This window comes from Erithacus rubecula, assembly GCF_903797595.1.
Source record: "Erithacus rubecula genome assembly, chromosome: 5".
NCBI lineage: Eukaryota > Metazoa > Chordata > Aves > Passeriformes > Muscicapidae > Erithacus > Erithacus rubecula.
This window is the reverse complement of record NC_136687.1, coordinates 14,686,895-14,758,983: the sequence shown is the minus strand read 5'-3', so window position 1 is coordinate 14,758,983 and position 72,089 is coordinate 14,686,895.

Here is a 72,089-nt window from a genome sequence, read left to right as displayed (position 1 = left end):
ATGCACATGAATTTGGTTAGACATAGTGTTTAATAACTGAAGATTATTTTTAATCCTGCTTTCAAGTCCTCTTTCCTCTGATCACAGTGCATTTGATGACCCCTCTGTTTTCTTTAACATCCTTCTAACATGATCTTTGCTTGATTTGTAGAATATTTCATGTTTTTTATCTGTACATCTGCCTTCTCAGATTTTTTTTTAATTGGGAAAAAAATATCTTATTTTAATTTCTCCATTATTCCCTTCTCCAGTGCATCGCTTGAACCATCATTTTTTATCATATATTCTCTTAAATAAATAACTGCATTAGTCATTCTCAAATCTGGATTTTTTGGGGAAATTCTTCTATACTTTCCAACAAAGAACTCTGAAAAATATGAGAAGTTTACCTAACAAAAGTGATTAGTCAGATGTCTGCTTTCTTAAACACAGCTGCAGTTACCAGACTTGTCTGAAATGTAGTTTGACAATGGCAGAGCAGATCCTGAGCTCACAGTACCTGTTTACCACAAATACAGAGATTCTGATCTACATAGAGGAATTTCTGTTGATAAAATGGAAGATATTTTCATGTCCTTTGCATGATTTTGCATTCTACTGATAAGACCAATCTTGTCTAGTTTGCAAAGGAAGTACATCTTCATAAAGAAAGAATAACACATGGCTTCATTTTATTTTTTAATTTTTCTTTTTATTGCCTATGTATTTCATGGCCCTTCCAAATGCTACATCTACTACATGTAAAAAGTTTTTCCCTCTACATTTATCTTTCTTGGCACAAAAATCTAATTGTGCAGTAATCAGAAACCTCCTGCTTATGTTTCCTGTACTCAAGATCTGCTTATTTGTTCAGAAACTAAATTAAGCTTTCTCTTTAGAATATTAGAACAGCCCCTACCTGTGCCAGGTAGAGGGTTCATTGCCTCCAATACAGAACCAGAAAACAAGGCAAACCTCCTCCCACAGACAGCTCAATTTTGAAAGCAGATCAGTCATGTTATGCAGCTCTTTAGCCAATCTAGTTATATTGGCCTACACCACATTCTCAAAAGGGGAAAAAAGCAATTCAATAAAAAGAAGTTTATGAAATAATTATTGTGTAGTATGTGAATCTTTGAACATTATAAGGATATGTTTTAAAGTAGGGGATCTTCTTAAGAATGAAACAATTACTCTTGCTAAGTATTGGTGGTGCTGCTGTCACTCTAAATCTGGTTGTGGTGAAGTTTGTGGCTCTATACAAGTTTTCTGCTCTGCTTGCTGTGATCCATTGCCCCTGGATCATATTCCTAGATAGAACATGTTCCTGCTTCCTATGATGGTCCTTCTGCCCACCAACATTATCCAGGTCCCACACAGTTTGTTCATGCTTGCCTGTGCTGAGACTATCCACATTTTTAAAATTGAAATCTTTAACTCAGCTAATCTTTCTTGTCTTTCAGGCAACTATGGCAAAATCTTGCTTTCTCTACTGTGACTGTATTAGAAGCCCAGACTTTGCTAAAAATTTCTGCATTAGATATGTGAGGTTACTGGATTTCTGGAAAAAACATTTTAAAAATTACTGGATTTCAGAAAAAAAATTAGATATAATTTAAATGATTGCCTTTCAATTAATAAATAAATCTTGCACTTTAATAAGGCTTTTATTTTATGTATGCATGATTACTTTATGCAAAATTTGTTTCAAGTAAATTTTACACTTCATTACTTTTCATGGTATATGATTCAGAAAAATATCATAGATTACCCATGACAGATAAAATATAAAAATTTAACTTCTGATATTACTGATATATTCTGATATTACTCTCTATTTTGTGTAACTCCTAAATTCAAATTTGTTCATTTTAATAAATAAGAAAGATATATTTTAAAAGAAGGTTGCACTTTATAATATTACACCTTAGATTATACCTTAAAAGCTGAAGTGTAAAACATTTGATCCCCCTCTGGGTTCATGACTGGCAAATCAGTCCAGCTTATGACAGCCAAACTTTATGAATAGTTAAAAAGGAACAAGAAAGTGAGTTTGAATTTGTGAATTTGTGAATCCAACTCTAGAATTCACATTCTTAAAAATTCTTTGTCCTGTATTCTTTTTATTACACTAATACTGCAACAATAATTTCCAGGAAAAAACCCACCCTGTTTTTACTAAAAGCAATGAGTTGGAAGGAGCTAGAATTTTTTTGTAGATATTGTCAGAGAAGGGGTTTCTGAATCCACCCTAGTGAGGGAACTGTCAGGGGATGCTGAGTGTGGGTCTAAGCAGGCAGGAAAACCACTCTGCTGTTCCTGTAGCACAGGTCAGCTTGGGAGGAGAAGCTTGGGCATGAAAACAGAAGTGAGGGCAAATGGGAAAGGAGAGAAAGTATCAAGGAGAAATGAAAATGTGAGGAAGGAAGTTCTGCTAAATTTTTATGCACATTATGATGATGCAAGGGCTCTTGAGTATCTTGCAAAAAATAGGTGGATATAGAAGCTGCTCTGAGGAGCTTAAACATAAGAGAATAAAATATGTGAGACTGAAGACAGTGGTTTGAAATGCAATAGCCTGAATGTGTGAGAATGGTGAAAGCTGTTTCATTGAGTTCATTAGCAGAGGAGACTGAGGTGCATCATATATCAAATTCACATGTATCTGAATTCTGTGAACCACTGTCTCTGCAAAGCTCTTCCTCACCTCAAATCTCCAGATAGAGCAAAGAGCACAACAAAAGAAATAATACTGAAATCACCAATACAAAAATTAGAAAACTATGTCCATTTTAATTTCTCTTGTAGCCTGCAAAAAGCTCAATCTTATGGCTAAGCTGGTGGTGTGAAACATGCCCTGCTTTATTGATTTAAAAATACAAAACTACTGATTTACTTTCCATTCCAAAATTAATTTTCATTCCAAGTGAATGAGCAGTCTCCTCTCAACACAAATCTAACATAAGGTGTTCTCAGAAAACATAATTTGGCAAATTAAACTAACTTGCATAGCTGTTTTTCAGTGGTATTTGCACTATAATTACATTTTATGAGCACAGCAAGGATACACATCAATTTCCTGATCAGTAACTACTGGAGAAATTATTCTGAAGTGTTTTTGTTGTTGTTGCTGGTTTTTTTTGTTTTTTCATTTTTCTTTTTGTTTTTTCTTTTTCCCCACAAAATCAATGGCAATTATCACTACAAAACTTTCACAGTAGAGCATTGTTTTTTCTGAAAAACTTATGAATTTCTAGTACTTAGCATTGTGTGGATATAGAGCCACCTGGCAGTGTGAAAGAAGGCTAGTACAGCAAACCACCACCCAGGACATTCAGATGTATGAAAAAATGAAAGTATCTTTCACAAAGTGGTTTCACAGCACATCTGCAAGTATTTATGAAATGTCTTAATCTTTTCAGATGCAATTGAGAATTATTTTTTTATTCATCCACATACCTTTCTTTTCCTGTAATCTACTACATTGCTGTGCTCTATAGCATCTTGTGGTAGAGGTAAATGATACATAAAGTTCTCTTTAATCAGTTTAATGTTTGCTCTCTTGAAGTTAGTTTTATTTTCATTTTCTTTCAGTTCCATTCAATGTACCCATTCCATATAACAAAATGAGGAAAATGGTAGAAACAAAATAGATACTAGGAAGATTCTTTGCCAAAATCAGTTTAAATATATTGACATGTATTAACGTGTATATCTATTTAATTGAGTTTCCTAACAGAATATAGCATGGAATCACTGAATGCAGATTGTGGGGGTTTGTTCACTAAACTATAATTTATGAGACAAAATAAATAAAATAAGCAAACTCTTCAGTAATAGCAAATAAGATGTTTACTTTTAAAAGTACTAATATATAGGTGGTTTATCACTCTGTTTAATTTCTAGTTACTCTTCAAGACAGAAAACATTCTAAGTAGAAACCTTAGGATGTAAAACAGGGTCTAGTGTTGACTGCCTGGGCCAGATCCAGAAAATAGCTCTATTTCACATGGCCACATTAGGTCGATTTTCTGTATTCTGTGACCTTGTAGCAATTTCATTTTTCCTATATGGATTCAGCTGAAAACATTTTTCCTTTATCTTAATGAGTAAATAAATACAATTAAAGAATATTTTCCTTCAAAAAAGAGCAAGTATGACCCAAATAATTTTTAATATAACAGCTTCTAAATGTGCTACATATATTTTTCTTTTAATCTAGAAAGGGAAAAAGGAGTAAAAAACTTTTGCTGACATACCCAACAGCTTCAAATTTATTATTTATTTTTTTAATCTCTTTTATTTTTCCAGTTCATGTGGCATCCTGCAGAAGAATTCTCTGTGATTGTAATCTGATTACAATGCTTTTACCACAGCAGAAATGAATGGGCAAATGGTGAAATTTGAAGAAAGGGTTATGTCAAACCTGGATGAAAGCAAAAGCAAGGTCACAGAATTATAAATCACAGAATCATAGAATAGCTTGGTTTGGAAGGGACCTTAAAGACCATTTAGTTCCAACTCCTTTGCCATGGTCAGGGATATGTTCCACTATACCAAGTTCCTTTCAACCTGACATTAAACACTGATGGGGATGTCCAGTGCTTCACCACTTCCACAGCAAAGAATTTCTTCCTAATATCTAATTTGAAGCTCTTCTCTTTCAGCTTAAAGCCTTTGCCCCTTATTCTATCACTACACACCCCTGTAAAAAGTCTCTATGTTTTCTGTAGGCAGCCTTCAGGTATTGGAAGACCACAATTAAGTCTTTCAAAACCTTTTTTTTTTCTCCAGGCTTAGCCACTGAATCTGGGGCAGTTCTGGGATGCATCTCCTCAGGTCACTCCTGGTGTCGTGGTGAGAGACCAGAGCTTTATCTCTGCCATGGAAGAGATGCTTTGTCCTTAAGAAAGGGCATCCCAGAGCACAAGCTCCTTTTAGGGGTACCTGAAGAATGTCCTCTTCATGTTTCCAGCTCTGTGACAGATCTAGGAAATAAAAAGGTGGGATTTAGCTAATTGTTACACATATACAAACATAGATAATAGATGCCAGAGTTCTGCCAGAAGAGGAGAATGAGGGGCGATCTCATCATGGTCTACACCTTCCTTGTGAAGAGAAGAGGCAGACACTGGTCTCTTCTCTGTGGGTACCAGGGACAGGACCTGAGGGAATGGTCTGAAGCTGTTTCATGGAAGGTTTATGTTGGATATTAGAAAATGGTTCTTCACCTAGAGGGTGGCTGGGCACTGGAACAGGCTCCCCAGGGCAGTAGTCACAGAACCAACCTGGCAGAGCTCAAGAAGGGTGGAAAATGCTCTCCAGCCCACGGTGTGACTCTTGGGGCTATCCTGTGCTGGGCCAGGACTTCTATGATCCTTCTGGGTCCCTTCTTACTCAGCACTTTCTGTGATTCTGTAATTCTGACATGGAACATAAAATTATATTTATATATGATTTAACAACAGTAAAAGTATTATGGTAAAGAAGACCAACAGATCAATGACTTTGCAGTTAACTGACCTTTACAAAACCATGTATCATTTCAATTCCATTCTCTAATGAAATCTGCAGAGACCATAAGACCTGCATAGAAAGAGTTGGTTCTGCCTCTTGATATGACAGTTTTCACAAGTTATATTGCCCTGCACAGGAAAGTTTTCAGAGGGCACACATTCACTTTTTTTCAAAGATATGTGTTTTTCCAGAAGACATATGTGTGTTTAGAAATAGTCCTAATCAATTTCTGATGTCAACTGAATAACACTGTACTCTGTACTGTATAATACAAAACGGTTCATAATTAACATAGCAATGCAAAATGCAGCAGATAATTGTCATATAGGCAAAGAAATAAGGTGCAAATTTGCTCTTTTTTGCTGTCATTGCTTTAAGAAGAAATACTTTAAATCATATATTTTAATATCAAAAAAATAATTTGATGAGTAGAGTTGGGATGTGTCAGCATACAAAACCACTCCACAAATGCAAGCTTAAAATATAAACTATAGAACACTCCCTCTTAAAGACTTTATTGTATGTCTGTGTGGACTTGGGTACCAACTCACAAAAAAAGGGATTGTCTTGCAGATTTTTTTTCTTTCTATATAACTAATAAAACAAGAAGATAATATAGATAAATATATATTTTCATTAAATGTGTTAGAATTGCTTTTTCACAAACAGACCCTAGTATTTAGTAGCAATAAATAGTCATGGACTAATAAAATTCCATTTCTAAACCTGTCATTGTTTAGGGTTTTAGACAAATATAAAAGTAAGAAAATCTGTAGAGACAACAGACATTCATATAGAAGCATGGCCTACAATGATGTTTCCATCTTTGAATGAGATTTACATCATTGCCCTAGAGCTGCATGCTGTGACCAGCAGTGCAAACCAAACATGTTGCTTTAGATTAGCCATTTTATTTTCCTTTAATTATGGGTCATTGTGGTAATTTAAGAGGAGGTCATATGTCAGAAATGAGTGAAAATATATGTAACAGCCATTACTATATCATATTTGACAAATGCCCATTTTGTTCCTGGACCAATTTATACCACTCAAGGGCCTCTCTGGAGTGCACTGGTGAATCTCTGCAGGAAGAGATCTCAAGTATGTACTAACCTTTTCACCCTTCAATCCCATTTCCAAGGTAAGAGCCAGGACATGACAGAACAGAGTCATTCTGGGTGCCAATTTCAGGCAATGGGAGTAAGGTGGAGAACAGTGTCACTCAAAAAAGTTTGAAGAGTCACATGGCAGTATGAACTGATAATGAATGTGGGATTTAATTTGTCCCTTTTTTGCAGTCATTGCTTTAAGAAGAAATATTTTAAATAATAAATTTTAATATAAAATAAAATAATATGATGAGTAGAGTTGGGATGTGTCAGCATAAAAAAATCACTCCAAAAAGACTTCTCAGCAAATTTTATCAATTGCAGTCCAAATCTGTCAGTACAGTCACATTTACTTCCATCAGTGGCTTTTATCCCACAGATAGTGGGATTTTAGGCATTTGAAACAAAGCACATATATATGATCATGATTTTTCCTGCACTATATGTGAAATAGCTTGATATTATTTGCCCATTTACTAAAGACCTCAGGATTACAGAACTGGAAACAGGTGTCCCTGCACTTGTTTCTGATGACAGGCTGATATTGACTTCGTGGATGTGACCCCAAGTTCCAAGAGACACATATTGCTAGTGACACAGCAGATCATAAATCCTTTCTGAATAGAAGAAACATTTGTTAGAAATACAGTATGTGTAAACATGAGAGGTGTAATTTTTCGTGTGGAAATGAATTCTGAGAGCTCATGTGCAGTGATGTATTTATTGTCAAAGGTGCTATCTCGATTCCAGAATTATTTCTACTTCTTTTTTTTATAAAAAATAGCTCCCCTGTGCCACTTTAAAAGGCCATGGCATTCATTTCATTTCATGGAGAATGAGCAGCTTGTTACTTGGATGGTGTAGAATTTATTCCCCAGTGCTAATTTTGAAATATTTTAAGATGCTTGAGAAAATATCTTTTATGCAAAATCTTAGATGAGTTTTAAATAGGCTGGACAAACTTTTCTCTAAAGCAAAAAAAAAAGAATTGTTAATCATTTGCTCATTATTTCCAGATTTCCTTTCTTTTGCCATATTTTATCTTTTTTTTCCTCTTGGTAAATGTTCTCCTCTGGATCCTGATCTTTTGCAAGTATTTGGCTGCATTTATTAAAATCTTTGAATGGGTCAGACTGTAGTGCTCTAGGGAGGCATGGGAGACTGGCTCTAGATCTCTCTTCTTTACCACTGTCAGCATATCCTTCAATCACTCACATACGGTGTGCAAATGAAGGTTAAATGTTTGTTCCAGCTGAACCTCTTCCTGTTTTTATCTTCCAATAATTTGCATAATTTCCCATATTTTGAATAGAAATCTAATAGGTTTCTCTAAGCCTGCCACTTGCAAAAGAAAAATCTAGACAAGTCATTTTGTAGCTAAAGGTACTTGTCTGAGACACCCTAGAGCAGATATTTGCTTTCAGATCTGTGAAAGAAGTTGCAGTCATGACAGGTTAAAATAGTCATGATAACAGGGAGATGAAACCAAACCAAAACAAAAACTGCTTGACAAAGTACATTCACTTCTGCTAGTATTCTTGCCACTTCTAATAATCTCAAAGGTAAGCCCCAAAAGACTTAACAAATACTGTTTTGAGCAATTAAATAAATCTAGTATTGTAGAGTTCATAGTTGGAAAAAATGCTGAATACAGTTCTGAAATACACCTTAGTAAATAAAAGTCAGCTGCTATTTGTTGCTAGTCATATTTACAGGGAGTTGATATAGAATAATTTCTAGAAGTAAGGACACTTTTAAAAAAGAGGTTTTTGACTTCCTCATATCAGGATACAAGCAAACCAAAAAAAAAAAATGTTGAATGGCAAATAATGATGCTTATTATATAATATATACTCTCATATAATAAGCTTGCAACTTCAGTTTCTTAACTAATTGACAGCCTTTCTTCAGGAAATGCCTGCAAAATATGTACCAATAAAAGATCATATTCTTCCAAAACTTAACTAGAAATGTTTCGTTTGCAATTTAACATCTTTCTACCTGCTTGAACTAACAGGTGAAGAATAAAAGATATTTGTTGTTTTACAAACACACATGTTCCAGCCAAGTTTGATATGGACCTTGAATATAAGTAATATGGATTTTGAACTTGATGTTCATAACCAATGCATTTCCAACCCCTCCAAAATATTTAAAACATATAATGGGTGCAAATTTTCCTGAGGTAACACGGCATGGCATTGGCAGAGCAGAATCCCAGGTCAGTGACTCTTCAGCTGAGTGAGCCTGTGGTGGCAGTAGATAATGGAAATCTTATCTCAATTTTAACTGCCTTACATTATGTATTTATGTATTTATTCATATAAATAAAGCTTCTCAGGATCTCTTACTTTTCAGATGTACTTAAGCTTGACAGTCAGTACAATCACACAGTTCTGAACCTAAGGAAGCAACAGGAAGCCTACAATAACCTAGGTTATTATATCATTGAATAGTATGGGGTTCTTCCCTTCTGTAATTAGCAGGATGCTCAAGAGTAGATATATATTTTTTGTGCATAGATTAGGGTTGCTGTGAGATGTTGATAGACCTACCACTACAAGAGTCAGAGAGAACACCAGTGTTTGATAATTTGCAGATGACATCTGTGAAACTGGAAGAAATCAGTATTAAAGCTCTGCCCACGTGCATGATGATAAATGCATGAGGAAAAACCTCCCTTTTCCACACCCAGCATTTTTATAGATAGCTGTTGCTAGGAAGTTTTGAAACAGATAAAGTGATTTTTCTCTTGGTTCATCAAGGGAGTTATGTCTGCATAGTTTGTGGGGTTTTCTCAAATCTCTGCTTTATACAAAGTAACTGCATGAGGTCATACTAAATATTCATCTCGCCTATGGTAAGCAGTGAGAGATGCCTGGGGAAGAGCAGTGAAAAGAGGATGAGCAGTCTGCAAGGTTTGCTGAGGAGATTCTACAGCCTTCTTGTCCTGATGGTGATGCTGCAGTGGCTGCACCATCAAGAGGCTGCCCCTGATGAATTGACATGTCAGCTTGCTTTCATATGAGCAATGTTAGAATGAAATTTTAAGGATACTGTTATTGAAAGTGCAAGAATTCACTAGAAAATGCCACATCTCTTTGGGCATGTATTTTTCTTAAGAAAGAACTAGACTCTGTGGACAACTTGTGGGAGAAGAGGCTAAAGAAATGGATTTCAAGGCCTAATTTAAATAATAGGTGTCAACTTGAAACTCCATAACTTCATTTGCACCCTGTGTTCCACAGTGAGGACAAAGGACAGGATCACAACAGGATGAAGCTGGCCAATGACATGATGCAGCAGGGTGGTGGAGCTGAAAGCCCACTTCCACACCCCAGAGTGTGGAGGTCAGAGGCATTCCACAGTGGAAAAATGGGAATTTGACAACAGCTTATCCTCACACCTGCAATGGCAATACTGTGGTGGCCTCACTTGCATGGAAAACTGAAGGTGGCAGCTCTCCCAATTCCTTTTTCTATAGGAACATAAGAAATATGGAACAGACCACAGCAAAATAGAGCAGCCAATCTACAGCTGTTGGTCAGGGTTTTAATGGGGAGACTGGGAAAAAGTTGGGTGGTTTGAAGGATACAGAATAAAACAGCAGAGATCCTCCTTGGGAGGACTTCAGTCAGTTGAGCACTGTGATTAGAAATGAAAGGAACATGTGGAAAAGAGTGTGAATGAGTCTCTTTCCCCATGTGAGTATTGTTTGAAGGGGAAAAGAAAAACGAAAGACTGGAGAGGTTAAACTGGCTGTTAAATAGAAGCACATTTCTTGCACATAAAGTTTTATTGTGAGGGTTGTGTTTATGGGCTTAGTGAGAAGGGCTGATTAAATGGCAGGTTAATAAAGGGACAGCATGTGGTTTCTGAACTAGGTGGAGAAAAGTTATAAGGTGGAAGAGAAAAAAGGCTGACTGAAAGCCAAGTATGGAAAGAGGAAATCTTACATTGACACAGCTCATAATCAGTGCACCTTATTCAGTGTGGAGGAAGCTGTTGAGGAGAGGAAAAATAAATGTGGCATGTTCCATTGCTTTACCACCAAGGCTAGTAAATTCATAGCTGGGATCTGTTACCCCTGGTGACTGCAACTTGTGTGACCCTAAGTTTCAAAATTTCTAGCCCAGCATAAAGTAAATGTGGTGTGAGAGCATCAAAGTCAAATATAATTATGTTATAAATAACTGAAAGTTTTGTATGTAACCTTTTATGTTACAATGTATTCCTTTACATAGGTAAGTGAGCAAAAATTGAAGAAAGAAAGGAGTAAAAAATTTGCTGTGATGCTGTTTGTATAAATCTACACAATGATACAATAATAATATTACTGATTAATAGAACAATAGATTATATGTTCTGGATGTGATAGCCACTGTAGAATTTGTTCAAAACATGGTTGCATCTTCAAGCATCTGAGAGTTGGCATTTTATGTGTAATTTTCATACATCTACACTTACCCAAGTACAGAATAATTAATTTAACCAAAGTAATTCTTATATTGCATTATCTCAGCTTGCTGTCTTTTCTAGCTTGAAACTCTTGCCATCAATCTCACTAAAGCTAAAATATAAATGATTTATCAGTAAAAAGAGGTAAATCCACTTGTCTGCATGCAAGCATGGGTCCAACTGTCTAACTTTTGTAATTGAATTTTGTCAAAGCTTCTACACATCTGTGAAGTCTACATTGGTCCTTGCCAGGTAAATTCTATCTACTTGTATCTGTGGTACTTATCCTTCTTTGTTGGCTTAGCATTTCCTGAAGCAGACCCCACTTTGATCTATGGAAATGGCTATTTAGTGTGGCAAATTATCGTTTCAAATGTTTGATCACCACTTTTGAAAAATACCACTGTTTTGACAGAAATCCATTATTTTAATAAAAATTTAGATGTGAGTCTTTATAATGGAACATTATGACAGGATGCCCTCAAGTGGCAAAATATAGACTCCACCCAGTAAAAATTAAAGTGGCTAATATATAGACATTTCCTGCCAGAGGACACACTGCTGGTTCAGATATTGACACTCTAGATGAACCTAAATGTCTCCTGGTTCTAAAAGAGTATCAGGAAATGAAATAAAATCCAATAATATGATTTCTGTAAGATAAAAACTGGGAGGGAAAAGAAGTTGTCAGAGATAAAATATTGTCTAGCCTTTCACCTACTTGAATTGAATAATTTCTAGCCCACAATATTAGCTTCTAGTTCTTACACAATACAAGCAAAATATTCATATAATTCCTGATATTGCTAGAGAGGAACTATCAGCAGTCAGTAATTGCATGAATTCTCATTTATTTACATTAATTCAGGCATGAGCCTTCTATTTCAAAACCATACTGTACCAAGCCCCATAAAAATAAAATACATTCATGTATTCATAAATAATCACAGATGATGTTTTATAGGTTCACTGTTCTTTGGCAGTACAGCACACATTGATGCAAATAATTTTCAGAATTCATAGGAAGTTGGCTTGCACTGAGTGACAAAACTGGCAAAAACAATAAAAGAAATAATCAGCAGTTGGTATGAATTTCTTTTTTAAAAGTTCTTCAACTCTTAGTAAGAATTTTCACTCTTTTTCCCCTTAGAAATACCAGAAAATTTGACTAACACAATTTCTTTTTTTTTCCAGTATCTCAGGAGAGGTTTTCCAAGGAATACCACTGCTACTTTGCTAATATAGTTAGTTTATCTTATATGAGACATTAAAAAAGAAAAGGTTTTGTATGCAAACCAGAATATGTAAGATTGAAATATTCATTAATAATTCAAATGCCACCATGATTTCTCTGCTAAATAGAACAGAGCAGTACTTTAGTGGTTGCTGTTTCTTCCCCTTTAAAATTGTGCATCTTAACTAAGAAAATCTCATCTAAAATCATTGAAAATAAGTGGTAAGTGGTTCAGCTAATCCTAATGTCTTTCTCGTTAAAATCACTGTTTAATGTAACATCTGAAGTTTCTCTTCATAAGGTCTGTAATCTTCTTAAAACCTCCCTTTTCCATGAGAGCCACAAGTATTTCACATAAGTTTTTTGTAAGTAAGTAATTCTACACACACTCATGAGGCTGATGTGACGTCATCTGCACTGCTCAAGGACAAAGGATTTGTTTTTATTAAAACATCACACTTTTCAGTCGTTTTTTACTAGGCTAAGATTTATATTATTTCTAAAACTACTACACTGAAGATTTTGCATGAAGCTTTAGGAGTTTTGAAACAATGCAGATAACCTTATTCTCATCCTAGGCAAAAAAAAAAAAACCCAAAACCCAACCCCAAAACAAAACAATAAAAGAAACAAACAGAAAAGCTGTGAAAAATCATTAATGTTACCACAGGTGTGGGAAATGATGCTGGAATAATTCCCTTTTTGCACAACACTCTTTCCCTGACTCTCCACTCAGGCAGCTACGTGCCCACATAATGTGGTCCTTGCCCTCATACTCTCCCCTTCTGACTGCCTGGGTCAGTCTTTACATAAAAGAACCCAAGTTCCACCTACAAAGCCGTCTCTCTGTCTTTATTTTCATGGCAGACACTTTTATATCAGAGTACTTTCATCACAGTGGCACCCATACCAGAGCTACAATACTGTAGTTAAGGGTCTGTTCTTTGGCATTTCTCTTCTAAAGCACTATTGTATGAGGTTGCTCAGCAGCTAAAATTCCTTCCATGCTGAGACTTGGCATACAAGTGCTTAGCTCAAAAGCAATTTAATTTTTTTAAAATTTTGTTTTTAACCCTCTGGTGTCCTTTGCAAAATGTAAAGGTGGAAAACAATAAATGCTGGATGTCTTTGAGTGGTTTCTGGGTTTGTGACGGTGTGAGTGTATTTTATAATGAAATATTGCATCCTGTTTGTTAGAAATGTAGTTTACAGGAACTATCTGACATCCTTGAGTTGCCTTCTATGAAATAAGTAAAATGAGATCCTATAGGAATTCTGTCTGAATGGGTGCTGCTTTTGCTATAGTGTCAAGGTGCTCTTCTGTATATTTTTAAATATTATCTATATGGTTATTTTACAGGTATAGATAAAAATAAGTATATTAAATTCAGAAGACTCAGACTATCTTTAATCGAGAGATTTGGGAGATAAAACAATTGCCATATGGACTGAAACAGAATTTCTGTCTTCTCATCCCCTTCATGAAACAGTCTGTGGAGCAAGGTTCACTCTGAGGATTTCACACCATCCTTTGAAGCCATTGTTAGGGGCTGCTCCTAGTGGCAAAGTGCCAGACTGATGGACTTTTGGTCTGTTCTCCTGTAGTTAAGAATGGAAAGGGTGCCGAGCAGCTTAATGTGGATTAATGGTGACACTTTAAATTATATCACTGTTATTTCAGAAAAGGCAGAAAAACACTGAACCATGCTACACCAGCATGTTGATTTACAGGTCTTATACACCCACAGACATTACTAGCAATAGAAGGAGGGAAAAAAAGGATTAAATGCACAAAGGGCTTTGCAGTAGGTTTTTTAATCTTTTAAGTGACCAAAACCTGAGGTTTTGTCTTAAGAATTGCTGGCAGACTATATAGGTTTCCAGGAAGAGACACAGGCACTAACTGACAATGATAACTTTCTATTTAAATAAAACTTGAGTATTTATTTCCACATTAGAGACAAGGTGAAGGTCTAACATCCCAGCTGTAACACCCTTGTGTACAAAACAGCACTGAGGGCAGAACTCACCCTCTGCAGGAAGGGGTAACATGTTGAGCCAAATAATTTTGTTTGGACATTAGAGTGATGCTTGAAATCTGACAGTAGGACACAACTTGCTGAAGGTACACTGGCCAGAGTCCTTAGTGTAAATGACAAATGTAAATTATGTACATATTTTCAGCAAATTACCTCACTAATCAAATCTGACCTACCTAAACTGGCATTTGAGAAGTCTTTTGGTCTGTTTGGAAGAATGATACACAAATGTGTATGGCCCTCAGTTTCTTAACCCTGCCATGGAGGTTTCCCAGTACTCTAAGTAGTCCTCAAAAACCTAAGCATGCTCTGAAACTACTTTTTCACGTGTTTTCTTCTGAATAATAATTTATTTTCCATCACAGCTTTGTTTATATAATTCAGCATACCTCTAAAGACAGAAAAATTAGGTATCAAATGTTGTCTAGTCTGAAAAATATTTATATTTATGACATTTTCCTTTTCCATTTTTTCAGTAAGAGACCAAGAAATGTTTATACCTTTAAAGGCATCTGCATTTCTTGCTGGAAATGGAAAACCAGACAAATTCAAATACCCTGTCCTCCTTGATGCTGCACAAGATGAAAATTGAAGAGTGGATTACTCCCAGAATCAGGCTGTTATCACTAACAAGCTAGTTCTGCTAACCTTCTTCTTTTGGTGATATCCAACATCAATAACACCCCCAAAAATGTGCAGACAAGGTACCTGTGATCCAGGAAAACAGCCCAAATATATGACAGATAAAGCCCAAAACATATAGATCTATACTGGTGAAATTATGTTTAGTTGTGTTACCTTCCATTCTACTGGAAAATCAAACAAAGAAATGTAACTAAAATAGCAGCATAACTCTCATTGCAAATCAATTTTCTGCTGGAACAGTAAAGGAAACCTTTTTTAAGTATTATCCAGCTATGTTTTTCTTTTTGTGTAAATATCCTCTTTTTCAAGCTTAGTAGAGTGTAATAATCATCTCTCCTTTGTTTTAACAAAATGCACAAATATATCTGAAGCAATTAGACTGCATTGCTGTCTAATTACAACAAATGGTAATTTTCAAATCAGAGTTACTGTCTTTTCTGTAGCTGTATAATCACATATTAGTGAGCTCTTAGGTCAGTGGGCTTCTGCTGGCATCACTGGCAAGGACTCTAAGCACAGTACAGCAGAGTGAACACACTTCTGTAATACACCCAATTAGTAAATAAGTCTGTTACTCATTACTCAATTAAAGAACAAGATGGATTAATGGAGTATTATTTATGAATTATCAAACTTAAAAGCTCTTCCCCATGGAGTGGCTACTTGTGAGGTTCTTAACTGATTTGCAAATGTAGGTGATGAATGTGTTAAGATTAAAACCACATGTCAGTGTGTTGATCATTAAATTGTCAGTTAGTTGTACAATTTTTTTAACTAAGTTTATTAATTTCTTTTTTCAAAATTATGTTCTGTGGTTTGCTTTCATGATGGACACTATTTCCTGACTTGCAAGATGTGGAGATTGATGAGAAATTTTAACAAATTAGAAAATAGATAAGGAACATTTTGATTAGACATTTTAATTTTTCAAAGAAGAGTAAGTGAATAAATTAATCACAAAATAGCAGGATAAGGCCGCTGTGTAAACAGCTGAAAAAAAAACCCTCAGATTTTTGTAAAGAACTAATTACACTAACTGAATAGTAAATTTTTTGAATTGTAGAGAAAAAATACAAATTCTCATAAGAAATCTGGTATAATGCATGCTTTTGATCTCTGGATATGTTTCATGTGAATAAAACTCTGATTTCAATTTTAGCTTCAGCAACATTTTTATAAAGTCATAACAAATCCATAGAATACACAGAACTAGATCTTGATTTAAATTCTTTACAAATAAAGAAAGTATACTCTTTTGCATAAATTATGTATAATAACTGCTTATTATCTTCTCATTCTAAAAATCAAGGTTTTCTCTCTGAAATGTGTAAGCTACTTCCTTCATGTTCTAGACATATGAAACACATGCAAAAATGTGAAAGATCTTATCAGATGACAACAGGGAGGAGTACTTGGGAATATGAATTGATTATAAAATTATTTGTAACTTGAAGTTTCTGGAAAAAAATGGTATTTAATCTTTGCAAGAATGCCTTCTGAAATATCATAAAATAGTAGTGATTCCTCAACTGGATTTCTGTGGGTAGTGTCAGTAGATGCTACTTAAAAAACGCAAATTCAACCCTGAGCATGTTCAGAAATGTGTCATTATTATAACCAGGTGAATAAACTATTTACCTCATAATATGAGAAAAACAACCCAGCACAAGCTGCCCTGCAAAAATCTCCTTTTTTTTCCCAAAAGAGTACACCCATGAAGATGCTTCAGTTCTGCATCCTCTATAGATAACTGCTGTCTCAATTTCGAATAGAAGATCATCAAAAGAGAGTACGTGTTCTCAAACAAATTTTTGGTGTATAAATCTGAACTGAAAAAACAATGAAAATATGGTATCTCTTTATTGGGCACTTTGCTACTTCTCCAGTCAAGTGCAGCCTCACTCCTGCAGCACCAGCACTCAAAGGCTGATCTACTCAGCCAAAGTTAATACACAAAGAGCCAAACTAATAGTGCAGGAGCTGAAACTGCTGGAGCTTTGCACATTCACCATACAGTGATCAACAGAAGGTTTCTTTTGTCTTTGCATCCAAGTCACAGCAAGTTGGGTTTACCAGAGTTCAACTGTCTGCTATATATGTATGCACTGTTCTTTTCCCCTCTGTGACATAAGGGGAAGACCATTTAATGGCAATATCCAGGATATTACCATTTACCTCTAGCACGGATATATCCCTGATTATTTTATCTCTGGTCCCTATGCAAAGAAAAAAAATATCATTTGGTGATGGATTTTAAATCTAAGGAGTCCCTTTAATGTGAGAAATCTAGATGAGAGACATTACTTGAATTGCTCACAGCTCATGTATGATTTAAGAGGAAACAGCAGGGATATAAACATTCCTGAATCTCCAGAGCATGACCAAGGAATGGATGGATATCACCACATTCCTGACATCTCACTCCAGATCAAAAAGTGAGACCTCTTGCCTAATGGTGTGTATTGGGTTCATAAAAGATAATGAAGTGTTTGCACTTCTCTAAGCACATGTATGAGAAACAATTGTACACCTGAAGTTTGGGAGTGCTAGGTTTCAGACACACAATTCATTTTAGCATTTGCAGCTAGGGCCCTTACCTGTTACAAGTAGCCTTGCAGCAGCTAATAAGCAGAAAGTTTTGGGTCACTCTTCCAGTCAAGTCACCCACCTAATGTTTGGCAAGAGACCTCAGTGGGGAAGGATAATATTGAAAATATATATGTGGAGATTATATAATGGTTTATGCATTAAGATAACATCAGAAATAAATAAGGATGTTCTGGGGGTTTTTTTATATGTCACCACAGCTTTTATGAGGTAAGTCTTTAGTGGCTGAGCTTTGGAATATTGGCAGAACAACAAGGAAAACCATGTGAAAAGGTTAGCCAAAAATGTCAGCTTTAACTTTAGAAGAATTACTTGTTCACTCGTAACATAAAATCCATAAAACAGATTTAGGACTAAAATGAAACCAGCAGGACAGCAAGAAAGCCTACATTGTGTATAAAGTGCATAAAATGGCTAATCATTCTGTATCAAAATTTTCCTGTTCTATGTTTGCTTATTACCTAGAAATTTAAAGCAAACTGATATGCTTTCTACAAATGTTGGATGGTGTGAGAAATCAGTCCACCTCTTTAGGTGCCTGAGCATGAATAATAGGGTTTTCCTTTACCTGCTTCTGTTTTGCACATTTTGCCTGACTTAAGATGTCACAAAGCAATGGACGCAAAGGAATTGAGATGTTTTGTGTCTGCTTATTCAAAGATGGGGTCAGCACAATAGGAAATATTAAGTATTTGGCAATTCAAATCAGGGACTGGAGCTGCAACTCTTGATGTATTCTGTCAGATGGACTTGCAAACTACAGAGCTGGTCAGACCCTGTGTTCTTCAAAGATGCTCCCCTTAAGGAAAACAACTGATATTTTTTAAATATTAGTACAATGATTGATGCTCAAAAATGTCAATTAAGTAAAACATATCTATTTTTCTACCTGCTATTTTTCTTTTTTTTTTTTTTTTTTTTTTTTTTTTTTAAGGTGAAGATTTGGATTCTTCTCATGGAAGAATAAAAATTATTTTTAGAATTTGCTTCTTACTCGTACCCACTAATTTATATTACAGAAGGATTCCTACCTTTATAGTAAATTGCAGCCATTTGCATCATGGTCAGAGTACAAGATATGATTAGACAAGTCATTTCAATAAAATAATACAATTCTTCTGTTATTTGATGCAATGTATTAAAATACAACTGAAGCATATACTGTGCCATTAAAATTCTCTTAAGTTTGCTCTCAAACTTTGTTGTTTTTAGGTTGGACACCAGAAATACTACTTTCTGTCAGTCTTTAATATCATAGAGGCTAAACAGTTGAGCAAAATCTATTTAAAGGTCCCATATAAACCAAACTATTTGTGAATCTGTGACTGTAAATATGAGATGAAATTTTCTTCAGTTTATAAGTGATATCTTAGTAAATGGTACTGCAAACCCAGAGATATTAAAAAAAAATAGCGTGTATCTATTAAGTGGAAATATTTTGATTTCCTGTTACTTTACATCATATTTTTCTACATAATTTTTGAAGTATTTAAATAAGAAATATTATGCCTCTAAACTTTTTCCAACAGGACCACTGTCTGTGCTGTAGATTTCACTAAAAAATATCATAGGTAACTAATATGAAATCTAAAATTGCAAGAGATTTGGTTTAAAATGAAACTTAGCTTAAAATTAGTCATTGAAAAATAGTCAAAGAGTAGTCATTTCTGACATATAACTTGTTATTGAATTACTCTACTATTGCATGATAGTTTTGCAGCTATACATATTTTTTACATTTTTTTCAGTTCTTTGTGAAAATAACTGTAAAATTATATTATTTTAAGATAGACTGTAGAGAAAGATGGAAAATGTGCTAGCATATAAATAAAAATATGTAAAGTAAATAATAAGCTTTATTTCCTTCCACTGCACTCCTGGGGTTTTCTCATTACATTTTTTTGTCTGTAATCTCTATAAAGCTTGTTCTATTCTTTATACAACTTCATCTGAAGTAAAACTGACTACAGTATTAATCTCTGGCACTTCAATTATTTTCATGTTGGAGCTTTCAAGGTGGTGCCACAAAGTAATTAAAACTTACTTGAAGTAAGTTTTGTTTTGTTTGTTTGTTTGTTTGTTTTTTCAGTTTACCTACAAGAATTATTCTAGAAATATCTTTATCTTGTGCAACTTCAGTAAGAAATTCAGGAATGGAGAAAAGCTGTCTTTTAAGCTGATAGAGCCCAACAGTGATTGTGTCCAACCCTTTCAAGGATTGTTTATTGAGCAAAGACTGGCTGTGTCCCCAAGGCTTCCCATGCTCCCAGGAGCTCTGAGGGACATGGCAGAGGAGCAGGTGAAACTTTGCATTTTGGCCACTGTGAATATAAACAGCTGTGATGCAACAGCTGAACAGCAATCATCCAAATTGCTTGTATGTAAAAGTATCATTTTATGATAAAAATCATTATGGCCTGGTTTAAACATGCTTGGGAGAAGAGAAAGGGTATGGTCAGACGCAGGTATTCAAGCCAATATGAGACTTTGCAATGCTACAAATAGGACAAATGTAATCTTTCTGAAAGATTCAGTTAAAACAATTATTGTTGAAGTGACAAATTTAAGAAAATCCTTTCTTCTTAGCTTTTGTTCATCTTGCCTTATTTTCAGTCTCTGAAAACTTCAGATAATAAGGCAGTGGATCAACCACTATTACCATCACTGAGCAGCAAGGATGGTACTTTATTAGCTAACTCCTAACTATTTTCATTTGGAAGGATTGTCTGACACAGAGCAGGGTTTTTTAAAAGGTGAGTTAAAGGTGAGACTTACATGATTGTATTCTGACTGTTCAACAGAGGAAAGGCCTACTGGCATGATGTTACTTTTGAGGGTAAAGACAATTAGATGAAAGCCCTCAGCCTTTGGTTTTCACAATGTAGGTTTCAAGTGTTAGATGAAAGGTCCCCATGACAGCTGTGGGAAAACAGGATTATTTTGCAGCAGTGCCTAAGGATACCAGAGCCATAAGCCAGGAGTAAGGCTGCTATCACATTGGTACTACAGCCACAGCAGCACAGTTTGTTTGAGGAAAATAAATTAGTTCTTGTGAGTTTTGGGTTGGCTGGGTTATGCCCAATTCCCACAGTGTTGATTGTTCTCACAGACAACTTGTAGACAAAGGACAACAGACAGCAATGTAGCATGAATGGTAGAAACATAATCATCCTAGAAAACTTAGACAAATCTCTCAGTCTGTCTTGAGTCCATTAACAATTATCTTTAAGAAGATACTTGAGGAGACAGAAACTTTTAAAGGCAAGAAAAATGATTTATGGATTATCTTAATTCCTGAAATAAATATTTAATCAGACTCCTTATCTTGACGACCTAGAACATGACACGGAAATAAGAACAGTGAAGTTCTTATATGACATTTGATTACATTTGTTGTAATCAAATGTCATATATTCTTCTTTTGAGATATTTAATGACATTGTGTATAGTGTCATATATATTGACTTCACTAAAATTTCTAACATCTTGCATGACCAGGTGAAACTGCCACAACGTGAGCATACAGATGGGTAGAAGTTCAACTTAAAAGAATGGTCTAAATAGGATCCCACAAAGATCCAGATGGAAGATATTCAAGAACATCACTTCTGGCAGTTTCATGGAACACAGACCCTGTTTACACAGTGGGAATGATTGCAAGTGTACTTTATAGGGCTGGAATTCAGGATGATCCTAACATTGCAGAAACAGATCTTGAAAAGACAGAATACTGTTCAACAAGAATCTGACATGACATTTTTTGCAGATCAGAGGCTCAGTGTGAACCATGGATACACCACTGTTAAGGAAAGGCAGATAACACCCGTGGGTACAAATAATGCAAATGCAAAGCAAATTAAGTGGCCTTTTAAAGCTGGCCAGTACTTTTCCTATCTTGGACATAAAGGTTTGAAAAAGATTTTCACTTGCAGGGGAAAATCTCAAGGAAAGCAAAGAAAGGATTCAAAGTTCACAGTAATGGCCTTGTTTGAGTCTTTGTGTGGTCAGATAAGCTGTAAAGAGGAAAAAAATGAATCACTCTCGTGTCCACAGTGGGTGAAGTTACACAGTATCACAGAATGAGCTTAAATAAATTTTGACATGTTCTGGCAGGCAGCATCATTCCTTCTAAATATAAATTTTGTGTTAACCTTGAGGCATTAGCCCAGGAGGACAATTATTAACAGCCACAACTCTGATATTTAGAAACTTCCTTCTCAAGGAATCAGATTACAGAAAACTCAAATTAAAAAAAAAAAAAAATCTTATCCAAAATGACCATATCCTAAAGCCTGCTCTGTGAGATTTATTACCATCTCTTGTTTTGAAGACCTCTTGTATGTAATGTCTGGCACTTAGATACTGGCAGGCTGAGTGTAGTTTAATAAAACTTTCAAGAAAATTTTGAGAAATCCAATTTTTTCCTTCATTGTTTCTCAGAAAAAGACATTCATATAAGCACTGTCTCTATTATAAAAATATTTCACGTTTTTCAAAATATTAATTTTATTTCAATATTAGTTTTTTTAAAAAAACCAACTGGATGTTTATTGGAATTTACCTCCTAAGATTTTCCCCTTCCTCCTGAAACTTAGCTAGTTTAGCATCTTCTCAGAGGATAAATGCAGCATTCTTGTCAGATTCAGTAGCAAGTTTCGTTTAAAAAGTGATGTGAGAAAACAAAAAAGATCAAAAACTAACATGCTTGGCAACCTAAACATATATTGCTAAGTCTACTCTGTGCTCTTTTGAACTTTTATAAGAAGTAATCTTGAACTGAGAGCTACACTAAGCTATTTCTTAAAGATCTGAACTGCAGAGAAAGAGTCCCTTTAGGAAAAAATTCTTTTGAACTATATATATTTGAATCAGCTGTTTTAGATGGAATACTTGTAAGACCACTTTTGCTACACGAATTTAGAATAAAAATAGCATATTTAATTTAGTGCATATACGTCATTGGGGGAGGATTTCTGAAACTACTTTTCTTAAGCTCTCTCTAATCTATCAAATCTTATTGGACTTTAAAAAATATTTCGTGTTCCTACAATTTTAATTGTACAGTTTTGTGGAAAAGGGGAATTTTGAGAAGATGTTCAACATATTAAAGGTGGTTTGATAAAATTTTACTTAAGATTAACAAGCAATACCTCACATATTATCCAAACCAGAGAGAGAAGCCAACAGATGACATTTCTGCTGCCGAGAAAACAGTTCTCTATCATGTTCAAATTTAAATGTCATTGGGACATTTCTTTGAATCTGTGTTATATCCAATAATTTTTAACAGACTGATTTTTAAATGATACGCTGGGTTGAATTATTCAGCCAGAAAATACTCATGTAGTCCATGTAGTCCACCTTCCTTCCTGTCTCTCACTGAATTAATTAGTGTTTTAACAAGTGAATAACTTCTAGAAGTAAAGCGTTTTATGGGATGGAGAACTCACAATATTCCCAGTAGTCTGTTCCAATGGCTACAACTTTTGCTACTTAAAATTCTTCACCTATTTGTTGTTTAAACTTTTCTGGCTGTAACTCCTATCATTTGCCTTTTGTCACATTTTTGTGTGAAATACTGAAGACTTTGTTAAGAAATTTTTCAGTCCCTTAAAATTTAATGTGATCAGATCTCTCCAGAAGCCTTTCTTCTCTAAAGGGATCAATTTTGAGTCTTTGACTATGAACCATGCTTTCTGATACTTGGATTATCCTCCTGGCTCCATTTTTGATCATTTTCCTTTGGTGTACTAAAATTCACTCTAGGGAATTTTATCTACTCTAAAACAAGCCTGTCTTATGCTCCTACTTGCACTACAAATTATGCCTATGATGACAATACAGTGCTCTTCATCCTGGCTGTATTACTGAATGTCATTTGTCAGTTTGATGTTAGTGCTAGCCTTGGGTTTAATAGAAAAAAAGAGTCTGCTGGAAATCTCTTTTCAGTGAATCTGTTCCAATTTCCACTTTTTACCCTTTTTTGTTCAGTCTTTCCCAATTAATTTCATCATTTCCCTTCCTTGACTAAACTTTATTCCAATGCTTCTGGTACATTCTTCAGAAATATCACACCTTAATGTGATGGTCATCTCCCATACAAAGTAATGGTAAACTCCTGTTAACTTCCAGGGCAGAAAAGAGGAAGCCTAATTTCTTACTTCTCAATGTTTCTTAATATATTTATTGAAATCTTTCTTACTTTAAAACACAATATCATCAAAGTATTGAGATATTTTAGTCTGCAAAGCATTCATTGAGTTAATAGACCAGATAGTAATGATAATATAGATACAGATTTTGATATAGATGAGATATAGATAGATATAGATATAGATATAGATATAGATATAGATATAGATATAGATATAGATATAGATATAGATATAGATATAGATATAGATATAGATATAGAGATAGAGATAGATAGATTAGATATAGATAGGTAGATATATGAATATGATTAAAATAGCAGCCTTTAAATTCTTCAAATCACCCTATAATTTAAATCACTGTGACATTAAGCCCTCCATCTTTTTAGGGACAAATGAAGTTTCCAATTAGCCTCAAAGCTTTTCAAGTTGTATCTGTGGGAGATGGGATAATGTTAAGGATTTTACAATTGTGTTCAAATTTTCTGTTAATTCAAAGCAGTTTTTCGTAAGTTGTATCATTTATACCAAGTTCATGGTTCTGCCTTTAAATTTCCTCTTGCCCCTCATTAAACAGAAGCATCATTATTCACCATGTAGATTGAAGACATTTTCCTTTAAATATTCTAATCTCACACTAGGCATCAGGTCACTGTAAATCCACCTTTCTCATGGAAACAAGTAAAAGATTAAAAATTTCTACAGAGGTTACCATGACTTCAATTTCAGTTTCTCTGGAGGATGATTTACCAGGTTAGGGAACAGGAAACAAACGTGTTATCTGAAAAGTCTAAAAGATTCTCCTGTGCATCATATTATGATTTATAACTCTTATGTTATTTTGCAGGGAAAATATTCAGGGTATGTAATGATATTGAGGAACAATTTGTCATTTTGTTAATTGCCTTTCAAACAGATGCAGGCTGCTATTAGGCTGCTCTTAGCCTCCTCTTAATCCAACTAAGCAGCCCCAGCTCTCCTATGATGTCCTCATCAGTCCTGTGCTGTGGGCTCCTGACCAGCCAGTCATATTTGCTCTGGAGCTCCTTAACATCCTCCTTGATCTAGGGAGCCCAAACATAGATGCAGAGATTTACACCAGTGAGGATTTATTCAGTGTCTTATTCACAATGTAATTGTAGGTGATGTCCATCATAACCTCCATCATAGCCTCTCAGAAGGGCACATAGCAGCCAGGCTCTTGACTATTGCTTTCTGCACATTTGGGGTATTAATTTGACTTGCATGAATTGCAAATGCTTCTTTTTGATGCTCTTTTTTCCAGTCATACATTCCAGCACAGAAATAATTAAAAGAGAAATCCCAAACAACTGACTACTAGCAAGCAAATAAATAAATAAATAAATAAATAAATAAATAAATAAATAAATAAATATTCCTGTGCCTTTCATTGTTTAAAAAAACTGTATTTACTACAATGCTAATAAGGGAGGTGGTGCCTGTACATAGCACAGAAAATAGCATTTCATTGAATTCTTCATTCGTTAATTTGGCATTGTATAGCAAGATAAGAACTGAAGAGGGGAAATGAATGATTACAGGAGCTTCTAGAAATATAAGCTTCTAGAATATAAGCAGGGATAATTTTCTCACAGTATACAGTTCCCATATTCTGTGCAGTCATGGACATACCTTACTAAGAATATTGACTGTAATTTTTTTTTTACCTAAGTAGCAAGTTTTAAATGAGACTACAGTTTTCATAGCTGAATATGTTTAGTGCCTCTTGCAATACAATTTAATATCATATACTATGTTTCTGAGACATTGGGGTAGGTTTTCATTGCTAGTTTGGAACTATCCCTGTCCAGTCCTGTGATGAGGTCTAGAAAAGGAGAGCTGTGCCATTTAGTGAGTGAAGAATCTTCTAAGCCCAAGAGGATTTTTACATGAAGACTAGGGGCAGGATAAAGTAACTGTCTCTGGATTTTATGTAATCCCTGGGAAAGTGGCACCAGTAAGTCAGGAGAGGTCTCCAATATGCAACATGTACTTTTTACAGGCTGCAGCAGTGAAACCACTTGGAATTCTCTTCTATCCATCACCTATAAATGTACCCTAGCCAAAGATTCCTAAAGGATGTGTTATGAATTTGGGGACTATTGATTATATGAGGGTTTTGATATGCAACTCACACGGTTAAAATTACTTTTTTCAGAAATACTTTAGTGTATACAATCCATATTTTCCAGAGGAGAGAAAACCATTAGAACAGATGTTAACAGGAAAGAGGATTTTGTCGTGTGCGTATGGCCCCAATCTTATGGAGGAGATCTGGGAAAACTGTAGTCTTTTCTTAGTGTTTTGTGACCAATATATTTTCTGGCAGACTCTTTTCCTTTTATTTTTAATTTCTAAGACTCCTTGATGTCAATTATGCATGTTCCTATTTTTCTGCACCAGCAGTAGTATCTGTCTGTTTTCTTCTGTGTTTCAAGGCTTTCTATTCCTACTTCTTCTTTTGTTACTGCAGCTTACCTCAACACAGTAATTTAATTGATTATCCACAACTGACTACTCACATTTCAGATTACACTTCTTTGGATCCTTAACTTAAACTTTTTCAAGATATGTGTAACATTATGTATTTGTAATAATTTTGAATATCCACATTAATTATTTCTGTGTGCTTGTTGTTTCTCTTTAAATTACAACATGTTATTAAAAAAGAGTCAGGGCAGATACCAAATCTACATTTGAAATAGTCTCAATTGAGAGCCAGTGCAATTTATTATTATTCAGCAATCGCACATTCTCTCATGTAGCATTTCTTAAAACATTCATTCCAGGATTCTTCTTAGCCTATGGATTATGAAATTACTGAAAAATTTACAGACATCCAGAGCCAAAAATGACTGAAGTAGTCACATTCAAACCACAGGATTCAAATCTCCAGAGTTCTCTCACTTTTATGTTGGTGTCACTTCATCTGAGTCAATGGTGTGATATCCTGAAGAATCAGAACACAAAGGGTTAGTGCAGAATCCAGCTTTATTTAATCTTCATTAGTGATCTGGAGGTGGAAGCAAACAGCTCATTAACAGAATTTGCAGATGCTAATAAATTGAGAGAAGTTATATACCCGAGGGAAGATTGCAAAATAATAAAAGGGCATCCAACAGGGGTTTAAAATGTGAACAGAAAAAACCCACAATTTAACTCGGGAGAGCTTGTATTAATACAACTCAGAAAATAATTAAAAGCACAAATAAGAATGCAAATTAATTCCATACCTCACAGGAGAGAATGAGACATTGCATCAGCAGAAGAATATCTATTCTCTTAGGTATTTGGAACTGAAAACACAAAACTTGATTTAGAAATACAGCCCATCATTGATGATAGGCAAAATAGGCAGGCAAATGGATACTTAGAGGCATAATGCAAGATGCTTCTGCTTTAGGAGGCATCTTTCAGTGAACTCATGAAGTCCCTAGTTTACTATACATGATCAATGAATCCCTGCAGGAGATTTTTCATACCTTTGGTTGTCCAAATATCCTCATTTTTTACACAGTTTCTCAGGAAGTTGAAAAGATTTAGAGACAATGAAAATTTATGTAATAATGTAAAGTTTGGAATTTTAAAATGCTTAATGCTTTCTTTATGCTTTTTGACCTTTACTAATTGTTATAAATTAGTAAAGATTAAGAGCAATTCAGGAATTGCTTCTGTTAAATAAATAATAAATATTACAAACCTTTGACCTGGCAGGAAATTTTCACAAAGCTATACCAGTCTTTTATTGAGTTCATTTAGCAGATAAATAACAACACTGTTATGGTTCAAACTACACATTGTTGGATTCAACCATTAATTTAAATTTCAATCTTTGGACCTTTACAGTTGAAGACAGCGGCATGTTAAAAAAAATCAGTAAAAGAAGTAATTATAAGAAAATCGTAGTTGCTTATACCTCTCTTTTATTCCTATGTTAGAATCTGTGTTTCTTCACTTTGGAAAAATAACATCTCAGATAGTCAGAGAAATAAAAACTGTGCTGCTTGCTTTGGCTAGCTTTTAAGTTAGTCATGAGCTTATGAGGACATAATGCCATTCAGATGTGAGCCTGGGGTTTTGCTAAACATTTCCAAGGATTTTGACAGCTAATCCCTATTTCTTTTATATTTCGAAAGTTAAAAGTACAATTTAAAAGTTCAGTTTGTGTAGTTCATTGTCCAAACATAATACAGGTCACTCTATACTTAGTGTCTTCACTCTGGTGATTTCCTACCCATAGAACTTTTGTCCTTATCTTTTATCCTTATTTATTTGTTTAATGTTCATATCAAACGAAAAAGTGCTCCCTTTCTGTTCCCAATACAACAGTTCTTCTTGCTCTTCTGCCTTCCTTTTATTAGAATGATATTTACTGCAGTAACACTCCCTCTGCTTTTCCTTTCCTCCTCTAATTGCATTGTGGACTGCTTGGTATGATGCCCTCAGTCTCTAAAGACTCTTTAAGATCAGATTAGTTGATCATCTCATTTTTGCAATCTTTTGGTTGGTGGTGGCCTAGAGCTTCTCATTTTGAGCTTTACTTAATATGATGTTCTCTTGTCATTGCCACTCAAGCATATGTATCACAGCTGTGAAGCTGCAGAACATGCAAGCTTTGGCACTTATCATGCTGGCTTTGTGTTTGAGGCAGATGAGATAAAAAAGAGCTGTAGCATCCTGAGGCACAAATGATCACATATGGGGGAAAAGGAAAGAAAATAAAGATTGTGTAGGCTTTGACCTCTAGTGCACATTTTTGTGTGACTAGTTGCCTAATGATACACATCTGTGAAATCAGCGTCGTGTACTCTTTTAAAAAGGTCAGTTCAATTTGTTGGTGTTATTGTGGGCTGACAGAGCTTGATCTGATCAGCATTTGTAGAGTACAGTTGAACTCAAGAAAAATGAGGGATACTGGAAATACGTAGGCTTTGCAGATAGGCAGAGGAGGGTGAGCAATGGAATGGAATTTCAGCTAATATGTGTGGTATCTCTGGAATTCTTATCTCAGATAGAGTGTAAAAATTGAATTTCCCAGAAGAAATATAGGTCTGTCAGAGAAAAACCACTGGCAACATGAAAAAAAAAAAAAAAAAAAAAAGTCATTGCTTTCATTCTGTTATTTATCTGTTATTTACAAATGTAAATCAGTCATTATGCTTTAACACAAAATAGTTAACATGTCACTTTCCCTTATGCAATTCCTCAGGTATCCAGTGAGAAAATCTTCTTGGCTGTCAAACACACATGCCTTGGAATTGCACACCCATACATTTAGGGCCAGGTTTGCTGTCTTTCACCAACTGGAGCCCTCTCATTCATCACACCAGGTCGGGTCACCAGGCTAGTGCTGGTGGGCTTGCTGGGCCAGCTTCCCTGCATGGCAGCTGCAGAGTGCTGACTGTGATTAATTGTGTTGCACTTACAGCACTATATTAATTGTTTTGCTTCACAGACAAAAAAACTTTCAATGGTTAGTTCTCTAAAGTTTTCACTTTAGTTTCTTCGAATCAGTGTTAAAACACTGAGAAACAGTATTAGTCTCCTATTTTCTCTTGTGCTTATGATTCAGGCTGTTGAGCTTCATGAAGTATCTTCCAGTCAAATAAGCTAGCATTGTTTTGAAAATTGTAAAATAAATTACTAATTAGGAAATATTAAGACATTTTTCATTTATGGTTTTATATTTTCACTTAAAATATTTATCTTTTGAGCTCTTGTGATCAACTGCTTTTGCAGTTTGTACAAAACTTAAAGCTCAATTTTCTAGAAACATTTTTTCCCTCTCTTTTGCCTGTAATTGTAAGGAAAAGCCATACTTTTTACATTTTTAAATAGAAATATAGTTTGGCATTTAATTACGAATCTACAGGATTTCCTTTTTGTTCCAAGAGAGAAGTCCAATACTCCTCACAGCTAAACTCAGGATTGTGTCTTTGGTTAGTTTAAGGGTATTAGTACCATTCTATTGTGCCAAGCTGTATCTTATTCATTCTTTTCAAAAGCCATTTTAAAGCTTTAGTATGTGATTTCAAATAAGAGTTTAGCAAGTTTAATACATTTTCCCTACCAAAAAAAGCCAACAGTTTCTTGGATTCCAATTCTCAACCACAGAGTCTTGATGTTTTCTGCACTGTTGTCCATCTGATACATGGTGGGTGAGCTGGTGATTAGAAATTATCCACTTGAGTAGTGCAAGGAGAAAATGGTGTTTCTTTACTGATATCTTAATTAGTCCATTGGGGAGGAAAAGCAATGCTCTCATTGACAGAAAGCCAACAGGCATGTATGGTGAGAAGGAGTTGCATAAGGGAGGACAGAAATCTGTTCTGACAGCAGAAAGCATGAAACTCACCTTTAGCATCTGGTCCACAGTTTGCTGGGTTAAATAAATTTGTTCCCGTTGGCTTGGAACAGTAAATTCTGAATCGTTTATTGATTTTTATGGTGTTCTCATGGTTTTACCTATAATGCTCTTAGCTGAAAGCTCTACAAAATTCAACAATACACTTTATTTTACTGCTTGTTCTATTTTTAGTTCAGCATTGTCCAGGGAAATAATCACTGAATTCTTCTCTCATTTTGGCCTGTAAAACTGTAAGTAAATCTGTTGAAGACAAGCAAATTATGGTGCTACGGACAAAGTAAAACATCAGAGTCATAGTTCTTGGTTGGATAATATTCCCCTTGGATCTAGCTGAGGATGGGGTGACATGTTAATGAAGAGATATCCAACTCCTTTTCCTTTCTGTTGGGAAACTTATAGACCAAACAAGTTTCCTATAACCCAGAAAAGTTATTCTCTACTCAATGTCTCTATTCAAAAAAAAAAAAAAAAAAAAAAAAAAAAAAAAAAACATATCTTGTCCTTTCTACCACTGTAAAAGGTTATCTGTTCTTAGAGGAGCAAACTGCAGAGAAGCTAAAGGTTACACCAGAGCTGCACTGGTTTGTGGTATTGGTTCCTTTGGCTGTGTGCCTTGCCTCTCTGCTCATACTGAATATACAACAACAGATGCATCCCCCTCATCAAAATTCCTTCACAGATTTGTTTTTTGTCATTATTGTCCTGCTTTTCATTGCTTTTAATTAATTAATTAATATGTTGATCCATGGACTTGACTCAAGTAACTCTTCTACCTTTCCTGCTATAAGCCAGTAAGTTCTGATAAAACAGATAAAAAGTGGATATCATGTTATATCATATAGCCATTAGATCCATAGTTGCACATCTGAGTGTTAAGAAAAAGAGCAAGAAGCCATACTCTCAGAATGACTTGGAGGAAAGAAGGAATTCTGAGGCCAAATCTTAGTCTTAGAATGCTGAAAAAAAGAAGGTTTTCAGTTATTTTATCACTTCTCATTCCCCTCAATGTTCCCCTAACAATTTTTTTTAATGTAAAAAGGTACATGTTGGAAGAAATCAGTCTATTATCAACCTGTATACATAACTTTGGCTTTTAGGTAAAAGAAAGGAATCAAAACTTTGATCCCACAAAAGTCATGACATGACCAGCCAAACTCACAAAGGGTTTATTTTTTATTCAGTACCAGCTCATTGTATGTGATGATACATATTTCAACTCATCACACAAAACCAAGCAGACAAAAGTCTTATAGTGAGGCAATCATAATATAGTGCAATATCTTCTATCATGCAAAATTCATTCCTTTTTTGTGCAGAAGGATCAGTACATGTGAAGAGTTGGAATTTTAGTTGGAGTTTTAACACATCCCTTTAGAAACTGGGATAGAAATAAAAGCTTCTCACAAGTGATAAATAGAACACACCCAATTTTCCAGCACCTTGGCTCTGAACCAGTGCCCATCTGGTTTAAAGGATGAATAATTCAGGGCAATAAGTATCTAAGAGTGACCTAAGAGTAAGAGACATCTCCTGGTGGAAATACATTTTGTACCTCTAGTGCTGACAGGGGAAATAAAGAGAAGATAAAAATGGGGTGTATAGCTGAAACAGCAGTACTTTGATCTTGGACTGTACTTTTAAACAGCTCTGCATCCTTCAGAGCCTGGCATATGTTAAATAAGCTCTTATGTTTCTCCATCTACATGTGGGGAAAATGTTACAGAGGAGAACAGTGCTAAAAAACTCTACACTGAATTTCAAAATTTATATACAGAGGACCCTTTAACCCAGTGATGGTCATTATCAAATATCTGCCCCCATAAATCTTTACTGTTCTTAATGAGCAATAGTTTCAGCAATTACTGAGCTCTAAGTGCATGTTAAAACCTCCCAACCCCCATCTATATATCTAAGATTAGTCAGAGAATTATACTAAAAGTTTCTGATGTTTAAAAGAACTTACTTAATTTCATGGAAAATAGTTTGTGGGATTTCTAAAACAACAATAGATTAATATTTTTTCCTTTTTTTTTTTTTTTTTTAATTGCCAGTTATATTCAACAGACACTGGAATGGGGTGCATCTCACAGGAAAAACAGAAAATTTGTGAAAATATTTCTCATCCTGTCTTCATTGAAACTTGCATTAGCAACATAACCCAGTGGTGGAAACATGAAATGGAGGTAACAACTTGCAATAAAAGCAATGAGGGACAAACTTTCCTACTTTTTTTATTTGCAATGCTTGAAGGCATTACAGTCACAAAGCTTTCTGCCAATCCCTCACCAGCTAAAATATTAGAGCTGCCTTGATTCTTCAGTTTAACTTTCTAAATCCCTGAGTGGATGTGCCATCTACTCTGCTTCACCAGATCCCAGGGGTGTGTGGGTGACTATAACCGAAGCAGTTCTCTAACTCTGGAGCCAAAGTTATTTCAGCATAAGCCAAGCTACATTCTCCAACTGAACTCACTCCTGAAGTCTTACACTGCAGCTAAGTTTTAGCACGGAGAAGCACTTTTCCCTTTGACTTTTCCATATTTTAATACACCTACAGTGCTGCAAGGGGAGGGCATGGAAGAGGGCACAGAAGCAATTATTCCATCTCTGCCTCTGGCTGCCCCTTGTAGCTCTCAGCTTGACCCTGCCTCCTGCTTCAGGAGGAAGGTAAAAAGACTCTCCCTGTAAACAATTGTTAAAGAACAGGCACAGATTTTCCTCTTTGACAGTACTATGCATACTTTCCTATGTATTTCCATTCCTATGTATTTTTCTAACAAAGAGATTGCCTGCATAAAGTGTGAGGCAATCACACTTCCTGTTAGGAAAGTCTGGAGTTTAAATCAAATGGCTGTTCTGGTTTCATTATGTGTGTCTATTTTGGGAGAGGTAGGTGGCAGTCATGAAAAGAAACTAATCCACAACTGCCTGTGTTTCAAATTCCCATTCAATGATTTAATTTCACTGGTATCTCAATGCCTAACTCTTCTCAATATTTCTGACAAACACCACTACACAACTTCAAGTATTCCATAAACCAGTATTTTTTAGGTTATCTTAGCTACAGTAGGTTGGTTTCAAAATAAGATGCGCTTTAACATCTTGTACCTACTCCCTGTTCACTTACATATTATTTAGGTCAGCAGTTTTAGAATAACCACAGACTTGTTCATGAATGTGTCTGTTGTCATTTTGACTACACTAAACTCAGCATGGAATTGCTCACCAGCATCCAAAAACCTTGCTCTGGTGGTAGGAGAATTGCCAACAAAGATCAGTAAATTAATGCAAACACTTCATGTTCCAATTCTCTAGCTCCTCAAACACTGTTCAGAGAAAAAGGAGAAGGACTTAATGGAAAATGACATAAGAGCCTGATTAGAAGTTGTATATTGTGGCAAGCTTAGAAGAGTTGTTGCAAAATGGAATCCCTAAATGTTTTTACATATTCATCTATCTACTAACTAACATGTTACCCAAGATTCAGCCACTACCAAAAAAAGTCTTCTGTCTCACTGGCATGAAGTCTTCTTTTTCTTGCCTTTCATTGCCTTTTCTTGTTTTATGTCTAATTTTATATTTTTTTTTTCATCTTTTTGTGTGCTTAGATACATTACTAATATACCTTTTCACTGCCTTCTGTGCTTTGGTATGACGTCTCCAGATTAGATATTCTTTTCTCCACTGTTGTATATTTTTTGTAGGTATAGCAAAAAATAGAGGCACTCCTTCCTGTTAAAATATTGAGGGTAGCAGTTGTATAAAAAATATATTTCCTGTTATTTCTGATATGCCAAAGATTTGGATTTTTTTATTCTCTCAGAATGCCCACTTTATCCCAGAGTCTTTAAGTATATTTGTGCTGATGTATTGGTTTTAGAACAGAGTACCTGAAACAAGACCAAAGGCTGGCTCAGCATCAAGGCAAAGATACAGCTGTAATACAAGGTAACTATTTTACACAGGATTAATCTCAGTCACATATACTGAAAATATTAACATCCACCCATGCTTTCTTTGTCTTCCATTTACCTCTATTGAAAAATTGCTGCCTTTCAAAGTATGCATGCCCATGCCAGGAAGTATCACCTGGAAGAGGTAGGGACAGAGAGTAGGAGCAAGACAGTTATTCATGATCCTCTTGAAAAAAAGAGTTTTTAAAAAAATTACCCAGATGTAGTTACACAGATCCCTACCAACTCTGCAGTCAGATGAGTGCTGTCACTACAAAAGTTCAAGTAAGATCTGAAATATGTCATCACACAGAAAAAAAATTCAAGATTTCTTCAAAATACAGAAATAAATCCAATTGTGGTGATGTTTTTCATGACCAAAGTTAATTATTTTCCCTGATGACTTTTTGTTTGTTTGTTTGGCGGTGGCTTCTTGTTAGGGTTTTTTTTTGGGTTGTTTTTTTTTTTTTTTTTTTTTTTGCTGTTGCTTTGTTTTGTTTTATTTTGGGGGGTTTTGGTTGGTTTTGGTTTGATTTTTAAATTGTTGTTGATTGGTTTTTGGTTTTGTTTGTTTGCTATTTTTGCTATTTTTTGGGTTTTTTGTCTTCCTACCGGATATTTTCCTACCTGATTATGCTTTACAACAGTCTTTACTTGAAAAGGAAATTCTGTCAACTGCATTAGGACTTACAAGCTTTCATGTCTGTTTTTACTATTCTGTGGATGGTATTTCCCCAAAGCTACCTCCATATGTGGCATGGAGGTATAGAGACTTTTGCATGCCAAGAAACTGTGTGGTTTGGGCTCATTTGTGCTGAATGGGAACAAATAAAACTCACTCCTGTGACTATAACTGTTGCATTTGATTCTTACTTAATTCAGGAAAAAGTCTGAACATCCTCTGAAAAAAGAATATTCTAGAATTACGAATGATTGTGCAAGGAAGGAAAAAGGGAGGGGCACCTAAAGGTAGTATGGAAATCAACATCTGTTATAGCTCTGTCTCAAGCAGAACTGTCCACAGAAACCTGAAGTTAGGAGAATCTCAACAGTTAATTTTTAAGATCCTTATTCATTAGAACTTCTGGAAGAATATAGTAAATGACCCATTTATAAAGCAGGGAGATACATTTTAAATTTTGCCCAGGGTTCTCTGTCAGACTATTCTGTTTAGACTGAAGTGCTTTGACCTTGAATTCTCATTCAAACATTGGGTGCATAATGCTTTTCTCAGATAGCCAAGTGCTTAATGCCCAACTTGTTCAGTAAGATGATCAATTCTACTGCAGGTATATATTTTCTTTTTCTTAAACAGTATTTAGTATATAATTTTTTTTATAAAATTGGAGAGAAAAGGTAGCTGATGATCTTCAAATTTCTGTATATCAGAGGTTTGGGGAAAATAGTTGCATAGAAGTCGAGCATTAAATATATCCCACATTAAAAAAAAAGTATTTTTATTATATTTGAAAAGTGGCTTAAAGCTATAATAAACATACAAAAACCTAATTGGATAAGAAAAACAAAGGGAATAGAGGAGTACCTGATTTTCTACAGAGTTATTCCAGACATTATTCATACCTAAACCTGATATGACTTTAAAGGGAATTTTCCTGTTAAAAGCACATCAAGAAAAGTGAGAGGAAAAAGTGCTCTTTTGATAATATATACACATTGTCATATTTAGCTTTTTGAATGTGTGTTGACAATAGCAAATCAATATTCTAATCAAGCATTAATCAAAAAAATTTTTCAATCTGTAAAGCTCGTGATGAATATTGCAAAGGTTTTCTGTTTCTTTCTTTCACATTGTCCAGCAGAAATTTGCCATCTCAGGACAACGTGGTTCATGCAATTCATAGATCCTTTCTTTCAGGTTAATGGCTTATTTTGGTTAATAAATTAATTGCTCTCTGTGTGATAGAAGATGTGCGCATACACTAAGCAAAAGTAGGTGAATAAGTAATTTGCTGACTTTCTAACCTGGCAATGCATGCAAATTTCTAGATTTAGAGAAATTCTGTAGGCAATATGTAAGAACCAGTTCTAGTTCCTCATTTGAGTAACAGAAATTGTAAATGTAGAAGTACTGTTCCTCACATACACACTTTTGAGTCAACTGCTAAGCTATGTTATACATTATTAAATACATTTAATTGAAGGAAATATGAATCCTTGACTGAATATTATTCAAATTTCAAATTGCAACACTTGAAGGGAAGGATGTGCTGCGATTTGAAGAAGATCTTGAGACAATACACTATGGCTAACTGCAAGGTTCAGCCTCACATTTCAATCAGTTTCTAATCTACTCCTGCTATCAAATGAAGATGGAAAAGATAGCTTTTTCAAAGAACAATTATTTCAATATATTTAAATTAAAGGATTTAATGAATGTTATATCATTTACAGTCTTAGTATATAGATACTTCCAATTTCTCTTTATTTCAAAAACAAAAACTAAAAAATGGGAGGGGAGTAGTTTTCAATCTATACAGAAAGACTGTGATGAGTAATGTGGCTTAAAACCAGCAAGTTTTAAAGTATGTTTGTTTTACTTATTGTCAAAAAATGTGGTGATGTCAAGAAGAGCAAGTGCTGTCTCCTATGATGCCTGGGGTGAAATCTTGAACCCACCAAGATGAACAGGAATTTTGTCCTTCAGTGATTTAAGTTTATACATGTTTATGTGTCAGAACAGTGACTAAAAGCAAAAATCTCAGTCCCACTTGGGAGCTATCTCTGATAGTACAAATCTAAGAAATTAGCTGAGAAAGTAGAGGCAAGAAGTTCTTTACCATAAGATTTGCAGCCACAAGACATAGAAATCTAAAGACTAATAATTTTGCTTAGATATTTCCCATTGCTACATCATATTCAATTAGAGAGATGGAAGCAGTTTATTTCTAAGTATATCCAGTGAGAATATTAGCCTCTTATGACTATGATTCCAGTAGATTTTGATTGTCTGCATTGATACCATGCTAATATTTTCCTTACAACATTAAATATATATTATAGTAACATTAACCAAGGTCTCAATTTTTCATCACAGCCATTGTAAGAAACAATAGATGGGTCCACAAAGGCACAAGTTCCATTTACATAGGGATTGAAGGTCATGACTTGAACTTAGAATATCTAAACACACCCAGTAACAATGTTTCCTAAATTCTGTGGAAATAAGTATTTAGTTAAGACTGTATAGGTTTTAAAATTGAACATCTAGGTTATATTTGTTCTGCTTAATAATTAATCTCCACATTCTATAAATGGAAAATAATGTTTAAAATGAGGGGATAAAAAACTGAGCTCCATGTGAAACATTTTTCTGCAGCAATAGACATACCATAAGTAATGGATTTATGTCCGACGCCTTGCACTGTGAAGCAATGCTTGACAGAGATAAATCAGCCTGAGAAAACTGAAAAAAACACGAATCAAAAGAAAGGGGGAAAAGAGAAGGTATTAAGACCAGACAAGTACAAAAATAACTAAGTTAACTGAATAAATATTATGAAAACAAAATATAGCCAAGGGAATAGTAAGGAAGTAGAATAAATACTTCAAAGCAAGTCATATTTTCATGAAAAACATTATTATGATTAGTCGCAGTTTTCTAGCCTAAAGGTATTTTTCTAAAATTCTTTTGTACATTATTCATATTCTTAGTATAAAGAGCCATGTTGGCTCTCTGATGATTGTTAGCAGGATAACAACAGAAAGAGCTGCTTTGCTTTCTTATTTGGGCTCAAGTGGTAAAGTGGCAATGGAATTTGCCACTCAAGTGTCTACCTTCAGTCTCACAGCTAGAACCAGATTCTCAGCATTCACAGCATCTTTTGAAAATGATGAGTCAGACAGATGCTGGCAGATTTCCAGATCTTGGTTACATATGTGAAAGGACCCTGCTTCTCTTTTAAAGAAGGAAAAGAATGAAGAAAAAAAAAAAAATCTAAGATGAGAAGTCAAAGTTTTGTACCCAGAGAGAAGAAGGATGGACTGAATTTGCATAAGAAACCCCTGCACCCATTAAGGAGTAGAGGAAAGTACAGTACCCATAAGAATGCATCTCTTACATTTCAAATTCTCAAGAGCAGAGGAGAAAATAAATTTTATAATGATGACATTTGTTTTAGAGACATGTTCTGCATGATTGAAAGCAATTTTTTAAAAAAATTAATATAAAATAATAAATCTGTATCTTGAAACTCATTTTTCACCTTTCACCAAGGATCAATTTACATAACGAAATTGATCTCAGACACATTTTTCCTCATTGAAAATGGCATAAGCTGGAGATATTATGTGAATCTTGTCGCAGGAAGGAACAAGTTCTTCAGGCAATGGTGGAGGTTGAAAATTACCAACACCAGCAGAACCACCTTACTCAGAAAACCTAGGATTGAGGTGTGGAACCTGGGTCTAACCTGGATTCCAAAACTTCCCCAAATTCTAGAAAAGCAGGATATGACATCTTTCATTAAACCACAGCCCATAATTTCTAGTGAAATAGAGAAAGGAGTGAAGAGGGTTCGGAGTCATTTATGCCACACACAAGGGTGACCTCTTCTGGTCAAGGACAAAACTGTCAACCATTCTCAACTGATTTTTCAATTTCGTTTTTTAGCCTAATTGAAATCACTTCCCTCCGAAAGGGAGTACCCAAAACTTCCCTAACATTGTGACTTTATTAATTAGTAAAAGTCTAAGTGTCTGTATCAATCTGAAGTTTGTGATGATTTATAGGTGTTTACTGTGCATTCTAAGTTACCTCAACAATAGACTACCTACTTTTAAGTCTGCAAAAGTTCAGAATGCAAATCTGCAAGAAACGAAAAGAGAGTGCTGATTTGTCAACTGTATTTGAAGATGGAATGGACGCAATTGCATGCACGAATACACATTCCCTGCTGCATTTCCAAAGGAGGTGGTTTTGTCAGTAACTGTTGCTGAATGTGGCTGGAAGGAAGTTTAGGACCATCCCCAAAAGGCATCATAGACCAAAATGTGATGGATGAGAGCCCAGAAGACTAAAGTGAAATCCTGACCAGCAGAGGCATCAATGAGTGTTTTGTAATCAGGCGCAGCAACACCACAGTGCATCATCCAGTCTTAAAAAATTTATTCATCTTTTAAACTTTTATAAATTCATAATACTATACATGCTGGAAAATTATTTCATTTAAACGTTAAAATAATAATATTTATTATTTTAATAATAATAATAGTTTACCGAGGTTTTCTCAGCAGAAGCGTTTAAAATTTTCTGCAAAACAGTGACATGAATAAACTTGTAAATTATCAGTTTCAAATTATTTTGAAAACTGACTATCTTCTTTTGTATTTGGCTGAAAATACAGACATTGAGTCTTTGTTGTGGTTGGTGGTTACTATAAGACATACATAATATATATGAAAGGCTGCTTAAATATTTTCAGTGCAATGACTGAGTCTTCTTAAATATTGTAGCTGTTACAACAGATGAAGTTCCATCTGTGGTTGGTAGGAATGCAAGTTTAATTCAATATTGTGTTAAAGTCATTCTCTTGATGGAATTTCAACTTATCGTGCACTAAAAGGGGCCTTTTCCAAGAGCAGGTTAGAAATTTTTTCTTGGGACTGATGAATCCTGTGAATACCATTGCTGCCCTTTCAGTAATGGATATTTTATGACATCAGTACTCAAATTCTGAATTCTTGAGATACAAAAGCAGTACAAAGCTAAATTAATTATTTACTCTCTATTGATTTTTGAAATATTCTTTGCAAAAAGCATCTGTCCTTATCTCTGAAGAGCATCCAATCCAGCATCTATGAACTTTGTGTATAAACATCCTAATTATTTCTAAAATTGCATTTAACCCCTCATTGTTTTAGGCTTAAAAAAATAGGAAATATGAATGTTGTGATGTTAACTGTGAGCCTAAACTTGTACTTGAAGAAAAATACTTGAACTTCCCCTCAGCTGAAAACTGCTTTTAGAAGTCACCAACAGATAAACATGTCTGCATTTCCAAGAGGTACAAAGAGGACAGGTTTCAGTGTAGATCCCATCCAGGAAAAGGTTTGATCTTAACAAACACAGATTTTTCAGTCCTGTGAACTTCAGCCCAGCTTGGACACAGATAACAGAATTGTATAACAGTAATTTTATTGATTGAATTCATCTAGGATTTTTCTTTGTGGTTGGAAAGGAGCTTTAAATGTATAAGGGAAGATTTGGTCACTGGAAGTTAAAATGCTTTACTTTATTGAGGAAACATCTGGAAAACTTAGATACTTTCATATACGATGTTGGCAACATCAAAGCAGAACTCCAAACATATTCAGATATAATTGGGAAGTCATTGAAAATCTTTCCATTATAACTTCTAAACTGCCCCAGCTGCTAAGAAAAACACTGTTACACTGCCACTGGCAGTCACACACAGACCTGTTTGAGGGCTCTGACTCATACAATTCAAGTGGCTGGGAATCTCACTGCTGCCACAGGAAAAAGGCAATTTCCAGGATACCTCTATTCAGGGCAAAAGCCTTTGTTAAACACTTGGCTTTTTGATTGAAAATATGGAGCATGATGGGATTAAAGAAAATCAATTCAGTCACCCAAATGAACTCTTGTAAATTTGCAGCTCATTGCCTAGTTCCTCCTGTTTCTCCAGGGGGAAGAGAGAGAGGGGAGCACTTCCATTGTTGTCAGCTTTTGGTTTAATTTTCTCACGCAAAGTAATTCATCACATTTAACACTGAGAAATAACTAATGAGTGTGTATGTGTGGTAGTGAAAAGCAAATATTTTGAAATACTGTCTTGAAATACTGCTTTCTTTTTTTGATACTCAACTGCAGAAATCTAAGGAACAGTCTGAGAATGCCTTTTCACACTGAAGGGCTAAATTTTTGGTATGTACTATTCAAAACATTTATTAGTGCTATTGCAATGTCTGCTGTCTGTTTTGATGTGTAGGTGCAGATCCACTTCTTATGAGGATTTCCACTTATGAAATTTCAATTGACCACTTGACTATAGAAAATAGAAAAGCCTGGACAAATTCTATTAGAGGAAATATAATAAGTCTGAGATGCTGCAGAATTCATTCAAATACTTGCAATCTTACTTTACTTCAGATCTTATTATCCTGCATCTGAATTTGTGTCAAATATTGCTAGCAAAAGTTCCCAATTAAGGACATTTTTTTGGTTAAGAAACAAATACACACATAAAATAGGGCCACATGCAAAGGTATTTTCAAAGCTTGAGGTTTACGTCACAACTGGAGACCTTAACAGTGATAACTGATCAGTCTAGAAAAAAATGCACTGAGAGTTTTACAGGTTATCCTATAAGAAAAAGGGAGGCACTTTTCATCGTATGAGAAAGTCATATTACTGGGGCCAGGGTTTCTGTTTCAGGCAAGGTGGGACTGATGAGTTTCAGAGTTTCTCCACTAGCACACTGGTATATCAAAACCTCAGTATATCAGATGTGTCAGTCAATGCTATGCCTATCTGTAGTGGCTTCCAGAAAACTGCCTGAACCTTTCAAATTAGTTATGTACTAGAATGAAGAGAGCTGTGGGTTCAGTTCATCACCTGGCATTTTGGGAAACAGTTTTCAGGTCAGAAGTCAGGTCAGCATTCACACTTCAGATTTGCATTTCCACAGATAATTAGATATCACATGCCATAAATGAGATAAAAGATCAAATTCTAATACATACAGGAAAGCAAGAGTTATACTTAAAAATTTTATGCCACCCTGACCAGGATTTCTCATACCAAAAGAAAGACTTAACTTCTGACATTAGATCTGGAATCCACATCATCAGTTTAATGTCTACAAATTCAGTGATCTATTCATGCCTCCAAGTTAACTTGCCACAGCCATTTTCCAGATATGTGGATCTACACACAACCATAATCTGTCAAGATTGTCCTTGAATGCCCTTTTAGAAGTAAATCTTCTAATCTGATACTCTGATTCTTACAAAGAATTTTGATCTTGCTTCTTTTCCTGCCTTTTGTTTACAAGGCCAGCCACAGACAGAATTTGCTGATACAGCTAGAAAAGGGACCTCTTGAATGCCAAACTTTAGATATGGCAGTAATTTAATTATAAAAGATCCATGACAACTGGTAACTACTTCCCAAAGTTCAGACAGTGCTTCTGTGTCGTGGGAAGGGAGCCTCTCTCATCTACTGCCATCCCCAGTCCTTGTCTTTGCCAGCACTAAGCTGCTTCAATCCTTTCCCTCCCAGAGGAAAGCAAAAAACTTAAAGCCTTCCCCAGTCACAATCTTACACATAAGTTTCTATGACTTTTGGGGCTGGAAACCTATCAGCCCTGGATGATTCCCAGCACCTGTGCATGATTTCTTTACAAAATGGGACCAGCTGCCTATTTAAGGGCCCCAGAACTCCCATGCTCTGTAATACTGGAGTGGGGGAGAAAAAAAATTCTTATATTTTACTTAGGCAAGCACTGGAATGGAAGATAAATTAGGGCTTATGGACTCATGAACAGGAGGTTAAGCTGAAGGCAGAAATAGAGTAAGGGCAAAGTTGGGAGGGAGTAAGGGGATCTGCTGTAAATCAGGAAAGAACAGTGGAAAGGAACAACAAGGCTGAAGAAAAGCAAGTATTCTGGAGAAAATGTAAAGCACAGCCAAGGAAGGACAAAAAGACCAGCTGCACATGTATAAGGGAAGAGGAATGAGGTACAGTAGAAAAATGAAGACTAGAATAAATACAAACATGGGCAAGGATATTAAGGTGAAAAAGTAATTTCTGCTTATAAACAAGGAAAATAAAACCACAGCTGTTGAATTAATATTATATTTACTTGATGTATAGTGAAAACTGGAAGAACTTACTTATAAGGAGGAGCAAACTTTAGAAATTATTTCAAAAGTAGAGTTTGGATATGGTAGACCAGAACAGCTGTTCAGAAGCCATTATGTTCCATTGTGCAAATTTTTTTTAGTTCAGTGCTTATTGGCTTAATAGAGTGCTCAGCAGGAATCCTTATGGTCCTCTCTATTAATCTTGCTGTCAGCCCTGCACAAATTCCATACTTAAAAAAATATCCCCACCCCTTAAACCCCCTACACTTACAGCATGACAAGAATGCAGAGGGAGTCAGAGCCACTCTTCTAAAAACAGGAGGCTGCACAGTGCATTACATCAAGATACTGTGCACTATAGGGGTAGCAGAGGAGAAAGAGACACACTGCTGTGCTTGGCTTCCTCTCATTCCCTTTTCCTTTATCTAAACACCTTATTTTTTTCTGACTCTCTTTTGTTTTTCACAGAATCAGGTTTTATTTCTTCTATAGTATGAGGCATCTCATCACGTCCCTCATCGCACTCCAAAACACCAGGGACACAGTTTTACTCTTCACTCATCTCTATCTGCATCTTCCACTCAAAATGATCACATAAGTAGAGCTTCTAAGGACTGAGACATCTTCTTGATGTTTGTTTGCATGAAATGTATTTTTAAAAGGATTACTGCAGGGGGGAATATAATTTTTCCCTCTGCAGTCAAAGCAGAGTGTATTAACTTGTTTTTCAGCTTTTGGAATTATACTTCCTTGATACTAGACAATGATACTAGACAATGTCCATCAACAATGCATTAAGTATAGCTGCCTCAATTAGCTAGAGGAAAGATTGCATTGAAATTGCATGGTTTTTTTTCTAAAAGTATCTTTGTTATCCAGTATATGCAAAATAGATCCTGAAACATCATTAATTTTATGTTTTCCCTTCTTTCCTGTGCATGATAAATTGTCGGAGAGTCTTACTCTTCCAAATTAAGTAAACTTTGATTTATCTTTGAATTAGAAGCTAGGCTAGGGTAAATTTTTTCCTAATTGAACTGTAGTCCCTAGAAAAACTGCAGAGAGGTGGTGACATAACCTTAATCACTGTGGTTCTGGCAGTTTGTTTAGCATAGTTGTTTGTTTTGGAATAGTGAATTCAGAGAAAAAAATCTGGGCATATTGCACTCCACAAAGCACATGAAGGTCTGAGGGCTACATGCAGTAGTTATTGCAAAATACTTAATTTTCATCTGGACTCAATCAATCCTCTGTATGTAATGTATATTGAAGATTGCAATCTAGCTCATCCTTCTGTACAGGCAGAATTTTGGTATCACTGCAGAGCTTTCTCATGGATCCTGCCCTGAAGTTCATCCTCTTTTGAGATTGCTCTATGAAGAGTGGTTGTGATTACATAAATTTTCTCTCTCTCTCTTTTGAAAATGCTTTTACTTACCAGAATCTTTCATGGTGCATCTAAGTTTTGCATCGAAAGATGAGTCTGAATTTTGCATGTAGCAAGCAGAATAAATAAAGCAATAGACTACAGAATGTTATGTAAATTATTCAAGGATTTGGGATGTTTGGTTATGACTTGATTTAATCTGTATGGTTTTAATTACACTTGTTACAAATGGAACACATTTTTAACAAGAGGATCAAGGAGCCAATTTTCAAGATAACAGACTTTTCACATGTTTTGTACCTTCTGTCATGACAGATCAATCTATCATTCACTGCATGATGTGTATTACTCTTTTAACAGTAATGTTAGTTTTCTTCAGGGCAATGTCATAACAAATAAATATAAAACATAAATGTGATGTCTTTATATACTTAGCATCTGAGGTGTGAGATTGCCTACATTATCATCTGCCCTTGATCTAAACAAGATAGCCTGAAAATTCAGATTTCTAGAAGATTTTATTCCTGTTCTTATGGTTAAGAATTTACAGATAAACTGGTGCCAACTTTTACTATGTACATCGCTTGGATTGTTTTCAACTTCTAAAAGCCTGTTTTGACAGCACAGATTTGTCTATGGGTAAAATAGCTTAAAAACAGGCAGAATGCAGCTTCCCTTGTAGCTGAAAATAACCTAACAATTTGAAAGGAACTCTGAAACAATTATATAAGAAAACATTAAGGGACAGACATGGAGTTACGTGAAGTAAATCAGTATAGCTCTTTGAAATTCAAAGAAGCCATACTGATTTATACCAGATGAGGATCTGCCTATAATAAAATAAGTTTAAAATCTAAATATTTACATGACTGAGTTATTACAGAAATTTTAAAAGTAAAATACTTTTCTTAATCTTTCCAGACAAAGTTCCTTGACTTTTTGTGGTTACTGGGATGTTTCCACCATGTTATATTTTTAACCAAATTATTGGCTCTTAATTTGCTGCAGACCGTCATATACCGATATCTGCAAGTAAATCTGAGCTGAGAAAATTAGGTTAAATAAAAATAAAGTTATTTCTTTCTCTAAAAGAGATTTACAATTAATGAAAGATAATTGCCATTGAATTACAAATACAAGGTGATAACTAGAAAAGTGAGGCTTGCTAACCTGCAACATCTGAGCAGTTTTCCTGGTTTCAGCTAAGGTAACAGTTTACTCTGTGTTGGAATCCTTGCATGTATACTGAAGATATTTTAATAAAAATCTCTAGATTGAAGGTGTTTTGTTGAGGATTTCTAAGTACAGTCATGTGTTCTGGTCCAAGTATTCCTCAAGGAACATATGATCCAGTAGTGTCAATGCTTTGTATAGTTCTTTGGGCTGATCCATAATCCAGATGTTCCAGCAGAAGATACCTGGAAGACAGCACTCTGCTTGGGACTGTTTGGTTAGTGTTTTTATAAATACAAAAAAGTGAGTCAAATTATCCACCTGGAATAATGAAAAGAATTCCCTCTCCTCCAGGAAAGCATCTCATCTTAGTTCACTGATCTTGCAGAAAAAAATATTTCAATCCTCTGAACTTTCATTATGTCTCCTGATTTTGGAAGCACTTAGTGCATGCTCCCTGTTCAGTCGTCCAAGTGCTATTAGAAGTGTCTGGTGTTTCTTTATAAAGGAAGTAAATTAGGGCTGAATTTCAGAAAGTTAAAAGGTGGTTTACCATTGCTGGAATGTCAGCTGTTTAGTCTTTGCTTTTGCTTACCAGAAGCATACATAAGTAGTTCTCCATTGCAAACCCATTTCCAGCACTCAGTTTTTCATACAAATATGCCTGTACATTAGCTGGACATCTGGAGCTGTTGATCTTTGATTTTTATGTGAGTTGAATGAGTTACTTAAATGAGTATGCACTTTTCAGTGGTCTTTTGGGTCAATATGTAGGCTAACCACCTTAGTTGCACCATAATTGAACCCTTCTACATTTTAGTTAAGATTTCCCTTTGTAATTCAAACTATGATTACTGCTATTCTGAATTTCCAGATGTTTTACTTGGCATACGTTTATTTAAAAACTTTTTTCAGTGCAAATATAACTAATTATCTAAATATGCTGAAATAGATATATATGTAGATGAAAAATTAAGGGTTGATCTATAAATACTAAAATTGAAATTGCTGTAGAAGCCCCCTACCCCCTAAAGAATAAAAGTGTTTTTGTCCTCTTTAACTAGTAATTTCAGAGTTATTATTCAGGGTAAGACACATGAGGAAATAAACTATGTCTCTATGTTGATACTTTTTATTATGTAAAATATTCCTTATAGTCTAAAATCAATAGAGTTCAAAATTGCTGTCACATATAGAATGAAAATGTTTGAAGTATTGAGAACAGCAGCACTTTTGGTGAAGATAGTTTGATCATATCCAGTGGACTGAAGTTTAACACCTCAAGCATACAAGGCAAAAGTCTATTTTACATTAAATACATATTTTACCTCTCACAATTTTTGATGTATTTGTTCTCACTCTCTATCAGACATTACTTTATCTATTAATTTATTTTGCATTGTTAAGAAAAGAATAAGCAATGTGCTAATGGAATTCATAGATTATACCAATTTGGGAGAAAATTATTTTAGGTTGCTGTCACAGTAGTATATGGTTTTTTATGATTCCTTTTCTTTTACTCACCTGTGCCCAGAAAAGCCTAGTCATATATACCTATATGTACATGTATATACATATTAAAAAATATGACTTATCTGATTATAGTATTATCTAATTATTATTTTATTATGTTATCAGAAGAAAGTTTTGAACCACTCCTTTGAATGTAAGATTTACATTCCCTCTGTTGGAAAATTATGCAAAATTGCTGCAATAAGGAATGAATGGTAACTGCTAAGTTACCTTTACTGACACTGAGAGCCCCTAAGTGTAACAGCTGAAGATGAGACAAGTCAATATATTAAAAAAGCTGAATGTGCCTCAACCAAATGACTTGGTAGGAGCCAGTAGTGTAACAGACTGCCACTTGCAGCCAGAACATACACAGTTAGGCAAACAAAAATGATTGAAAGAGGGACCTGGGCTTTGTCCTGAGAGATACTGCAGCTAAACTTTGACAGCAAATATTTGGGAAAGAATATCAAAGATGCTCACCCAAAGATGAAAAGGCCTCACCAGCCAGCCCTCAGGGTTGTGTTCCAGGGTTCTCAATAATCCATTTTATCTGACTCCAGCTGTTGTGATCAGAGACCAAGCAGCAGGTGTCCCTCCCTGAAAGAAGGGGTCAGGGCTCATGGGAAAAGGGGAACAAGGAGATTTTATAAAGCACATGAGTGGAGTCCAGCTAACAGCTGATGAAGAGACAAAGCTGCAGGTAGGAAGAGCTCACAAGAAAGCGAATAAAAGATATAAGAATGTTTTCAAAAGAGTGATGTTAAATCTATATATAGCTAGAAAAATATATCGTTTTCAAAGATATCTCAATGGAAATATTTGTGTGTCCTGCATGTGAATAAGAGACTGTTATACAATGGGAAGGGAACCTGAGAGAAAAAAGAAAATTATCTGCTAGAATTTTTCTATCACAGAATGTTTCTATCTCAAAAATTCAAGTTTAATCCAGAATTGTGTTGAGGCTATAATTAAAGGTCAAGCCTAGCTAAAATTTACTACAAAATCTGTGAACATTTGCAGCTTAAAATATCTTTCCTAACAAGTGCAGAACCATTATATCCTGGGAATTTTTAATTAAGTTTTTTCTTCTTTTTGAGCTGAACTTCTCTGGTTATGGTTTGGCTTTGTTTTTTTTTTTTGTTTTTTTTTGTTTTTTTTTTTTTTTTTTTTATCATTATTTCCTTATCATCCATACTACTTGCCAACATTTATGACCTTAAATGTAGAATAGCTTCAGGCAGAATTAATTCAGTCATGATACTTATACACTGAAGCAAATCACCAGGAAAATTAACACTCATTAAAACCAAAAGTGTTTAAAATCTAATATCTCATTGCAAAACTGTCCATTTAGTAAAACCCAATTAAAATGCAATTAGCTTTATAAGTGATGTACATAATATCTAAGAAGGTCAATTGCTCTGCACTTTATAACTCCAATTCGTTTTCAGAATTATCTAGTGCAAGAAAATTTAGAATGGCTTTTAAACTTTTCACTCTTAAGATATACTACTAAATGTTGCCTTTACATAAACATTTTTATTAAAAAGAAAAATATTAATAACTCATTGTGAATAATTCTCCATTTATTTCTCTGTTTGTTATGATAACTATTAATGGTAGAATTTCTAGAAATAAGCAACCCTCTTTCATTAAATCCTTTACTTTCAAAAATGGTGAAGTAGTTATTTTAATCAAAATAGATCAGCATGTTCTAACTTTCAAAGACACATAGTCAAACTGTAAATAGCTATCAATGGGAGGGTAGACACCTGTTGGATGGTATAATGAATTATTTCTCTCTAGGTACCCCTTTCTCTTTAATGACCTGTGAAAGAGCTCTGTGGACACTCAGCTGAGATGGATGCCTACATTCCACATCTCTTATATGATCAGATCACACAAAGCATGACTAATTTTATATAGTAATTTGATTTGGAGAAAATCTGCTGTATTATAAATCTTTTGTAGTATATAGTGATAGTAAAAAGATAAATTTCAAACACTTGGTATGTTGTTAAAATTATGTGAGAAATATGTATCAAAACCAGTGTAACCATTTTGCTTCTCAAATATATTCTTTTTAAAATTATGAACCACCTTGAGGACGAAACTAAATTCTCAACTACCTCTTCAATGAAATTCCAGTGTAAAGTATTGAGCATCCTTATTTCCTTCCAGCCCATTTTACCAGGGTTTGCTCCTTCATTATGACTGGTGGGTTGAAAAGATGTTCTCCCTTCATTTGCTATGTATAATTAAACTTGCTATTTCTAAACTAGGTAAGAAAAAAATGTTTCCATTCTTCCACCTTTCCGTACCTGATAAAATGTCCCCTTCTCCACCCACAAATAGCTCTATCAATTTAGAATTGTCTTGCTCCTATTGTGTTTAAACTACTTTATTCGATTACCTACAAATCAATATCTCATCCATTCCACTCTCTTATTTTCATTTGTATGAGCACGTCTCTATTCCTCTAATTTTTTTCCTATCAATTGCTTTTTTTCCCTATCATTTTTTCTATGAAGTGAGGAAAGTTTTAGCAAAAGTAGTCTTTGTTTTTGAATTAGGTTAGGTTTTGGGTTGGGGGGGGGTTAAAGTTATTTTTAACTCTTCTAGTGATTAAAAAAAATTAATCAAAAAAATTTTTTTTTTGGTACTCAGTTTTCTTGTTTCTTAGACAGTGATTGTATATATGATATGCAATTTACACTCAGAAATTCCATCATAGATATGGTTCCTAGCAGGTAACTAGGTTTTTCAGTTTTTTAATAAAGTGAAAATTGGTGTATTTTCTGACTTCACTGCTCATTTTTATCAGGGAAACATCAGGAAAAAATTATCCTCTGGCCTTTTGTCTGCTAAATTATAGCTGCAGAACAAGCTGTATTTGTCAGGCTTGGAAGAACTTAAATTCATCTTTTTTCAAGAGAGGTTTTATTTCTCTAAAAATATTGGACAAGTTACTTGGTATTTTCAGAGATAAGTATGACTTAATGTGAATGTGTTTTGTTATGGAATGATCAAAACAGTGTGAAACCATTTTGGATTTTTTGCGTTTTTGATCCCTTATGATGATCAAGATAAAAGTGTCTGAGGAAGTGAGGTTATGCAGGTTTTTATATTTATATATATGTAAAAATTTGATTTTAACATAAGTCATGCACTTGAGGCTTGACTTGTCCTATATCCAACACAGCTGGGTGCCAGCCCAGGCTCAGCCAGGGGCTCTGGATGTGCTCTGGATGGGGAGGCAGCGTGGACCCTCCACCCTGGGCAGCACAAACATGCACAAGAAGGGAGCAGCAGCTGCTCAGGGAATGATCTCCATCACAATGTTCTCCACACAATGTTCTCCATCACAATGTTCTCCTCATAACCAGCCTGTGCCTCCAGGGCCTGCAACCTGAGCACAGGGCATGCCAGATTTGTGTCATTCCAGGGTAGATTTGGGATGATGTTCCTTTTTCTTACTCTCTGTCAAAGACACAACATATTTGTATTCCATCTACATTCCATGAAATGGAAAACATTGCTGAAATGTAGAACTTATTTCTCCTTAATGACTTTAATTTTCTAATGAGATAGTTTTCTTTTTGTTTTTATTTCCCCCCATCTCAGTTTCTCATTGGAAAGCTTAGGGGAGAAAAAAAAAGAGAAAAACATAACTTCATTTAGAAGCAGATGAATTAAAATTTATTAATAACTTCGTGCTTATTTTTTTTATCAGAAAGGTACCACTTTTGAAAAACACCTACCTACACAAAATCCTGTAAGTGATGATGACCTTCTAATCTGCATAGATCACTGTAAGTACTCTTGTGGAGGGTCACAAATAATGAATAACTTCAAGACTATTTTTTTAGTCTTTTATTTATTTTGTCATTAACATTTTTAATGGTCTGGACAAATAGAAGTAGATATCAAAAACATTTTTGTAAGGTTTATTTAGCACCAAAGCAAGCCCAAGGTGTAAATAGTTTTTAAGGGAAAAACTCACAACTATGTCTAGATCTATTTGTGCACTTGTGACTGGAGTCAAAGTTGACAGTTTATAGCAGTGGTGGTATGTACATAAAATTTATATTCACAACCCCAGAAGAAGAGTTTGGCTTAAACAGATCAGAAGTTCATTTTTTATTTCAGTTGACTAATACCCTTGGAAGATAGATTCATGGTTGTTTCATTTGATGATAAATTTGTAAGAGTCATTGCCTGTAGGAATGTGGTAGATGAGAGGAATATGGACAGAAATAAAACCCAAGCAGAACAAAAGGTCCACAGAGGGACCTGTCTGACAGTTAAACCCCTTCTGATTGATGTAGCATTCAGTATCTTCTGTTAGGAGACTTGTACTTGGACACTGTTTTACTGTTATCTTGTTACACCAACTTCTTAAAGTAATGAAAAATAAATAACCTCCTTACTAGGTAACTTCAGCAAGAGAAAGAAAATGGTTAAAGCCATGTGCTCACAGTATCTGCATGAAAATTCTGGTGGTTTTCATGAAGAGTGAACCTTACATCTTCATAGTGCTTTTCTAAGAATAAGGTACTTCATACCTTAAAGGATAAATATGAGAATACCCCATATGTTTTTCTATTATTATTATTATTATTATTATTATTATTATTATTATTATTATTATTATTGCTATTGTGACTGATGATTGTCACACATTAATATAGAAATTAGGTTGGATGTCATTGCAGAAGTTCAGAAAGAAAAAGCTTTTAAAACAATAAGATGTATGACCTTTGGATTTTAAATAAGTGGGAGTAGAGAACTTATCATATTTCCTCTGTAATTGTATATTTGATAGAAAATATGCATGGAATTATAAAGGGCATCAGCTAAAAATGTATTCACATGCTCATGAAGGGTAATTAAAACTGATAATATGACCTGACTGGAAAAGGGAGGACAGGGTGCATGCAGGAAAATTTAATGGAATATTTAAGTAGGGATTTTTAAAGTGCTGAAATAGATTTTATTTTTTAATAATTTTTAATCTATTCCATAAAATTCTCTACAGGTACCAAGCTCATTTTATGATTTTTTTTTTTTTTTAAAGCTGGACTGGTCCTGGGTAGCAAGAGTAGGATTTTAAAACTATTTTTATTTTCCTATTATTTTAATGTAGTATTTAAGGACCACAGAATATTTGAATAAAGGAAAATAGGTATCCAGTCTCAGGTATGAATGCTGTGGGGACAGAGGGCATCTGAACCTTTAAACATCACAAATGTTTTGGAGAGGTTGGAAGAAACTATGTAAAGTGCCTTGAATATCTCTTTTTTTTTTTTCATTTTGAGAGTGTTTTGTAGAATCAGAGACTGTCAAGAAATGATGTGTGTGCTGAAGGACACACAAATGAGAAAGGGCAGTGAGAGGCAACATGCCAGATCAAAACAGACACTTTAAATAAAACAGGTTTACTCAAACATAAAACATTGTCATGTCTTTGGATGAAAATAGGTAATTCTAAGAACTCTAGTTTCCAATACTCTTTATACTCTTGCAAGATACACCTTGGAAAAAAGTTAAAGGGGGATTCCATGACCACACATGCCCAGAGCTCATGGCAGTTTCCAACTCATGTGAAGACAAAAAAAAAAAAAAAAAATTCATCAAGGAAGAAAGATACCTTACAATTTTAAAAAAGCATTTAAGCCTTTAACAGGATTTTTTATTATAATTCTATTTTTGTGTACATGGGAAAGGATAGAAAAATACTGCTACCCCAAAGATATGAATAAATACACAGTAAATATCCATTTTATTGGTTTTGAAACATATTTGATTTGGGAAATCAAGCCAGTAGTTGAATCACAGGAAAATGCACACAATCTAAAGTGGAATTTGGAATGCACTAATAATGTTTCTCCTAATTATGGAGTCTAAAATCCCTGAGAATAAAAGCAAAAAAATAAAATGAATCTTATTCTCAATCTTTTTTGTGTCAGGAAAGATCTCAACTCCTTGCTCACCATGAGAATGACTGCAAGGCAAGCAATGCCCTTTCAAAATCCAAAGCCCCTTTGCCTTTGAGGCTTATTTTGTGCCAAGATTTTAAAAGCTTCCTTGATTCCTTTTTGTTGAATTTCTTCCCTTCTGTCAAAGCTCTTTCCTTACAGTTTCAGGGCTTTAGAGCCTCGTCATGACCTTTCTAGTTGACCCTGACCCATTCCTCATGTTACTGTGATGTAGTGTCATAATGCTTCCATGAAGTACAGTCCCTGAAGGGGTTAATGCTCCCCTGCCATTCAGCTGTTAGTTTCTCTTGAATTTCCCACTGGACTGTCAGAAAGGATAACAGAGATGTAATAAAAAGGTCACGCAGGTGCTCCCACAGAATATGTTATCAAGCCCTAGCAGTGAAGGAATGTGAGTAGGCCTATTTGAATGAACAATGAAGATACAATAAAAGGGAAGCTGAATTACAGGCAGCAGGCAGGTTTGCACTAAAAGAGTAAACAGGATTTACTGTATTCAAGGAGCCTGAAAAATTACACTCATTAGCCATGTGTCAAGTAAATCGATAATACCATTATGTGTTACAATGAGAATTAGCTTTAACAGCTATTTCATACAACTCAGCAGGGTCTCATGGCTAATTCAATTTTTACTGCATTGTATTCACACTAATATTCCTTCAAAATGGTACCATTTGTGATTTGTCATTTATCTATTTCCTCACCTTACTCAATACATCTAAGAAAATAAAATACAGCCCTAGAGAGGTGTAGCTGCAACATAAAGTTCATTGTTCCTGCACCTTGTGCCAAAACTGAAGACCAAACCTTTGTCTTGCATGTGCTGCCACGAATACCTTCATTAGCCAGTCAGCTTTCTGTTCCACAATAGATCAATGCCAGCTCCCAATGATTCCCTAAAACAGGTCATCCATGAGGACTGCTGCAGTAAGGATCCTTCTGTCTACCTCTCTCCTCGATTTTCCTTTACCAGAGGTTTCCTGGATGGCTATTATTCTCAAGTGCAGCAGCTGCATGCTTAATTGGGAGCCAGCAATTGAAAACAACTTGCTTTTCTCACCTTTACTATGCTGTATGGCCTAATTTAATAAAATAAAGGCAGGAATGGGAGAGATACAAATGGGTGCTTTGTTAAAAATACAGCTGATGTGGACAAAAAATTCATATCCTACAGAGAAAGCAGAATAAAATGTAAATAGTGAATTGTGGCAAGGAAATACAAATATGGCATTTAAGAATTTCAGTGTGCAAAGGCTTGGGGCAGAAGTTTTAGCCTTTATGTAAGAGAAATCAGAACAAATATTCAATAGAGCATAATCAAAAGAGCTTGTAATAGCATGCCAACAGTCTTCCACAGGGTCGTTTTCCTTGGTAAAGGCACCATAATTGATCTAATTTATGATCTAATTCTGCTTCTTTTACTCCATGAAGATCTTTTTAACAGAAAGTAATAGGCACACCTAGATTTTTTTCTGTTGAAAAACCCTCAAAAAATTTCCAGAGAGAAAATGAGAAAACTAGGGAGGACAACCACATATCATTTGTTGCATCACAACTGTTGCTACTCTAAACTTTTTCCTATATCTGGCCATCTATTCCTCTAGACAGGAATACAAGGTACTAAATCCTGAGATATATGAGATTACTAAGTCTTATACAATTGTCATTGAAATTCACATCCTCAAGTAATTTCGAGTATCCTAGTATATGCTGCAAACCAGGCACACATGCCAAACATGCAGCCCAGATTGAAAACCTTGCTCCATAGGGTATTTAGCCTATGACATTGCTAGTACACCCTCATGAGTTCCTTCTTTTCCTAAAATTTGAGGTTCTCTTCAGTCCTTGTGTAATTATTATATAAAATGCACTTTTATACCACTCTAACTAAATTGAAAAATGTGTTATTTCCTATTTGACCCCATGTGGAAGTCTGTAATGGATCAAAATTATCAATGTTTTAAATTGACCATTAGAGTTTATTTATTGAACTTTTTATTTGTGTCAAATAACAAGTTGATTGAGGAAACTATTCCTATATGAGAACAAAATCAGGAAAATGACTGCTGGTGATTATTTGGTCATTACTGTGCATTGCAAATTAATCCTTTTTTCATCATTAAAAAAAATAGTCAAATAATTACTTGTCATATGCACTTGTCATACAGTGCACACAGGTTTTGTTTGGAACTCAGCTGCCCTTTCAGTTTTTCACCTATACAGTTATTCTTACGGATCCAAGCAAACACCTGGATTCTCAAGTTGCCTCTTGCAGATTCTTTACCCATGATTGTGTGTTTAAAGTTTGACTGAACAATAATAAAGTAGTTATTAGGTAGTATTGGGTAGTTAAAATATAGGAAAACATGTGCAGTTTTTAATGGGGTTTTTTGTTGTGGGTTTGGGTGGTTTTTTTCCCCTAAGGGAATGCCTAACTTGATGAGGAGGCACTTGATTGCATGCTTGAGCTGGTGATTGTTTCAATTGAAAACAAAGTTGCAGAAGGTCAGAATGGGTCACTTGTACGATATTGAGTGTTTCTAAATGGGCTGTTTTCTTGGTGGTTTATTAAGAGCTTAGTTTAATGTTTGCCAGTCTTCTCCATGTAGAATGTTTCTGTAAGGGACACAATATCAAAATGTGTAAGAAACGGTTCTACCTAGGCAGGTCCCAGAGTTGTTGTTTATACTTTGTCTTCAATTTTCACTGAAAAATATTGCTTGTTAACAGAAGACTGAGTGGATTATTGAATACAATTTATTTTGTTTTTGAGAACTGATGACATCTGCACAAGTTACATGTCTTTCCAACTGAGAGTACTAATAACATTAGATAAAGTTTTTTAAAAGTAGACAGAAATTGTAAGAAAGTAATTTTTCATGACCAGAGTCATGAAGCAAAAACATAGAAGCAGATGAACTGAAGGAAGGAAGAAGAAAGAAAATAACAAAATCAGAGTTTTCAATATGTACTGGGAACGAGCTCTTCTGCAGCCTTTAACATCCAAAGCTGCCTTTTGGGAGCACATCCTCCCACATACAGAGCACAGACTGTTATTTGACCAAGACAAAACAACAGAAACCCACAAGATGGTAACATGCAGATCCCACTTCTGTCTGCATCACTCTAGTTTCATTCACTCATTCATCTGCAGCTGCCTCCTCTCATCTTCCAGGCTCCATCAAGGCTTCCTGCTGCCAGGCTGTGGCTCAGACGTCCTGGGGGCAGAATGAAGGCACCATGAGTGATTGAAGGTAACAGATAGATGGACTGAGTGCTCATTAACAATACGTGTGCCTATGGAAAATCTGGTGCCCCAGGCCAACTGTCCGTTTGGCCCAACCCCAGCATTTAACAGTTGCTCAAAAATACATGTATTTCATTATAGTTAATTTTACCCACGTATTTACTGCAAAGGGTTGCCATAATGAGTTCCAGCTTTTGAACTAGACTGACCTGTCTTGTCAAAATCAGAGCCATGTCAGCAGAAGCTGGAGACTTGTGAAAACTGCCTGTGAAGCCTGCTCCACACGATTATTTCAATGCAACATTTTTCTCTCCCCATGTAGCCCAATCCATGCCTGATGAACTCAGGATATTCTGAAGAACATGCTTGCAGTGAACAGCAGCACATGAGGGCATCATGCTGAGGTACAAACCATTGTTTTTCTACTAAAATATGCCTTTTCTTACCTTCACCAGGTACACATACAGTGCTATAGAGATGAGTATTTACATTCTTTACCTACTTATCTTTCTTATACATTGTTTCTGGGAGAAAAAAAAATGAGTCATGCTATTGTCAAATTTCTTTAAGATTTTATTTGCTGTAGAATAACTAACAATAAACAAAAGACTGGGAGCTGGCTTGCCAGCTAGCAAAATTTTAATTGCATGAAATTATATGACTGAGATCCTAAGACTATTATAGCTCAGAAAATACAAGCAATGATCAATTATGTGTAAATTTCCAAGCTTTTTTTTTTTTATATATATATATCTGCACAGAATACATGAGTATAATTCTGTCAGATTTGCATCTCTCAAATCACTTTTTTTTTTCTCTTAAGCTCTGGGAATAGATTTTGTCATGTGTAAACTTAAGAAATTCATTGTAAAGGCATGTCCTTCAGACAGCATTTGTCTCATCCTACCTATTCTGGGCACTGGTGAGAAGCACTGGCTTCGCTGTCAGCTGCTCAGAGAGCTGCTCCCCTCCAGGTCATGAGTGAGTGGTACCTACACTCCTAGTCGATCCTCCCTGCAGGGAGAGATAAGATAAACCTTCCACTTTTATTTTCTCTGATTATGCTGGCTAAAATGAGCTGAACAAGGGAGGGTTGTGATGTTTGACGTGCTTCTTACTTCGTGTGGGTGCTCAGAGGCTCCAACAGCAGTTTCTGGTGAGCTTCACAGCCCTGTTTCCTACACAGTCTGGCTTCCTTCTGATGGAGAAACTCTGAGGTGACTCCTCAACCAAAAATTCCCCATGAAACTTTGGGCAATTTTTATTTATTTGCACTCAGTATTAACAGACTGTATGTCAATATTTACTGGAAAACTATGCAGGGAGCAGAGGTTGATGTTAATATTTTATAATATTCTAATTAGCATAAAGAAGCTGATAAAGCTCACAAGATGAAATTTGACTTCAGACACAGTTTTTTAATCTCTAATAAATTCTGCTTGGGTCCATTTTATGGTAGCAGATGTCAATACAAGTGGAAATGCTACTAGACTTCTATCAAAACTACACTGATAGCTTTGGTAACTTCCTCAAGTTGTGGCCTCTGGCTCTGCAGGCAAGGGAAGTGAATGGCTTCAGCTCCTGCTTTCCAGGGTGAGTCCTCTTAAGGCCAGCAGGTTGTTTCCATGTGTCACAGCAGCCCAGGTTCTCTTGTCAGCTGTTTTTGATGCCCTTTCAGCCTTAAAACCTAGGGAGTTTTTGTTTGGGAATTCATTCCTTGGATATGCAGAGTGTTGCACTATAGGGTGACCATAAATGTCACCCCAAGGTTGCATGTCCAGCAGTGCCACTAAAGAAGTGTTGGCTATCTGCAGCAGAAGGGCTGCTGAGGTGGCATCTTGATGCTGGAAAGGTGGAAATAGCCCAGCCAGGTGTAGCTTCATTCTTTTACCCATGGCACCTGCAGAGAGGGGTCTCTGAACCAATTTATCCCCAGAGCCACTCAAAGGATTAATCTCAGAGGGGAATGTGACAGAATGGAAAGCCAGAACATGAGTTATCTACAGGCTAAAGTTGCCCCATCTGTGTACTACTCAAGTGTTGAGCCAAAAAAATCACGGAAATGTGGATTTAAAAAACAGAAGAAAGTTTAAAGTTCAAATTTAGAACATTGGCAGTATTTTCAGGGTTAGTGCCATATTTCTACATTTTCTCTCTTCAAAAGCCTTCATATATATTACTTATGTTGGTTTCTTTGGTGGTACCAGCTTACCATTAATACTGTGAATAAAGCAAGTGTTAATGTTATGTCATAATTTCTTTGTTTTGAACATTTTTTTCTGATTTGAGCCAAAATTACTTATAATGTGTTTTATAAGAAACTTTAATTAAAGCTTTACAAAAAAGATACCTTGATCCCAGGTTGCATTTTCAAGGCCCTATAATATTACAGGAAATAGCAAATATTAAAATACTGTCTAATATGGAGGGTTTTCTCCAGAATTTTTATTTTTTATGCAGCTGCTCTGAAGCTGATTTCTACCATTTTTTTTCAAAACAATTGCATTCTTTTCCTCCTTATCTTTTCATTTATTCCACTCCCATTTTTCCTATATGTACAATAAATGCTAACATCTGATATTAAATAAAACATATGACAATTGCTTGAACTAAAAATCTGTGTGTAGCAGCCAACCAACAAATTAGAAAGCATAAAAACCCCATAATTCAGTATTTATTTCCTTGCTGTAAAATTAAAAAATTAAAAAAAAAGAAGCCAGAAACACCTCAATCATCCCACCTGCACACATCCTGGAGGACACCACCTCTGACAGCCACCTTACAGACAAGCCTAGTCTGTGCTGCTTGCTGTTAGGTCAGCATTTGGCTCTTCAGTGACAGCTGAGGCCAAGTGGGCATCTAGAATGAGCAAACTAACAGTTTCCACCTCAGAGGAAAATGTGGGTAGTTTTTATGGGGAGGGAGGTTTAGACATGTTAGTTTTTAAATATGCAAATGTGTAATTATGTAGCTCTTGTTACTTTTGCAAATAGTTGGCTACTATGCGAATTCAGCATGCGAGTTTTTGTATTTTACCTCTGAACTCTCCACATATCCTGTCATCACAGGCCTTAGGTAACTGGAAGAAAGAGAAAAGAAATTAAAGTAAATAATCAGAAGACTGTATGACATTAATGACATTAATTTTCATTTAAAAAACACTTTGTAGATATTCCTTAGAGAACTCTCCAGAGTATCCTGTCATATTGTGAGATTTTCTAAACACTGATAGATTTCTAATGACTGACAGAGTAGTATTATTTTCCAAGTGATCAGTGTGTTTCCTTTCATCTTTGAGTTTCTAGGAAAGAAGCCCCTAATTTAAAGTCTAATATCTTTCTTCTGTTCCCATACACAGCAGATGGCACATGGAACTACATCCTACTTTCTAATTCCTATGTGACATTTATTATTCATCAGAAAGGAAGTCAAAAATATTATCTTTGCAGCTTCTGGTTTGCCTGGTCATACAAATTAGACAAAATATTGCTGAAAAGAAATTATATTTGAAGGCATAAAAACTATTAAAAGTATAGCATAGAGGCCACCCAGTGGGGCAGCAGCTGCCAAAGCATTGTTCCATTAAGAATCACAGCTGTTGACACCTTTTGACAATATTGTCCACTATATATTTTTTATGTTCATCTACGCAGTTTCTTCATATAATAATAACAAAATTGGAGAAAGCTCAGTTACCATTGATCATATATTCAAACATACCAAACCTTTCTTCTATCTGAGGCTTCAAGATCACTTTGTGTGGCTTTTGAGTAATGTCTCTTTCCAAGCTGTAGGCAAGGTTTTAATTTATATGTACAAGTACCATTATTTAAAGGAAAGTATTGCTATTCAATTAAGTGAAAATCAGTGCACGACTTAAGAGAATCAACATTCTTGAATTCAGGGCATTTATGTATCAGTAAATCTTCTAATTACTCTTCACTGTACACCATTCCTCTGTGCAATCATAGATCCAAACTTCTTAATTATAACTTTGATGTTGATAATTAACTTCCATTGGTTATAAAGTTAGATGTGTTTAGCAGAGGTTACTCTAATGTGGCATCGTAATCTGAATTCCTTGTAGAAATTCACCCTGATAATAGCAAAAGCATAGAAGAGAAGCTAAAAATTTGCCTTACTTCCTAATCCTATAACATCTACTTTTACAAAATTTTCCTTCTGTTTAACTTTGAATGGACATAGTTGCTGATTATTTAATACATTCAGTGATGCTTTTCAGCTTTTAAAGTGATCTGGATGCAGAGGAATCCAGAATCTTCAGGTTTTGGAGTCATACTATTCTCCATTAGCCTACTGACTTTGTTAAGCCTTGAAAACTTTCTGCCATAATATAATTCTTCAAAAATAATCAGAGTAAGGGATAAAGTGTGAATATGACATCTTATAACCTTATAACCTTATGTAAAAACTTATAAGTTTTTATATAAATGTGTGGAATTTTGGGACGGCTTTCCAAAAGAAGTGTCTCTGCACAAGTAAACTTGAAAGAGTCAGAGTTATCCTTACGAGTTTGTTTTTTTCTTTTAAAGTAAGAAACAACAATCAGGATGATCATATTGTCTTAAGTAATTCTAATGCTACTTAGTTCTTCATTCACCCTGTCTTCACAGAAAATGAAAATTATTTTATTTAAGTTTTCAAGATTTAACCCCTTGATTGATGGAATTTGAATTAATTTTCATAAGGCTTGTGAAAGGTATTATTTGAAATTTTTGGAATATTTTTGAAATTGACAGCTGTCTTAGTAGCACCATGCTTGGGGTTTTTTAATTCTCAAAGTAATGTTAACCTGTAAGAATGCAGAGTTACAAATTTAAAAATATATACCTTGCATGTAGCCCTCTCAAAGTTTATATAGTAATAACCCATTTTAATTTTTTTTTATAAAAGGCAGTATGTGTTTTCAATTTGAACAACTTGTTTTTTCTACCTCTGTTTCCTTCCAGTTCCTAACTAGTTATTGAAATACCTGGAAATTATTTTCTTCAATATTAAAAAGCTACTGACAGATGGATTAATAGGATCATACTCTTCAAAGCTCCTGAAAGTAATTTGCCTTTGAGAGATGGAAAATAGAACAGTAATTATTAGTCCAAGGATTTTTTTAGGTTAATCAAATTAAGAATCCAGACTTGTCTTGGTTGGAGTCCTACCTTAGTACCAAAGGAATTTATAGCTCATTTCACTGGATTTTTTTTTTTTTTTTTTTTTGCCATCTGCCTATAGAAAAAAAAAAAAAAAAAAGTAGAAAGATTTCCACTGTACCTACAGCTTGCATCACACTTCCACTATGCATCATAGTTTTGCTACTACATCCAGATGGGCTGCTCATTTGCTATGTAGTTAGTAATATTCTTCAGGCTTGATCACAATGATGGAAAGACATTTGTGGTATACCTTGCAATTTTTTAATTACTTATTTTCATTTATACAGAGTGAGCTTGTTCCTTTCTCTATTGAACTTTCTCCTTTTCCTAACTTTCTCTATATCACGTTCTAATACTGTACCTCAGGTACTACTGTCATTCATAGTTTGATAGAAGTCATGATAAGTATTAATGGGATAACACAATCTTTCATGTCTTTATTTCCAAAGTATTAAAATTCTTAGTTTTGTGGGTGTGTATGCAGATCATTTTCTTACTAAATTTGCTTGCTATATGATTTCAAGATTATTTAGGTTACTTTTGGTCAACTGTAGTGCTTCCAAAAAATTCTCATCTGTTTGGTGATAATTGACCTTATATTTATTATTTTCAAATATTTTGGTTTCGAAAATTTAGGATAAAAATAGGTTTATTCATTTTCTGCACAGTCTACCGTGTGAATGTTATTCAGAGATGGGAGCCAAATAACCCATTTTTAATTTGGTTCCACTTATTTTAGGCCATAGCTTTCATCAAAGCAATATTCAGTAAATCTTTTTGTGAAAGAAATATTTCCCATGCATATATGTTTGGATTTCTTTTTCTCTCTTAGCTTTTCTATGCTTATTCTACTTATCAGATTTCATTCTACTTAGAGGTAGGGGGGGAGTCTAAATATTGTTCTTTCTGCCACTGATGATAGGCTGAGAATTAAACATGGAAATAAAAATTTCTTCATCCATTTCTGAAGCCTTAAGAAAGCTCTAATTACATAAGGCTAAATGAGCGTAGGTAAAATATCTGCATTTGATTATATGAAGTCTGTATTTTCATCTCCTTTAGTATGATCCCATTCTTTGCTTTTAGTCCTATCAAAAGGAAAGAAAAAGCCTTGTTTGATTCTTCCAAAGTAACTATTATCACCAAGTAACAAATGAAACTTTGAATGCTTCAATGAAAGTTGGACAAAATCTAAATTCTTGGTATTTCATAGCTCCTGCAGAACAGTTCTTTTTTAACCAAAGCTTAGTCAGACCAATGGACTCCCGTTTTCTACAAATATTGGAATTTAGTTCTGGTAGCAGAGACCTACCAGAGGTTTAGGTTCCTTTTCATTTTACCCTTTGTTGTTCTCATTTAAATTTAATAGTAAAGTATTTGAGCCACAGAGGCCCTTCAAGAATTCCTTAGCCCCTAAATCATTGGCATGTAGGCACAACAAAATCAAGGCAAAAATTGATATTATCATTCAAACACAGATGATCTTAAATTTACAGCTATTATAAATTCTGTTTCCCAGAAAGTATTCACTTTAAAAAACATATGTTCAAAATTGGGTTTGTATTGTTTTATATGTTCTGTGTTTCTAGAAATACAGCTCATTGAAAAATGTTAATTAAATTGAAAAAGGCTCTCTGAAACACATGTACACTAGGTACTTTTAAGCCTAACCAGAGTGCAATTGCTCAAAGCAAGATCCTTCCTCTGTTGCAAGTGCTCTGCATCCACTGATCCAGACCTGCACTCAGGCAGATGGAGCTCTGAAGATGAAGCTGCCTTCCAAATCCATTGTGTTTTGTCCCCTTAATAAATATCCATGTAAAGGAAAAATCTATTGAAAAAAAATTAAATGGTTTCACGGGATTTTGTGTTTTTATCCCAGTAATAATTTGGCCTTTTAAAACTCTCCTTATTATTCCTTATAAGAACTTCAATAAATCATTATAGTGTTATCATTATTCCAACTTCTTTTGACAAGGCTACAACCTTCATGTTTCAAAATGAGTTAGGTCTGAATTTATCTAAGCCCAGGGTACTTTATGTGTTCTGAAAATATCATGAAATTTTCACTGCCATATATCTTCATAGTGCTAATTTACTACCTGAACCATATGTTTCTAGTCTTAGATTACAGCTGTATAAAACACCCAAAATTGTGTTCATTAAAAGTATGCCTGTGGTTAGGTCAGCCTATCTATATTTATTTTAAGTATGAGGTAGAGTTTTTTATTCTATTGCTAGTCATTTGGTAGGGACTGTGGGACACACAGGAATGGCACAGAGGAACTGAGAAGAAAAGCAAATGTGAGTACAAGATATTGTTTTTTTCCATGAAAGGAAAGTTCATATTTTTATTCAGAAGGTTGTGTATACATTAAACATTTGCCCAATCCCAAAATATAACTTCAATGCAGGCATGGAAAGAAAATACCAAAGGTGATGCTTCGAAGAGTGCATTGCTTTTCATAAATATTCAGGGTTATAGTTTTGGTTCTTTTTAGGAAGTTGGAGAAAAATACTGTCAAGTTCACTATAGCAAAGAAGTATCCAAAAGAAAAACATCTGGAAAAAAGGGAATTTTGAACCTGTGAGCTTTTTGTTGTCAGTCCTACTCCTACTCTCAAAATGGTGCATGAAGTAGAAAGATGCTGGCTATACATTGTTATATGCAAGAACCTTATTTGGAGGGAATTCCAGTGCATTGTGTGTTAGGAGAAATGCCATGCAGTAATGCTAATTTATTTTTGGTGTTGTTGTTTAAGTTAAATAGATACATAAAACTTACATGAGTTGTTGGCACGCAAGTTATTGCTTCCTGGGGACTGCAGCAAGTTCCTGAAACCTTTTTGAAATGATGTCATGATTTTTTGTAATTGAATATGCATATTTTACATGTTGGAGGCCGAAGCACACGTTTTTTTGGCAGGCTCTTTCAACAGATGCACATGCTGGGGCCCTGTTCTAGGAGGTCTTGCAGCATACGTAAGTCAATATTTGTGCATAATTTATAAAACTGAGCAGTGGAACATGGCTTTTCCATCAAATTTACACGATCATATTTCCCTCACTTTGTTCTTTGCTGAACAGGATGTTGAAGCCTCAAAGACATAAAGAAAAAAAATTATAATATAGGATGAGCAACTAAACATTATTAGCTAATTCTAGTAGAAACTGACTTTTTCCTGAAGCAAAAGCACAAATGGAAAACAGAAACAAAGGAGAGTATTGAAAAACTTGTAATTAGTCTTTCAATCCATACTCTCAAGTCTCTGAATGTTTCTCTTTAATTAGCCTGTCTTTCAATTTCTTTCAGGTTTTGATGAAAGAGATAAGCATAGGCAAGGCTTTACTGAACAGAAACCATTTTCAAAACATGTTTGAGGTGTTCATAATATTAGTTAGAGTTGTCTCTGTACCTTGTCATTTTTTATATTGTCTTTGTTCATTTCAACCAAAAGAAAGGGAAGACAATAAACGTTTGTGTGGAAAGTTAATTGCTATTTCTCAAACATGATGATGTAGTCACTGAATTCAACCTTCTAATTTCTGCTATTGCCATATTGATTAGAAATCCATTGAAAAAAAATCATGTGCTTAATACATCATCAGCCATTTCCTATACAGAGAAAACTTAAATAGATATTAAGGTAAACATTTATTGAATCATTTGACTCATTATCAAGTTATCAATAATGAAAATATACCATACAAAGTAAATAAAAGAGAATAAAGATCTCAGAGGATAGTGGTCTTTTATTTCCTATAGTTTTTAAGACATGAATAAGAGTCATATGCTGCTCAGAGAATTAATATATATTATAATGAATATCATTCCTATCCAGCATTTCAGATGTGCACAATGAACACTTGATGCAAAACAGTTTACATATTCCTGATTACCAGGTTAAGAGGTATGCAGTTATTATTATAAAAGATAAACCTGAACAATGATTGCTGTAATTAGAATATGTTTTATTAACGACTTAATGGAAAATTATACTGAGTGTCTTATCGGAACAGTTCTGAAATATAAAAACAAAAAAATCTCTTATAAGAATCCCTCATTTTAATGTTTTTTAAAACATGTATTCTTGCATTATGTCAAATTTAAAAAACAAGTATCCGACCAGTAGAATTTTTGGCATGACCCTGAATGTACACACTCATGGATTTTAATGTTCTGCTTTCTTTTCTGCCTGTGCTTTTTCTTTTTTATATTTCTTTGTTTTTCCTTTTTTTTTTTTTTTTTGGCCAGTCTTCTCATTATAGGCAAAATTATGTTCCATCACTGATTTTTTGCTGCTCCCTTACCATTGGATCTGAGTATGTGTTTCACCTTGCACATGCAAGGTTTATGGCAAAAGTTTAATGAAGCTTCTAGAATGTGTTGGATTATTTTGAACCATGATGACAGCATGTAATTGATTATTTAGTAGTTAGAAAACTAGGATGAGGGGGAAAAATTAAAATCCAACCATAATCTGCCATCAGATGCTCTCAGATGACTTGAATTTATTTCCCATCCACCAACAATGATGACAAAGTTCTGGAATTTCTCATTCCAGGAAAAATATTAGTTAATATATTAGCTACAGCTTTTTTGTTACAGAAATCGGAGAATTGGATTATTCATTTATTTCTAGGACAACAAAATCCTACAGTAAACATGCTATATTTTATATCTTATAAATTTTCCTTTTAGAACCATGAAATATTATAATATTTTTTTAATCTGAAAAAATAATCAATTTTTAAAGTTTAGAAAATGTCTTAGATACTGTTTATAATACCAAAAATTTTGGAATGAGGAAGTAGCTTTTCTTTGGAGTGAAAGTACAATAGATCTATTTATTACTGCTGCTATTGAGTAAAACTCTAAATATCAAACCATTTAGAGGTCAATGAAAACCATAAAATTGAAGTGAGCCTAAGACACTTTCCTGCAAACTTAAATGTATATCCAGATCTTGTCATATGCAACCTAAGTTAATTGTCTAACTGAAAACTGAGAGGAAAAAATCTTTAATTTCAACTTAGATATACTTTTCCTATGGAGATTCATTTTTGTAGTGCTAGGTTTAGCTTAGCTTTCATTTTATACATTGCATAGGAAAAAGCATTGGTAAAAAAGATTTATTATTCCATAGATAACAAATGAGCAACTATGACAGTATACCAAGAAGTTCTTGCTATTGCATGCTGATGAAAAACTGCCAATTATAGTAACTGTTTTCAGTGACAGTTTAGATTAAGACATGAATTTTCTAAAGAATATTGAATAACCAGGTATAAGTCTTTAAGCTTTGTCTCCTCTTACAGAAACCAAATTATTTTAACATAGGGAAGAAGAGGGTTTTTCTAAAATACACTGGTATTGTGCTGCTGTGTACATTTTACCTGTAGGTAAACTGCTGAACATAATGACCCCAGATCACACTGTGAGTGTCAAGAATATAAACTAGCAGTTGTCACTAATTATAGCCACCAGACCTCACTCCCATTAGTCAGAAGACTTCATTTCAGGAAAGATGTCTGGAGGTTGACACTAACAAATTGTTGTTTTCAAATAATCCTGTCTTGAAATAGCTGAAAGAATGACTAGGAAAATAGAGCAAGAATTAACTACAGCTTTCACATTCCTGGCCACTTTTACTGGCTTTCAACTTCAGACACCACTTCTAACATCTTGCTTTCATAAATTTCAAATAAATGATAATGATGTCAAAAATATGGTGTTAGATCTGGCATCAAGAATATAGTTTACATATACAGTGATAAAATCCTTTATATAATAGAAAGAAATAGCTAATTCAGTTTTATCAAGCATATCAGAGTACAACTAGAATAATGAGTCTAAGGACAATTTCTCAGTATGCAGATGTGATTAAATTGGGTGGAACATCAAGTAATGAGGAGTAATAAACTAGGACTTGAATCATCGAAGAAATATGCCTGAGCTCATTTATAGTAAATAGGTTTTGACACAGATGGATGTGTTGTAAGGTACTAAAAGGAAAGAACCTCATCTGTGGAAATGAAATGGTGCAGAAGTCTTCTCATTTTAGACAGATAATCCACACCTCTGCCAATACAGAATACTTTACACAGAAACAGCACTTTATGTATAAATATTGTTCCACAGCAACAGTAACATGACACGAAAAGATTGTGAAGCATCAAAACTAATCCAATGGAAAGTGAAGAAGAAAGAAAAAAAAATTGAAAGACTGGGGGAGAAATAGAAATACAAAGTATTTCAAATTCTGTTGAAACCTTCAAAACTAGATTTAAAGACAGATTGAAGAGAACAATCCTACTTTAATAGGAAGAGTCAATAGACAGAATACTCCATTCTTTTTTGTTTAAATCCTTTTTAGTCTTTGTAAGATTGCTGCATTCTGATTTCTTTTTCAAGTTGAAACATTTTGCTAAATGTTACCTTTGAAAATGCAGAAGCTTTTCCGGCATTTTCTCTTTTTTTTCTGCACTTCCTTTATAGAAAATTTATGTCTCAACACATATATTTTGGAAGTTTAGTAAAGACAGGTGTTTCAAACTTTAGCTGCTTGCCTCAAACTTAAATCAAAGCAGCCTAGAAAACTCATTGAAATAAACAAGCTGTACACACACATGTACCACAATATACTGGATTATGTGATTCTGAGTGCAATTGGTGACTGCTATATGCCCTTTTATTCACTCTGTCACTCTAGAAGGCCTTTCTGTCCCTTTTTAATTAGCCAGACTGTTTCTAACTGCAGTCTAATTTTCTCTCTTTATTTACCACACTCACCACCCTTGACCTGAATCCAACCCCAATTTAACAATTAGTTTTATCTTCACTTCTATCAAAGTGAGTTATCTTAATGTTTCTCTCTCTCATCTCTTCAGCCTGATGTCTGAGAAATAACTACAAATAAAACCTAATGTTAAATCTGTGCCACTCACTGCATCCTTTTCCCATACAGTACACAGAGATGCAACCAGGTTCAGAAAAGGAGATGTCTCATTTTGTCACACTCAGTTTTCTTCAAAGTTCTGAAACAGACACTCACATATCCAGAAATGAAGTAACTAAGGGCTATCTGCAATCTTAATCCTGACAATATGCATAATCCCCAAACTTATTGAAATGTAACATTAAGCAGAAAAATTACATTTGTTTTCACAATTTAATTTCTTGATACTTCAATGCATCTGCTGCTTGTTTCAGCTATCAAAATATCTATGCACTGAGAAAGTGACTAGTGGTGCCTCACTTTTCTTGACTATTGCAGGTGGTCATTGATGAAGTCAACTACAAACTGGATGTTTTTGAGATTTTCTATTTGCATCCATTTCTGGAATAAGTCTGATGATATATTAAGATGAAATACAACAAGTAGAAAAGAGCTGATCTTCGTTCAGTTATTGGCCATAAAATGAGTGAAATGCCTGATATAATAGAACTTATGCTATCCTATTTCTTGTTCTTTCAAGGCTGAATTAAAATGACAGTTCTTTATATTTCAGGTTTCCATTGTTGGAAAGTGGCTGCTCTTTATGGAGTAATAGAGGGCACACAAAGCCTACCTGTCTCATTGTCTCTGTGTCTTTCAAAATAACCTAATCTAGAAGGAGACTAATTTCTGTTTTGTCTCTGTCTCTGAAGAATATCAGTTCCCAAGGGAGGGGGAAGAATCAGTATAATTTTCAAGATAAAAACCACACTGAAATATCATTTATGATCTTATAAATTATTTTTATATAATCATTGAAATTAATGTTTACTTGAATACGTTGTTGCTTATGCAAAGTATAAAATTAGTATCTATTGGTTTTTACCTTATTTTCATTTATATATATATTCTCTGTATTACTTGTACATATATCTGGAGCTCTGTAGCTTATTATTACATTTGTAGCTAGTTTTCCCAGTAGTTTTCCATGCCTTTTCCTAGGCAGGAAGAGAAAACAAATTCTAGAGTTCCAAGGCCTGAGGGATACAAGGTCCCAGTGGTTCTGGTTCTTGGTTCTTCCTGGGAACCAAGGCTGAGAACAACTCTTTGAAATACATTTCATGGACAAAGTACAACTGATACTGAAGGGGGGGTCCCACAGAAGGGCTTGACCTGGGGCGGAATTGTATTACCACTTGTCCTCCTACTTGGTGCTTTTTATCAATGATGCTAATTTCCTAAAACCTATAAAAATGTACTCATCCCTGTGGGGGTGGGCTTTTGTGGACATTCTTCCATAACTGCCCCAGGAGATCCAATAAAAATCCACTTTTATATCACCTCCTATACAAGAATTATCTCATTTCATTTCTGGTTTGAAAATGGTATCACAATCACCAGATTTCGTAGTAGTGCAATACTCTTAAAACTGTAATAAGTTAAACTGAATGTAATTTAATAAAGACAGGAAAGCTTTTATTTCCAGAAGTAAAAAATCTTTTGAAGTGAATATTATAAAATAGCCATGTATAACACCACTATCTTCAGAGTAATAAAATATTTTTTTCAGCTTTCTGGCATGTTTCAGGAGGCCAAATACACTTCCAGAAAGACAGTGTGAAGCAAATATGAGAATCACATTCTACTCTGACTATATATGCCCTTTCCATCAGGAAATATTATACTTATTGGGTTTCAGCAGGGATATTATACTATCAGACAAAAATAAAATCTGCATTTTAGAATTAATACAAAGTTGAACAAGTAGCTCTTGAAAAAGACATGGCCAAAAAAAAAAATTACTACAGCTATTTTAAGTATGTGCTAATGCTGGTCCAGGTTTTGCCAAGTCTTTATTTCCCTTTGTTTCTTTACCCACCATCTTCGTATCTCTTGGCTAACCTGATAACATTTAGATTATTGAGATTGTCTTTTTGCTGTTTTACATATATCTAGTCTGCTTTTTTGATGTATAGGCACATATTTCTAACAGTAATTATCATCAGAAGCATTGGTAATTAACCAGCATGTTGTGGTATTTTCAAATTTCTCAGTCTTTTCTAATAAGCAAGTGTATACAGTCAGAGGGAACATAAGACTACAAAAATTTAAAATCATACTATTTGGTCAGAAATAGTGCCAGTAACTTAACCTGTGTTGCCCTTACTTTTTTATGTTTGGGGTTCAGATAAATTAGTGATAGGGGTGTGAGCCAAAAGAAGCCACAAGATCTCTTCATTGAGATTAATCTTCATTATGAATCATTCTTTCCCGCCTCCAAATAAACAAAATTTCACCATTCTATAAGATCAAAGAAATTATGTCCAAAGAGTTCTATTATGAGCCATTGAACAACTGAAGTTGATAAAGAGACACTGATTTCTGTCAGCCAAAGATACACAGCCAAGGAGAGCTCATTAGCTGCAGCAAAGAAAGGGAGTGATATAACTGCACACACACTGGTTACTTGAGTGCAGTGTTCTAGACCATACCATGGTCACTGAAGGTATTAATTCAGAAGCTGTTTTTTAAACCTGAAGATATCCATAGTGTCCAGTTAGAAAATTAAATGGATCTTCCCCTGTCATACCTTCATTTTCTGCCTCTAAGGCATCAGTTTTAAACCCTCTAAGGCATTTGATTTTGACAGAAACACAGATGTGCCTTTGAGCACCAACAGCAGAATTTGCTGTGATCATTGTTTGAACTTCATGGTTAACCACTCACTTCACACCTGACTAAATGACCACATCACTGACTACTAGCTCTAAAGCTTCCCTGTGTAGCTAATAAAACAATTATCAAAGTCAGTACCACAGGCAGATTATCCTTTCCTAGAAGTGGTATATGTGGGGGGGAAAAGAGTTGAAAAACATAAGAATGGTGAGGAGAGAAAAAAATAAGTTGGTTTTACAATTGTTTTCACTCAGAGACCAACCTTGCACCTGGGAGATGTTAGAAAATATTCACTGTGAGACAATTCACATATTTGTGTTTGCTTTGGGTTGTTTTCGTCTGCTGAAAAAGAAATTCAATTTTTTCAAAGTAGATAACAGGATATTGTTAAAGACTTAGGAGAGACTGAGTCCTCCTTATAAAAGGGAAAAAGGAGGTAGCAGGGTTTGGAGATTGTAAAACACCAGCTGATGAAAGATTGCATATGCTTCAGGCTTTTTGATACATAATGCAGGGATCAGGTCCCACTGCTTTTGCCCCTGCTGTAATGAGCTTTACAGTGTGTTTGTCTTGGTTAGAGATTTGGATTCCTCCAACCAGAGACATAGTGGAATAAATGTACTCTTTGCACTTCAGCCATGGGTTGTTGTTGTCTTGGTGGCACTTGGATATATTTGGTTCACACAGTATAAGAATGTATTATACAGCACAGATGTTCAAAGGGTTTTGCCAACTGATATATCTCAGCTTGTTGGGATTTTTTACTTGTTATTGTTAATAGTAATTGTAATCATTGCCATCATAATCATCATCATCATCACCATCATCATCACCATTTCTATGCTAGTGCTATTAAACAAATTCAAATAAATTCTCTTTTCGGATGTGTGTCTCCCTGGACATTTGAGGTAAATATTTAAGCAGTTCTGCTTTGCTGTCTATACAGAAAAGAGTCCAGTCCAAAGTGTATCTGAAGATGTTCATGTTCTAATTTCAGTGTTCATCCACTTTAAAGCACTGAAAAAAGTGTTTGGGCTCAGATAGGAGTGAGTGAAGAGG